General features: G+C 37.8%; 2 protein-coding genes and 3 long non-coding RNA genes across 5 annotated transcripts; 4 read left to right on the top strand and 1 right to left on the bottom strand.

Annotated features, from left to right (window-relative positions):
• The first annotated feature begins 21,607 nt into the window (after positions 1 to 21,607).
• On the top strand, positions 21,608 to 23,908 carry LOC133818462 (protein BEARSKIN2-like). The gene is made up of 2 exons (XM_062251347.1): positions 21,608 to 21,770; positions 22,611 to 23,908. The coding sequence occupies exons 1-2, from the start codon at positions 21,608 to 21,610 to the stop codon at positions 23,759 to 23,761; spliced, it is 1,314 nt and encodes a 437-aa protein (XP_062107331.1). The 3' UTR covers positions 23,762 to 23,908.
• Positions 23,909 to 33,143: 9,235 nt separating this feature from the next.
• LOC133816288 (uncharacterized) lies at positions 33,144 to 34,383 on the bottom strand. The gene is made up of 3 exons (XR_009885135.1): positions 34,281 to 34,383; positions 33,849 to 34,110; positions 33,144 to 33,174 (listed from the first exon to the last, which is right to left on the bottom strand). It is a non-coding gene; the product is annotated as an uncharacterized LOC133816288 (long non-coding RNA).
• Positions 34,384 to 66,476: 32,093 nt separating this feature from the next.
• Positions 66,477 to 67,610, top strand: LOC133814695 (mediator of RNA polymerase II transcription subunit 15a-like). Its single transcript, XM_062247625.1, has 5 exons — positions 66,477 to 66,678; positions 66,778 to 66,845; positions 67,147 to 67,207; positions 67,403 to 67,413; positions 67,527 to 67,610. Exons 1-5 carry the CDS (start codon positions 66,540 to 66,542, stop codon positions 67,608 to 67,610), a joined length of 363 nt encoding a protein of 120 aa, XP_062103609.1. The 5' UTR covers positions 66,477 to 66,539.
• Positions 67,611 to 67,784: 174 nt separating this feature from the next.
• On the top strand, positions 67,785 to 69,165 carry LOC133818461 (uncharacterized). The gene is made up of 3 exons (XR_009885907.1): positions 67,785 to 67,850; positions 68,124 to 68,315; positions 68,398 to 69,165. It is a non-coding gene; the product is annotated as an uncharacterized LOC133818461 (long non-coding RNA).
• A 304-nt stretch (positions 69,166 to 69,469) lies between these two features.
• LOC133818460 (uncharacterized) lies at positions 69,470 to 70,820 on the top strand. The gene is made up of 3 exons (XR_009885906.1): positions 69,470 to 69,502; positions 69,722 to 69,865; positions 70,600 to 70,820. It is a non-coding gene; the product is annotated as an uncharacterized LOC133818460 (long non-coding RNA).
• Positions 70,821 to 72,089: the final 1,269 nt, after the last annotated feature.

Genomic DNA, 72,089 nt, shown 5'->3' with positions numbered 1-72,089 from the left:
TAGTCCTGAATGATTATTATGATCATTGTTGATATTATATCATGCTATATTGTGTTTTCTTGCTGGGCCTTGGCTCATGGGTGCTATGTGGTGCAGGTAAAGGGAAAGAAAAGGTCACCCAACCTTGAGTGGAGAGCTGAGGTGGTGATGTGTACATATGCGGCCGCTTGACCACCACGGCCAATGAGTTCTCAGAGGAACTAGGGGTTTACCCTATTTTTTCCCCTTAGGTCGGCGAGTTTGTAAATTTGAAACAGTAATGACCAGTTTGAGTTATAAATAACTTGTAAATGTTTTTTATGGGCCCATGAACAGTTTTATGTATTCAATAAAATATATCCTTTCCTTTTTATTGGTTTTCCACCTTAGCCTGTTAATAACACCTAGAAGCACGTTTTTAACCAAAGGACTCGGGTAGCGAGTCAAATTTTCGGTTCACCGTAACTGTTTTGGGGTAACCAGGGCGTTACAACTTGGTATCAGAGCGTGCTAAGGTTAAGGTTCCTATAGATTGGCTGGGCATGTACACACATCACTGAAGTCAAGCTTGACTCATGGTTCGGTAACTATTTATGTAGTTATATGTATAACTGCTTAAATATAGTATATATATGCTTTACCTGTATGCATGAGACATCATGTTAAACCTGTGCCCTGAAATATTATATCCTCAGGAAATGTGTGCTAATTAGTACTGAGATTGCTGAAACATACTTATTAGTATGGTTGATTGTGAATTATTATGTGATACATGCTAGGTGCTAAATGCTATAAACATGTATCTGCCTGTATATTTGTATATTGTATGACTGTGGAATATGATAATTGTCTGCTTGTTCTTGGACTGTAAGGCGGCAAGAGGTTAAGTTATTACTACCTGACTGGCCGTATTGGTCAATGTTTCAGCAAGGTATCAGAAATACGAATGAATCCAGGGTAGACAGATACTTCAGCTTGCCAGAGTGATCAGGGCCAGAATAATAATAGCCAGGGTCAGGAAATGACCAATCACAGATTCCACAACCAGCTCCTGTAAACTGGCAGCAAATAATCAATGATCTGCAGGCAACAGTGTTGAGACAGGTAGAAGAGCTCCCTCTCCTGAAACAGCAGCAAGTGCCTACAGTGGCTAGTGTATCAGAGGCACCCCATGTGTCGGTGCCAGCAGCAGAGCAGCTGCCTGAGGTTGGAAATAAATGGGAGCCTCTTTATGAAAGGTTCAGGAAGCAACAACCTCCAGTTTTTGAGGGCAATGCAGATCCTGCCAAGGCAGAACAATGGATGAGTATGATTATCATTATCCTTGATTTCATGAGGGTATTTGGTAATGAGAGGGTGGCCTGTGCCACTTATATGTTTCAGGAGGATGCACAGATTTGGTGGGAGGTTATTACCCAGGCCAAGAATGTTAATGCCCTGAGCTGGGAAGAGTTTCAGGCTCTGTTTAATGAAAAATATTATAATGATGCCATCAGAGCGGCGAAGGCTGAGAAGTTCATTAGGATACTTCAGGGGAATTTGTCAATCACTGAGTATGCCTTAAAATTTGATCGTTTGGCGAAATTTTCCATGGAGCTGGTGCCCACTGATGGGACCAGGAGAGAGAGAGATTCCTTCAGGAGCTACAACCCAGATTAGCCTGTGATGTACGTATCACCACTATGGCTGGGGTTACTACCTATGCACAGGTGGTTGAGAAGGCACTCACAGCTGAGAGTGTAGAGAATAGGATCTAGAGACAGTGCAGCCAGAAAGGATTTCAGGAGGACAGGTCCTCCATTTTGTGGGTTTTGGTAGGGGTGGAGGCCCCAGTGAGCAGAAGAGGAAGGTTCCTGACACCTTCCCAGTTCCAGGTCCTGATAGGCGGCCCCGTGGTATTTCTATGGGTCGTCCAGGTGGTAGTGAAGCCTGGAAGTCTTATCCTGAGTGCCCTAGATGGAAGAGGCATCATTTGGGAGAGTGTAGGGCAAGGGCCTGCTTCTCATGTGGAGCAGTGGGCCATCTTAAAAAGGATTGCCCTAAGGCAAGAAAAGAAGAACCCAGGAAAGCGGACAACTCGGCCCCAGCTCGAGTGTTCGCATTGACACAAGCAGAAGCTGAGGCTTCTCCCTCAGTTGTTACAGGTCAGCTTCTTAGTGCTGGAACCCCTTATAATGTATTGATTGATTCTGGTGCTACACACTCTTTAGTTGCTAGTAGTATTATTGATAAACTGTGTAGACCTTGTGATTTTTATGCTGTGGGGTTTGGAACTTTGTTACCCACTGGAGAGTTAGTGGTATCTAGGAGATGGGTCAGATCTTTGCCAGTGACAGTGGAGGGCAGAGAGTTATCAGTGGATTTGATAGAGTTAGTTATGACTGACTTCGATATGATATTGGGTATGGATTGGTTGGCAAAGTATGGGGCAACCATTGATTGCAGAAGGAAGATGGTCACCTTTGAGTCTGAAGGTGAGGATCCTTTTATGTTTGTTGGTACTGTGAATGGACCTTGCATACCTATGATTTCTGTATTGAGGGCTAGGGATTTATTACAAGGAGGTCGCATTGGATTCTTAGCCAGTGTGGTTGATACCACCCAGGCCGTACCAGTGAGACCAGAAGAGACTAGACTTGTATGTGAATTTCTAGATGTGTTTCCAGAAGATTTGCCAGGGTTGCCACCGCATAGAGAAATTGAGTTCGTTATAGAACTGGCACCAGGGACGGAGCCAGTGTCTAGAGCGCCTTACAGAATGGCCCCAGCTGAGTTGAAAGAATTAAAAGTACAGTTGCAAGAACTGTTGGATTTGGGTTTTATCAGACCTAGCTTCTCACCTTGGGGTGCGCCAGGTCTATTTGTAAAGAAGAAGGATGGTTCTCTGAGAATGTGTATTGATTACAGAGAACTGAATAAGTTGACAATTAAGAATAAGTATCCTTTGCCAAGGATAGATGATTTGTTTGATCAGTTGCATGGTAAGAAGGTCTTCTCAAAGAATGACCTTCGTTCTGGTTATCATCAGTTGAGGGTCAAGGAGGGAGACATACCGAAGACTGCTTTTCGTACCAGGTATAGGCATTATGAGTTCTTAGTAATGTCATTTGGATTGACTAATGCCCCTGCTGCTTTTATGGATCTGATGAACAGAGTGTTCAAGGAATATCTGGACCAGTTTGAGATCGTCTTCATCGATGATATTCTGGTATATTCTCAGTCTGAGTCAGAGCATGAGAAGCATCTGAGGTTGGTTCTACAGAGACTGAGGGAACACAGACTGTTTGCTAAGTTCAAGAAACGTGAGTTCTGGTTATCTCAGGTATCATTTCTTGGGCACATTGTCAGTAAGGAAGGGATTAAGGTAGATCCAGCGAAGATTGAGGCGGTCAGAGATTGGCCAAGGCTAAAGAATGCTTCTGAGGTTAGAAGTTTCCTTGGATTGGCAGGTTATTATAGGCGTTTCGTGGAAGGTTTCTCAAAGATTGCTACTGCATTGACTGAGCTGACACGCAAGAGCCAGAAATTTGTGTGGTCAGATAAATGTGAGAACAACTTCCAGGAACTGAAGCAGAGATTGATTACAGCTCCGATTCTGAGTCTTCCGACAGATCAGGAGAAGTTTGTGATTTATTGCGATGCTTCTCATTAGGGTTTGGGCTATGTTCTGATGCAGTCAGAGAAGGTAATTGCTTATGCTTCTCGTTAGTTAAAGGAGTATGAAAAGAGATATCCTACTCATGATTTAGAGTTAGCAGCTGTGGTCTTTGCTTTAAAGATATGGAGGCATTATCTCTATGGAGAAAAGTGTGAGATCTATATAGACCACAAGAGCCTGAAATACTTCTTCACTCAGAAAGATTTAAATATGAGACAAAGGTGTTGGCTAGAGTTAGTAAAAGATTATGATTGTGAGATTTTGTATCACCCAGGCAAGGCCAACGTGGTAGCTGATGCTTTAAGCCGAAAGGGTCCGGGACAGATTCATGGTATGAGGCTAATAGCCAGAGAGTTAGCAGATGATATGATCAGAGCTGGTATAGAGTTGCTGGTGGGCCAGTTGGCTAATTTTACGCTACAGTCTACGCTGTTAGAGAGAATCAAGGAGGGTCAGTTGAGTGATCCACAACTGATCAAGATCAGAGATGATGTTTTGGCTGGAGCATCCAAAGATTATACATCGTCTGAGTTAGGCTTATTGAGGTACAAGGGGCGTATATGTGTTCCGCTAGACACTGGTTTGAGGCAAGATATTTTGGATGAATCTCATACTACACCTTACTCTTTGCATCCATGCACCACGAAGATGTATCAGGATGTGAGATCGTTCTATTGGTGGCCAGGGATGAAGAGAGATGTAGTAGAGTATGTGGCTAAGTGCTTGACTTTTCAACAGGTCAAGGCTGAGCATCAGAGGCCGGCAGGGTTATTACAGCCTCTGGATATCCCAGAGTGGAAGTGGGAAGACATCACAATGGATTTCGTGGTGGGCTTACCCAGGACTGTTGGTCAGCATGATTCTATTTGGGTGATAGTGGATCGCTACACCAAGTCAGCTCACTTCTTGCCAGTGAGGACTATTTATACAGTTGACCAGTATGCAGATCTCTATGTGAGAGAGATCGTGTGCCTCCATGGAGCGCCTAGGTCGATCGTGTCAGATCGGGACCCCACTTTTACTTCCATGTTCTGGGGGAGTTTGCAGAAGGCCATGGGTACACAATTTAAGTTCAGTACTGCTTATCATCCTTAGACAGAAGGGCAATCTGAGAGGACGATCTAGATATTGGAAGACATGCTGCGAGCATGTGTGCTGGACTTTGGTGGATCTTGGAGTAAGTATCTACCTTTGATAGAGTTCTCCTACAACAACAGTTATCAGTCTACCATTGGAGTTGCACCTTATGAGATGCTGTATGGTAGGAAGTGTAGGTCTCCCATTCATTGGGATGAGACAGGTGAAAGGAGATACTTAGGACCTGAGGCAGTTCAGAGGACCAGTGAAACCATTGAGAAGATTAGAGCTCGGATGCTCGCTTCTCAAAGTAGGCAGAAGAGCTATGCAGATCCCAAGCGTAGGAACGTGGAGTTCCAAGTGGGAGACTATGTCTTCCTTAGAGTCTCGCCATGGAAAGGGGTGAGAAGGTTTGGGAAGAAAGGCAAGCTGAGCCCTAGATTTGTAGGTCCATTTGAGATCCTGGAGATGGTTGGTCAAGTGGTTTACAGATTGGCTTTGCCTCCAGCATTGTCAGTCGTGCATAATGTATTTCATGTATCATCTCTTCGGAGGTATGTATCTAATGTGAATTATATTTTGAGCTATGAAGATCTGGAGCTTGAACCAGATCTCTCCTTTGAGGAGCAGCTAGTTCAGATACTTGACAGAAAAGATAAGGTCCTCAGGAATAAGACGATACCTTTGGTTAAGGTATTGTGGAGGAACAACAAGGTCGAGGAAGAGACCTGGGAGCTGGAGTTAGATATGCAGAGAAAGTATCCCGAGCTGTTCAGGTAAATTTCGAGGACGAAATTTCTGTAAGGAGGGGATAGTTGTAATGCCCGAAATCCCTAATGCAGTTTAATGGCTGGATTAGTAGGTTGGAAGGACCATAACTGTTTAATTATGCCATTAAATGAATATATGCATGTTTATGTGAATTACATTATAATATGATGTTATATGCATGCATGTGGGTCCACATTTGATTAGTATGATATTTTGGTATTTTGGCCTGTTGAGGGCATAATTTGTATATTTGGGTGCATATTGTGATTTGTGAATAAGATTCCATTATTATGGAGATATATTCGAGCTATTCGGCATGAGACGATCTTATATGATGGATTAGCAGTTTTGTCATAACGGGGGTCTTTTATTGGGATATTGAGTTATGAGAATGTTATTTGATGATAAATTGGGAGTTATTGAGATCAGGAGGAAATTCTGGAAGTTTTGACTATAATGTCCCCGGGGGTGTTTTTGGTACCCCAAGCACTAGGTTTTATTTGAGGTTACTTAAGCTTGAAATAACTTGTCAGATAGAACGTACGTTAGAAAACCTCTCGTTCTCTTCCCGTTAGTACGTTTTACCGTTCGAAGCATTTTTGAAGAAATCTCGAGTTCTAGGAGTCGGAATCAAGCGAGGATTGAGGCATAGTGATCCTAGGAAAGATTAGAAGCTTCTTGAATGAAGGATTTGACGAGAAACAACCTAATCAAAGGTAATCTAAGTTTTAAGTTTTGAGTTTTTAGAGTTTCTAAGCTTAGAATTGGATTTTGTGAATCGTTGAGTTTTTGGTTCATTTGAGCCTTGGGATTTGATGGTATTGGATCATTGGGAAGGTTGGGTACTTTAATTTGATGATTTGGAAGTGTTTAGGCATGTTTTTGGGAGGTTTGGGATGAAGGAGAACGTGTTTGGGGATGGCTCTGGGTTGGGGGCTGCGACCCTGTTCTTGGGCACCGCGGCCCTAGCTCGAAGAAGCAGGTGAAGCAAGTTTGCCTTTTTCTGGGCGCCGTGGCCCTAGGTGTAGGGCACCGCAGCCCAAGGTGTTAGGGCCGCAGCCCTTGGACAGGTTTGAGCCCGTTTGAGTGTTCTGGCCCCGGGAACTTTGTTTTAGGCCTCGGGATGGTTCCTACTACCCAGATTAGTGGGGATTGATGTCTCGGAGGTTAGATCTTGGTTTGGGAACCTTTGTTTATCATTTTATTGATGGTGTACCATATTTGGTTATGACTAGGTGACCGCTAAATGACTAAAAGTCGGATCGTTCTCAAGGGTCGTTCTTTTATTCATTCTCTCTCGAATCAGAGGTAAGAAAACTGCACCCTGTGTATGTGACATGCATGATTGTTGTTGAGGCATGTTGGTTGATAAATGTGGACATTGATTGCATATTAAATGCTAGCGAATATTGTTTACTTGTATATGGCACTGACTAGTCAGGGACACTGACCTAAGAGTCAGAAACGGCATAAGCGTCCTGAATGCAGGGCTGAATGAAGATTAGATGTAATCGATATCAGCGTTGAATGACTCTAAGGCATTAATGCTGGACCGACCCTAAGGTTGATGAAACTTATAAGCGCTTGGCTAGTCTAAGACTAGTTACTCAGAGCCAGGGCCAAAGGTCTAGGTGACTACTTGTCACATGGCTAGGGAACGATGTTCCATGGTTATGACTCTAAGGTCATGAGGTCGGTTATGTTGGTGGCTAGTCATCATGCACCTATCCTGTTTAAGCTAGTGAAAGGTTCACTTATCTGTTAAGCCCCGGTGACTCTATCGTCACATGGCTAAAGGAAGCTGTACCCACATTAGTGACTTTTGCGACTATCACTTACCTGTTTTGGACTGATAGTCCTGAATGATTATTTGGATCATTGTTGATATTATATCATGCTATATTGTGTTTTCTTGCTGGGCCTGTTGGGTTTTATGCCCTTATAAAACCATGTTGGACATGTAGCACGATTTCATATTATCAATAAAAGTAGTAGAAATCATTTAGTTTGACAACCGTGTTGCTTGCTTGTTTTATTACATGGTTATTTAAATAATACAAACATTTATAAAATCCCGAACATATGGATAGTTACAATTATAGTGACTATGTCACAGTGGATTATAGTTGTACTTATATGTTCAAAAGAACGAGTCCTACGATTAGATCAGTGCATTGGATTTTCACTGATTAGGCAATCTACGATATGATCTACTTACACATTTAGGGTGTGATGTCTTGTCCAAGGCATCAACCAAGTAGATAATATTGGATGTATTTAGTTACATCGGACTAGGACCGATATTGATTATTGATTGATAAATAAGTATCGTTGTTATCAAATCTAATCAATGTCACAACGTTGACCATATATTAAGTCGATCTTAATTCTGAGTGATAATAATTATATTATTTAAATCTTTTGACTTGTTCGTTACCAGCTTACCCTACGGTCTAGCCCATACTTACATCTTGGAGATTTATTAGTGTAATTGAGTGGGAGTATTATTCATAGATATGAAATCTATAACTTCTGCATGAGAAATGAAAAGATGATTTCCTTAATTTCTTTGTTCAAAAGGTTAAATGATTGAGATCTCATTTCTGTGATTAAGTTTATGGAAATATCATTTATAAGGAACTTAGTGGGAGTTAAGGATAAAATACGTATGAGGGGTAAAACGGTAATTTGCACCCAGCTTGTTAGTAAGTCATTGATAGAGGATTGACTGATTGTAATAGTTATAACAATGGATAACGTATTTATGGTTTTGAAAATACGTTCTATGAATTCAAGAGTTCAATTCCGAGTCTATAGTGGAGTCACGAGGAATTAATAAGGTAGTGAAATTATTCGTAAATAAATTCACGGTAACTTGTTGGAGCTTGATTTCATGGATCCATGGTCCGTGCATCACCTTTGAGTAAATCATCTAGAATGTCTCAATTAATTGATTTAATTATCAATTAGGATTTTTAAAGTTGACTAGGTCAATTTTGGAAAATTTACAGAGATATGAGATTTAGAGAATAATAGAGAATCTTTGGGTAAATTTATTAATATTGATAAATTGGTATCAATATAAATAAATAATATTAAATCAAGTTTCAAATTATAATTAGTTAATTTGAATAAGGATTTAATTAATTAATTAAAATAAATAAATAAATAAAAGGTTTTGAATTTAGGCCCAGTTGGGATTTAAATTCAAAACAAAGAGATTGGACCCAAGTCCATTTATGGCAGCCCAAGGCTTTTATTTTTGTTTATTATTTTTAATTAATTTAAATTTAAATAAATTACATTAAGCTTCCTATATAAGGAATATGATATCTAGGGTTTTAAGAAAAAAGTGAGTTTCAGTTGATTGGTAAGTGAAAACCTAGACAGTCTAACCTTTCTTGGCCACTCTCTCTTCTTCTTCTCTTCAAGATCTCTATCTCATGTGTTGAGAACCAGCCCACACTAGTTCTAGGTTGATCAAAGGCTTGGTGAGGAAGACTGTGTTGCTGATCTTGTTCAATCTCTTGATAACTCTCTGCTACAGAAAGGAATCAAGGGTTAGACAGATTGAAGGATGGAGTTGTTCCAGTTCCGCTGCGTAATGTAAGTTTTTACTTTACTTTGTATTTGTATCAATTTCATAGGAGCATGTTCTAGGAATTTGCATGTTTGTTTGATAATATGTAAATTGCATGAAAACAAATAAAGATCCTGCATTGAGTTTTTCAAACAGGGCATTGGCTCATGGGTGCTATGTGGTGCAGGTAAAGGGAAAGAAAAGCTCACCCAGCCTTAAGTGGAGAGCTTAGGTGGTGATGTGTACATATGCGGTCGCTTGACCACCACGGCCAAGGAGTTCTCAGAGGAACTAGGGGTTTACCCTATTTTTGCCGCTTAGGTCGGCGGGTTTGTAAATTTGAAACAGTAATGACCAGTTTGAGTTGTAAATAACTTGTAAATGTTTTTGATGGGCCCATGAACAGTTTTATGTATTCAATAAAATATATCCTTTCCTTTTTATTGGTTTTCCACTTTAGCTTATTAATAACACCTAGAAGCACGTTTTTAACCAAAGGACTCGGGTAGCGAGTCAAATTTTCGGTTCACCGTTCACCGTAACTGTTCTGTGGTAACTAGGGTGTTACATATACAGAGTTGATATAGAATTGGATAATCACACTCAGAATATTTTACAGTCTAGGCGCATGGGTCTGAGAATGTGATGAGTGAGTCTCTACTTATAGCCTCTCAGGCTAACCATATTTTAAGGAATTCAAAATCATTGAAAAATATCTAGTCTTGTTAAAAATTCAAATTCCTTGAAAAATATCTTATATTTTTAGGAATTCAAACTCCTTGAAAAATATCTTATATTTTTAAGAATTCAAATTCCTTGAAAAATATTTTGTATTTTTAGGAATTAATATCCTTGAAAAATATTAGGATTTCAAAACTCCTTGAAAAATATATTATATTTTTAGGACACCAAAACTCCTTGAAAAATATAATTATTTTTAGGAATTACAATTATCCTTGAAAAATACGTGCTGAGAAAATTATTGATAGTTGATAAAAGTACTACGTAATGTCCCAATGGATTTTGCTTTTAGATTACTGTTATGATATGTTTCTCGGGCTAAATCAAGTTTACCGTATTGTTGAACACAGTACGATAAACTTGGGGGGCAAATGTTATCCCTCAAAATTTAAGAGATGACGTGGCGAATGAGAAAGCGACACGTGGCATCACAAGTCATGGAAAAACAAAAAGTATTGAAATGACCGATGAACAAAAATGGATAGGTCCAGGACCTATAGGGAAGTCGACCAGGCCTAAACCTCCTAGGGGTGGTCGGCCTGACCCCAACCTGTAACGCCCTGGATAACCAAGACCGTTACACTGTGTAGTTGAAATAGTGCAAGACTTGCTAATCAAGTCATTTGAATAAAAACGTGATCCTAAGGTCAACCATCAGATTAGGGTTAAAATATTTTGAACGTAAACGGTTAATTTTCATTAAAATGGATGTTTAAGACATGGGATCCCAAAAACAGGGTACAAGTGATAGTTACAAATTCTCAAAAGTTTTAATACGAACAACATCCACTCTAATGGAAAAATACACGTTTTAGGCCTTTGTCCATCTACTTTCCCTCGATCGTGGTGGTCGAGCAGTTGACTATGTACACTTCGCCCCCAGAGCTCTCCAACTCATGGTTGGTCTAGCTTCCCTTTGCCTTTACCTGCACCACGTAGCACCCGTGAACCAAGGCCCAGCAAGAAAACTAGAAATAAAAAACACATGTAGCAATAAGAGTATTCAATTAAGCTTAACTCACTCAAACATAAAACAGGGTACAAATATTCAACTAATTAATGATAAACACATAATCTCAAGTTCTCAAATAATCAGGATTGGCAAACTTAGATCGAGCCCCCTGTTGATCTAGCTGGCCCCAGCTCGCTTAGGTCGGGCCACGCTCAGTACGCTTATCATCAGCCCCATCTCCCTTAGGCTAGTCATTCTGCTATATCACACCAATCTTATAAGCATCTGGTACAAGAAATCAATAATTGGGAATCCTAGTCCCGTTCACAACCATCCAGGGGTGCAATTTTCTTACCTTGAATTCTGAGCGGAAGGTACAGAACGGTCCCAAGCACGACCCTCAGTCCTGAGCCTTGTCGATAAACCTAGTGTCAATGGCCAATGGGCAACCATCAACTTCTAATCCAAATAAATACCTAGGAGACAAAAACTAACCTCTGGGACCTCGATTTCTACTAAACCGGGTAGTAGAAATTATCTTGAGCGCCTAGGTTCGAACCCCCGAGCTTCACCAATTTTAGAAACCAACCTAAGGCAAAAACTCCTAGGCAGGTTGCGACCTGACCCTAAGAGTTCGACGTGCCCCTAAGTCAGAGGCTCAATCCTCAAGCTTTAGGGGGAGGTGGGTTGCGACTTGCCCCCCTAGGTTCACAGTGTGCCTTCAGGTCAGAGAGCCACCCAGGGCCATCTGGGCATGCAGGTCGCGGTGCCCTAGAGGTGGGTCGCGACGCGCCCCTACGAACCCAGATTTTTTGGGTTTTCTCCTCCTTCTCAGCCAAAAGCCTCAAAAATTCAACCAAACCTCCAACCAAACACAAAACCAAATCCAGAATATTTATTCCCACAACCTAAATATCATAACTAAACTTGTAAAAACTTCATACTCTTATAAAACACCCAAAATCAATCCAAACCCAGCTAACAAAAACATACCTCATGCAAACCCAGCCAAAGTGTCGAAGGTGGCACACCCACGAGGGTCGCACATGGGATTGGTGTCTTGCCACGAGCTTCGCGCAACGAGGCCATGCGTCTCGTGCCTCGAAGAGGAGCACCTTGCGCCTGGCGTCTCGCGCCACGAAGAGATGCACCATGCGCCTGGCGTCTCGTCCTGAGCCTCGCGCAGGGAGACCATTCGTCTCGCACCTAGCGTCTCGCCCCAAGCCTCGCACAACGAGGCCATGCATCTCACTCCTGGCATCTCACCCTGAACCTCGTGCAGCGAGGCCATACGTCTCGCGCCACGAAGAAGTGCACCATGCGCCTGGCATCTCGCCCCGAGCCTCGCGCAGTGAGGCCATGCGTCTCGCACTTGGCGTCTCGCCCCGAGCCTCGCGCAGCAAGGCCATGCGTCTCGCGCCACGAAGAGGTGCACCATGTGTCTCGCGCCACGAAGATGCACACCTTGTGCCTCGCTTCATACCTCGCATCATCCCTCGGACAGCCTCGTGCAGCGAGGCCAAGTGCCTCGCACCATCCCTCGGACATGCCACGTGCCAAGTACCCCTCAGCCACGCACCTAGGGCCTCGCGGCATGGGTCTCGTGCCTAGAACCCTTCGGCCACGCACCAAGGGCCTTGTGGCATAGGTCTCGCGAGGTGAGATCCTAATCTCATACGCAGGCATCATGCCCCACCACATACGCAACATGCCTCGTTGACGAGGCCTTACCTCTCTTCCTAGGTAAGTGCCACCAACGGGGCATCACTCTCCCTGTGATTCCCATAAGATGTAGGATAAGGGCCTCTTGGACTTGCTGTCGGGGAAGGTCAAAAAGGGCCTCAAAACAATTCGACATGAAGTCAGAAGAGATACGGAATGAGCCTATAGACCAAGAAGAGCCAGGGTTCGGATACGGTGTCCACGCCAGACAGGTAGTGGTAGTACATGAATGGTACATGGTCAGGACTCCCTTAGCACGCTTATGAGGTTCGCACCTGACAAGTAGCGGAGGCATAACGTGGTACCAAGACAGGAGTACTTTTGCAGATCTCTGACACGTACCAGAGTAGCCACCACTCTTCCAAAACCATTACCTGTGCCATTATCTTGACAGTGTACTCATGTACTATTTTGTCCAATGGGACCACCATGTATAAGGGGCCATTAGAGCCCAGCTATAAATAGAGCTTTACCCCTCAGAATGAGGGGTTGGAAAATTCATTGTAGGCTAAAGCTATTAAGCAATATAAATTTTTTACTCCATTGCTGATCTATGTTTATCCTTCCATACGTCCATCCTAAATTCTTATCTAAATATTACCTTACTTAACTTTGAGTTTTCCGATCTAATTTCGTTGACGAGATTTCACCGTCAATAGTTTGGCACCGTCTGTGGGAAGAACAAGCATCAAGCCAATGTTCTTTCATCACTTCCAACAAAGAAAGATGCTAAGACGTTCAAAACGCCTACGACAAATACAAGATGATGAGGATCGCTGGGATGGAGTAGAGCAAAGCGCTTCCAAGATAGACCCCCCTCCGCCTAAGCATGGAGGTAGACTGGAGGAGCCTCTTCCCCCAAGGGAGGAGAAGGAAGCATCATCCCCGGCTATCCGGCCCGACGAAGGTCATTCAGAGCCGCCAGTGCATCCACTTCACCGACCCTCGGTGGCACCACGCTCAGGCCACCAAGACCCAGGTCCATCGACGCATGGGCCAGGCAAGGGTCCTGGAGTACGCTCGGTAAGTTCCAACTCAAGGACTCGCTTCTACAAGGATGAGATCCACGAGTCACGTAAAAAGACTCGAAGGCTGGAAACCATGATAGAGAACATGTAGAAGGTCTTAAACGACCTACTACAAGGAAAGTCAAGCATACCCCTTCCGAAGCGTAAAGAAAAGGAGCATGAAAAAGGGGAAAACACTGTCCCCATAGACGATGGGGGAACCCGACTTTCCACCAGTAAAACTCCCCCGACAAGGTCCCATGGGGGACCAAGGCCGACGAAATTCCCCTAGGAGCAAAGGCAGAAGGAAGACGATGGTCGCAAGAACGAAGCAGAGGTCACCTCAAAAGAAGCACCCCCCGCGGTTCCCCCGAGGAACACAACCAAAGCAAGGGTTCAGTTTGAGGACCCGTGAGACTCCTTAAGCAAAAAGAGGAGGGGACTAGACACCAAAATGCGAAGCCCTCGAGGCAAGATAACCACTGCACTTGGGGGGCACAAAGATGACGAAGAATATGACTGTGATTCGCCCTTCACAAGGGAGATCCAGGCTGAGCAAATGCCCATTGGTTTTAGAGAGCCTCACATGACTCCGTACGAGGGTACTACAGACCCAAAATATCACTTATACTCTTTCAATAACTTGATGAGGTTAAGAGGGGTCAACAACAGGGCAAAGTTCCATTGCTTTGTCGTTATGCTTAAAGGAGTGGCTTACAAGTGGTTCAAGAGGTTAAGGCCAGGAACAATCAAGTCATGGCAGTAATTCTCTGATGAATTTCTTCAACAATACCATGCAGTCTGTGATTATGTCATGCCAATTACTAGCCTCGCTAACATAAAACAAGCTGAGAATGAAAGTCTGAATAACTATATCCATAGGTTCAATATAGAAGCAACAGAGGTGGGAAGTTTAACCAAAGCAGAGCTCAAGATGGCTATTACAACCAGAGTTTGTCCAGGAAGAAAGTTATGGGGTAACATGCTCTAAAGAGAAGTTTCAAGTTTAGACGATTTTTTCAAGAGAGCATAGAAGTACATACGTGTGGAAGAGGGCCATAAGAACATGCAGGTTGAAGAAAGCGAACCTTCCTCTAGTCGCCCTACTACCGATACATCTGAAGATTCCATATAGAAGGGGGCGTCATGCTAGAGGGGTCGCTGACCAAGTTTAAGATTGAACGAGGACCATCTAGCCATGAAAGTCCTGACCCGAGGGGAGATCACCTCAGAAATCGTAAAAGGGTCTCAAAGTAGACGCTTACAAAAAGGGTCTCAGAGTAGACGTTTGCAAAAAGGGTCTCAAAGTAGACGCTTGCAAAAAGGGTCTCAAAGTAGACGCTTCCAAAAAGGGTCTCAAAGTAGACGCTTGCAAAAAGAGTCTCAAAGAAGGTGCTTGCAAAAAGGGTCTCAAAGAAGACGCTTGCAAAAATAGTACTATGCCTAATGACGAGAAGGACGCTTCTCGCAAGAAATAACTCGCGTGCGCAAAAGTACATAAAAGGATAACTAGAACCCAATGGGTCAACATATCCTTATAGATACAATCAAGGTGCACTAAAGAGAGACCTACCGAACCCCCTTTCGTGTGGGTTCCAAAGGACCTCGAGCATGATAAATACAAAGAAATAAAAAAAAAAAGATAATAAGAAAAAAAAAGAGAATAAGAAAAAGGAAGAGAAGAGTCTACAAGAACGCCTAAAGGCCTCCCTATAGACTGGGGGGCAAGTGTGGATGCCAAAAATCCACCAAGAAAAAAAATCGCCAATGGTGAAAGGCACCCAAGAAGGAGGCCTGTATCAACATGTATAAAGTCTTCATATAGACTTCAAGGCCCCAAAGGCACCCGAGTGCCTTACACCGTGAGACTTCATATAGGCAGCTAGCCAAGTGCACTCACGCACCCCTCACAAGGCCAAGCACCTATCATAAGCGAGGTCCCACGTGACTCGGCTAGCCAAGTGCCGAGGATAGCACGCCCGCATGAGCCTAGGTGTCCCACGTAGCGAAGTGCCGAAGGTGGCACACCCATGAGGGCCGCACATGGGATCAACATCTCGCCCCAAGCTTCGCGCAGCGAGGCCATGCGTCTCGCTCCATGAAGAGGCGCACCATGCGTCTCGTCCTGAGCCTCCTGTAGCAAGGCCATGCATCTCGCGCTTGGCGTCTCACCCCGAGCCTCGTGCAGCGAGGCCATGCGTCTCGCGCCTGGCGTCTCACCCCGAGTGTCGTGCAGCGAGGCCATGCGTCTCGCGCCACGAAGAGGTGGACCATGCGTCTCGCGCCACGAAGAGGTGCACCATGCGCCTGACATCTCGCCTCGAGCCTCGCGCGGCGAGGCCATGCGTCTCGCACCTCGCCCCGAGCCTCGCGCAGCAAGGCCATGTGTCTCGCGCTACGAGAGGTGCACCATGCGTCTCGTGCCACGATGAGGCGCACCTTGCGTCTCGCTTCATACCTCGCATCATCCCTCGGACAGCCTCGCGCAGCGAGGCCAAGTGCCTTGCACCATACCTCTGATAGCCTCGTGCAGAGAGGTCAAGTATTTTGCACCGTCCCTCGGATAGCCTCGCGCAGCGAGGCCAAGTGCCTCGCACCGTCCCTCGGACAACCTCGTGATAACTCTACAAAATAGAGTTATTTTACCATATTTTACATGCTAATTGTTGCTTAGTTCTTGAGTTTTTAATTAACTTATTAAGTTTTTATGTAATTTTTAATTTATTAGTCTTAGTGTAGTTTTCTAGATTTTTATATGTTTTTATAGATATTTTATTATAATATGTTGTAGTTTAATTATTTAAAGTTAGTATTGTTAGTTTGAATGCTAAAAATATGATTTTATTGAAATTAAATGTTATGTAAATTAAAATTTAATTAATGTTTTCATGAGAGTTATATGATATATTTTATTAATGAAAATATTTAATTTTAATTTAGTTTATAATTTATTTTGTAGGAAAATTATTTCATTTGTGGCTCTTGAAAAGCAAGGAAATCAAAGGAAAGGTGGTAGTTTTGAAAGAAAATAACAAGAAAAATGGTATTTTTCTTAGGCCCAAGGAAGCCTGCCAAAGCCCAGGCCCACGAAGAAATCTCCTCGTCCCAGGCCCATTAGCTTCAGCAACTCCTTCATCCATTTCCCTTGCTGTGCCTCACGTTCAACACACCTCCCCACTTCAGCAATCAATTAGCCTTCCCCCAAGCAATCATGCGCCAGCTGTCCCCTCCTGCCTCAGCTGAAGCCTTCACCTCTCAGCACACCCAGCCGAACTTCACAGCCCACCGTGGGCCTGCCCACACCAGCCGCCTGTCTCACCTGGCCCAGCCACCCCATGCATGCCATTTTTTTTCCTTGAGCCCAACAAAGGCTTACTTTTGTACCATGTTCCCTTTGCCAAAAATACCACTTTTTACCCAAATTTTTCTACACACTTTACCCAAAAACATCATTATTACACCCTATAATTTACCTCTATTTTCCATATTATAATTAATTAAATTAATTTAATCAATTTAATTAATTTAAATTGATTATTTTAATTCCCATTTTTTTGGCTATAAATAAGTTTAGGGGAAATTTTAGGGGGGAGGTTACCATACCAAAAATTCTACACATTTCAAAACCTCTCTATTCTCTTCATCTTCTTCTTCTTTTTGGTTATTTTCTATGTATTTTTAGAGGAAAAATTTGGGGGTTTATCCTCCAAATTTTCCTATTTATGTTTGTAATTTTTAGTTTGTATTTGCTATTCTAGTTATGTGTCTCTAATCTTTTTAAGATTATTAAGGTGATGATGAAACAATATGTAACTAGATAGTATTAATTTTGTATGTTGATTTCCCATTTTGTGCAACAAAGTTTATGAAATTTTCTTCTTCAAATATCTTCTTTCATCTTAAATATCATGTATTTTGGATTGTTAGCATATATTTACACTTTGTTCTTCATTAGTGCAAAAACATAATATTCTTTGTGTAAGATGTGTCATTAAATTGTACACATCCATGCTTAGAACAAAAATATTATGTTGTCTTATAAATAATGTTCATTGATTTATTTGCTATTTCATTAGATTGATTTACACTAAATGCTTTGAAATTATACTTTGAAAAGTGAAGAAAAATCTTATATTTTTTAGAAGTAATTTGTGCTTAAAATTATAAATCTATTTAGAAAATGATAGTTTGATTTATTTTAACTATCACTAAAACTTGAGAATCAATCTACTAATAAATATGATTAAACTTACATTTTGTGGATTCTAGTATCTTAATAATCTTTTCTTTTAACACTTATTTTCAAATCAAAATTAATTTATTTTTATTATCTTAAATAACTTTATTTTTCAATCTTTTATTTTATGTTCATAATATTAAAACTCATCAATCTTTGGAGCTAGGTTAGAATTTATTACTTTTGATTTAAAATAATTTTCTTTTTTATTTTAGACAACTCCTTTGGGTTCGATCTTGTGCTTACACGAACACTATATTTCATATACGATTCGTGCGCTTGCGAGTATAAATTTTTAAAACATACCCGTTTTGGGTCCATCACCTCGCGCAGTGAGGCCAAGTGCCTCGCACCGTCCCTCGGACAGCCTCGCGCAGCGAGGCCAAGTGCCTCGTGCCAAGCACCCCTCGGCCACACACCTAGGGCCTCGCGGCATGGTTCTCGCGCCTAAAACCCTTCGGCCAAGCACCAAGGGCCTTGTGGCATAGGTCTCGCGAGGTGAGATCCTAATCTCATACGTAGGCATCATGCCTCACCACACACGCAACATGCCTCGTTGAAGAGGCCTTACCTCTCTTCCTAGGTAAGTGCCACCTACTGGGCACCACTCACCCTGTGAGTCCCATGAGATGTAGGATTAAGGTCCTCTTGGACTTGCATTCGGGGAAGGTCAGAAAGGGCCTCACAACAATTCAACATGAAGTCAGAAGAGATACGGAATGAGCCTACAGACCAAGAAGAGCCAGGGTACGGATACAGTGTCCACGCCGGATAGGTAGTGGCAGTACATGAATGGTACATAGTCAGGACTCCCTCAGCATGCTTATGAGGTCCGTAACCGACAAGTAGCGGAGGCATAACGTGGTACCAAGACAGGAGTATTTTTGCAGACCCCTGACACGTACCAGAGCAGACCACCACTCTTCCAACATCACTACCACCTGTGCCATTATCTTGACAGTGTACTCATGTACTATTTTGTCCAAAGGGACCACCATGTATAAGGGCCCATTAGAACCCAGCTATAAATAGAGCGTTACCCCTCATAATGAGGGGTTGGAAAATTTATTGTAGGCTGAAGCTATTAAGCAATATACAATTTTTACTCCATTGTTGATCTATGTTTATCCTTCCATAAGTCCATCCTAAGTTCTTATCTAAATATCACCTTACTTACCTTTGAGTTTTCCGATCTAATTTTGTTGACGAGATTTTACCGTCAACATTATCTATCGAGTGATTCAATACCAAAGACTAAGTGGATTAAGTTATTACTGTTTATCAGAACAGAGCTGAACCACTATAAATTTTTTGTGTTTATTTATGATATTTATACTCTGTCGTATATTATATTCATTTCTTTCAAAATGTGTCGTATACTGTACATACGACCGTTGGCCAATTTTACATGTCAACATTACCATTAAAGACAAAAATTATTTTTAACATATACATATATATATATATATATATAAACCCAGTGTATACGTAAAATAAAAAAAATTAATCCGGAAATATTTTCAATTAGAAATAAACCCAAAAAATACGTTAGAACAACTACACATGTACCTCAAATAAACTAAAAATCAACAATGAAAAAATCATTGAAAATCATCCCACACAATAACAAAAATTAAAAATATGTTCCCAAAGTACTCAAAATAAACTAAAGACATACCCAACATATGCTGAAAATAAACAAAAAAAAAAAATATAACCAATTAGAAATCAACTCTCTACTTACTAAAATATGCTAAAATACACTCAAAATATACTAACAACAACTAAATATACAACCAAAATAAATTGCAAAATAACTTAAAAATAACTGAAAAAAATGACCAGAAAATAAAATAATTAAATTTAAAAAAAAAACCAAAAATCAACGGAACATATACTTATAAAAAAAGTAAAAATCAACCTGATAAAATATTACCAAAATTATGCATTTAGTCAATCACAAGCTCGTGTTTCTAGAAGAATAATCAAAAGCTCCATATAGTTCGTACAAATGAAAAAAATTCAACTAATATGGTGTATAGAATAATAAGTTGCTAATTCTGCATCCTCCAAGCTACCATGCCATATAGAGCACCGTCATATATCATCACTCCATGAGCGTATTGAGCTTTCAAGTTCTCGCTAACTAGCTAATATTTCACCAGTGAACTTGTATGCCATTCGCAAGCAAACATGCTTGTCAGGTTCAGCTCTCACTTGAACGAAGTGACATAAATTCCTACTCCTACAAGTAAAATTACACATTTATCCTAGATTATTTTCTGCATTAAAAACATGCACAATACTGTTTATTCAAAATTGCTTATTATTTTTATAAACATATTTAAGAATTAAAATTTAATATAAAATCTCATATCTACTGCTAAAAAAATTCTTGTGAAAAAATATGAATCATTTTTTTAAAATCTAAACTATTGAAAACTAATTTGGTGTTGAAAGTTTGTTTAAAATTTGGAATTTAGAGAATTATTACAAAAATAAAACAATCATCATTCAAATTGTCATGACCCAGCTAGCTATGGCGACATTGTCTCATCTTCAACTCTTTCTTATCAAGTCCAAGTGTACCCAACCTGATTATTAATAAAGCTAATTAATATATATATATATATATATATATATATATATATGAATCATGCATCCGTAGCTCATTATTCCACCTTCTCAATCTGATTATAAAACTTCAACCGTCCAATCATGTGAAAATCCCAAGAACGTTGAGCAGCTATTTTTCCAATCTGTTGCTTCGAGAACAATCAATATCCCATAGTTTATCTCCTTTTTTCATTTTCTTGGGATTGTTAATTATATTAAATATTATTAATTGGTCGATTATCTTAATACATAGAAATGTGAAACATAGTCAAATGTGATCATGAAGCGTGTGGACCATGTACATTCATGCAAAGTCACATATATATATATATGAGAAATCAGTGCATGAGAAAATTTTATTGAGAAATATCACTATTAAAATTTTAGAAACACTTACTTTACATATATGTATATAGGATAGTAGTTATTTCATAATACCAAAATTAAATATCACTCAGTTGCATTAATAAGGTATATATAAACCAAATAATACTAGCTAGCGTGAAAACCATTCCAACAACTTTGATAGCAACAACACGACGATCGAATAGGCTGAACAACATGGAAAATGTTCGCGGGCACGCTTTGAGCAGGAGTGAGTTCAATAATTAGTAGAAAGACTGCGAAAATAATGAACAACTATATCTAATGGAACGATAAATACTGAAATTATTTATAAATATATATTAATTTATTTAGTACTTTTTTTATCTATTAATTATTTAAAATAGTTCATATTGGAAAATGCATGGCTATATAGTAGTTTAGTATATAGTAATTAAAGGTGTAATTTGAGAGTAAATATATATATATATATATATACTTAGTTGAGATAAATATAATTATCATTTAATTAAGAAAAGTTCGAGATCGTCCACACATGGCTTCGGCCATGCATATATAAATATATATATATAAATTTATAAATATCCAATATTTATTCCGAGTCTGATGATTTCTTAGACTTGCTTTGTACGAAAGCTTTAACCATCTCCGGTGGCGTCGTGACCGGCCGTCAACTTTATTCGCATCAACCATACCCCCGTTGACACCCGCGTAGAGATGCATATTAATATATATATATATATATATATACATATATTTGTTAATTTACATATAATATTTATATATATATACGAACACCTACTCTAAAACTTATGTATATATAAATATATTAATATATATATATATATATGTATATATATAGATACGTAAGACACTAGATTGCTAATTGGCGTAGTCATATATCTTATAATCAATAATTGAGATGGCTTCTTCGAGCGGTGGCGTGCCTCCGGGATTCCGTTTCCACCCGACTGACGAGGAGCTTCTTCACTACTACTTGAAGAAGAAGGTCTCTTTTCAGAAAATTGACATGGAGGTCATTCGAGAGGTCGATTTGAACAAGATGGAACCTTGGGATTTACAAGGTATATATATATATATATAAACATGCTTGCTATCTATTCACTATAACCCTTCACAATCATATATGACTCGTACTCATTCATTTGTTATTTAAGTTAATTTATATATAGTTAGCCTCCAATTTGTGTGATATATGTCAATTCTTCTGGTGTATGTATGTAGTAAACTTATTTGCCAAATTATGTATTGAGTTTGAAAATTATAAATCCTCAAGAAAATATTTGTACTCGATCGCACAAACACATAAATATGTCTTACATGTATCTATTATATCAGGGCAACTTGAAAAGATACTCAACTGACCACACACAACAACTTTAATTGATCGTTCACTTGATTAGTATTTTCCTTTTCTTCATTCAATGGAGGATAAGTATAGTATAATTATAAATGTATAACAATATATATATATATATGATGTAGAAAATTAAACTATGTGTATACTAGTCAATTCTGTGATTAAATTTTGAAATATTTAATGTTTAATAATTTGACCAGTATTTATATTACTGGTACTGATCTAATGGTTTGCCTGTATGCTATGTCGAATAGACGAACCATCTCCACAAGACACTCCTCTATCGGGAAATGTGTAGAGATTTAAAAAAAAAAAAAAATATATCCTTCGTCGTAGAATTGAAACGGCTTTGATAATTAATCGTTATATATGTGGTCAACGGTTTAGTTATATTAAAGAAATAATTAAATATGCATGCCAAACTCAGCTGGATAATTATGATATGTAGTTATTTTCTGTATTAATGAATGATGTTTACGATCAAGCAATTAAAGTAGAATAGAATTGATGATGCATCATCAACATGCTTTTTTATATATGGCAGAGAGATGCAGAATAGGATCGACACCGCAGAACGAGTGGTACTTCTTCAGCCATAAGGACAGGAAGTACCCAACAGGGTCTCGGACGAACAGGGCCACCAACGCTGGGTTTTGGAAAGCCACAGGGAGAGACAAGTGCATTCGCAACGCCTTTAAGAAGATTGGTATGCGGAAAACCCTCGTTTTCTACCGAGGAAGAGCTCCTCATGGGCAGAAGAGCGATTGGATTATGCACGAGTATCGACTAGAAGAACAAGACAACCAGCCTGATCACCACGAGGATGGTTGGGTGGTGTGCAGGGTCTTCAAAAAGAAAAACCTGTTCAAAATCTCATCATCCTCATCCTCAGCTACTACTGCTGCCACTACTACTACTATGTCTATGTCTATGTCTAATAACAATTCTATTATTAATAATGAATTAGGCTCCTCCACGACTACTGCTAATATGATGATGATGATCAACTCATCATCATCCAATAATTTATCATCAGATCATCATCATCACCCCCATCTGATCAACCACAACATGGCCAATAATGCATTCAATATCCGATCAGATCACAACCAATACTACCAACTGCTTCGCCAACCTCAACATCATCAGGAAACCGTACCCCATCTTAATCTGATGCAGCAACAGCAGCAGCAAATTACTTATCCGACTCACTGCAATAGCTCATCCCTACTCCATAATCTCATCCCACCCCACAAGTCTACTCCTCTTTTGCCTGCATCATCATCCTATGACCACTACGCCGGCCCTGCCCGCGACTGCGAGAGTGGCAGCGACACCGCTCTCCCCCTACGCTACCCGTCCAGTAGTACTTGTGAGCCTCAGCAAACATCTGGGCTTGAGGCAGCTGGAAGATCAGATGATCAAGACCCAGACCACACATGGACAATGCTGGACCGGATTGTCACTACTAATAATACCACAAGTAGTCATCATCATGATCATGATCATGAAGATGATCATCACCATCGTCATCATCATCATCATGATCAGTCATCTAAAGGGGTAAGGACGACGTTTGAGGATGCCAACAACGTCGACGCACCCTCCGTCTCTCTTTCTGTGGCGTCTCACATTAATCCACTATCTTTGCGTGGGACTGGGGAGATGGATTTCTGGGGTGGCTATACCAAATAGCCATGCATTTACATGAATATTAATATTATTTATCATCTACCTTTCTTTTTTTCCTATAATTATTCATTTGGTTTGGATCACTATAACTACTTCTATACTGTATACAACATTAATATTCATACTGCTATCTACCCTACTACTGCTGCACCAACGGATTTAAGCCCAGTACGTACTATATTTCGCAGCTGATCATCTCACAAGTGATGAGGAACTATATACCTATATAGGAAGCTAAAAATGTTGTATGTCTAGAAAATCTCCTAAAAAAATTCTTATTTATTATTCTATTTGTATGTGAATTGCATACAATTAATTGAAGGATCATTTATTTTATTTTTTCTGTATTTTTTTGGTCTTTGTTTTAAGAACAAAGGTTTTCTGTATGTTATTCAATCAACATTATATTTCGTGATAAAGCCACCGTACTAGAAATTATAATAATTAAAATAGCTAACTATCTTTTATAATATCAATCATTATTTGTTGCGCAAGTAACCATTCCATAATATTAATACAATAATTTTGCATGTGAATTACATTATTTAGGGTAATATTCGATAATTGGGAAAATATGAGGTCGTGTGCTCTCACTTTAAAAATATATAGGATACTTCATTGATACTCCAAATTTATTTTATAAAATATTTTTTAATTAGGAAAAATAAAGTAATTATATCCCCATTGTGGGTTTTATTCCTCCCAAAATTCAACTAACTTAACTACTTTTTATCAGCTGCCTAACTAACTCTTCTAGTCTGCCTAACTAACTCTTCTAGTCATCATTATTGTTGGTCTATATATATGTTTCAAGGGGCTGGTTAGAGACACGGTTTTTAAAACAGAGGAAGAGTGAGAAGCTCCAAGAATGAGAAAGAGATAAGATCAAGAAAGTGAGAGAAGAGAGTTGAGAAAGAGTGTGGGGTTTTGGGCTAGTGTATTGAGCAATTTCACTACTGTTGTGATAGTGAATTGCTTGGGTGAGTGAGTGAGTGTTTCACTGAGTTTGAGTGCTTGTTGGATAGCCACACTTGACTGTATGTTTTCTCCAGTGATGATCAATAAAAGCCTCCATGACGATGTTTCGAAATTGGATGTAGAAGACTAGGAAACTAGTCTTTGAACCAGTATAATCCTACTGTGTATTGGTCCATTTCTATTCTTTGATTCAAAACTTTCTGTTGTGCATTGTTTCATGATACATTGTTAGAATTTGTCTTATAAATCCATATATCTTCATCTATCTAACTTGTGTTTTGTGATCTTGAGAGTACGAATTACAACAAATCAGAGCCAGGTTACACAGTCTAAGTTCCAAACTCAAGATCAAAGAAGATTTCCGCTTCAAGATTGATCAAGAAAGCTCCAAGAACTTATGTCAACTATGGCAAAGTTTGAGTTAGAAAAGTTTGATGGAACAAGGGACTTTGCCTTGTGGAGAGAGAGCCTTAAGGGCATACTTGTGCACCGGAAATTAGCTAAGGTTTTTGGAGAAGAAAAGCTGTTGTCCGAGAAGAAACCAGATGAGATCGCAGAGATGGAAGAAATGGCATACTACACTATCATTGTGCATCTATCTAACAATGTTAGGAGAAATTTGACCAATGTGACTAAAGCAAGAGAAGTATGGGACAAATTGGAAGAGCTGTACTTGAAGCCTTCAATCTCAAGCAAGATTAATTTGCTTGAAAGGTTATATGGTTTTCGAATGAACCCTTCTTTTTCTTTAGATGATAACATTGACAAGTTTAATGGGATTATTGTAGGTTTGGCAAACATAAATCACAAAGTGGATGAGGAAAGCCAAGCCATCATACTGCTGAGAACACTTCCGATTGCATATCAAGAGGTCAAAGCCGCTATTAAATATGGAAGGGATGTAATTTCCTTGGAAGATGTTCTTGGTGCTCTAAAATCTAAGGATTTTGAGCTACAATTGGAAAAAGAGTCTAGGAAGGAAGAAGTGTATTTGGCCTGAGGAAGAACATCCAGGAAAAGCCCATCAAGAAATCATCATTCCCATTCAAGATCCAAGTCTCGGGGAAGGGATACTAGAAAATGTTTTTTCTGTGGAAAGCCAGGACATATACAGAGATTTTGCTACAAATTTAAGGATCAACAAGGCCATTCCAAACTACACCAAGACCAGAAATCAGAACACAAGTACAACAATCACAATAATGAGCTGAAATCCATCAAGAGAGATATGACTGCCATTGCTGAAAGAAGCGAAGAATACTCATCAGATGGAGAACTATTTTCCATCCCATAAATCTCATTAAACAGGGAGTGAATTCTAGATTCTGGATGCACTTATCACATGTGCCCAAATTAAGAGTCATTTTTTGATTATAAATCTATTGATGGTGGAAAAGTGCTTATGGGAAATGATTTTTCATGCAGGGTTGTGGGAATCGGCCAAGTGGCTGTCAAGCAATTTAATAGAGAGATCAAAGTCCTATCCAATGTTAGGCACATACCAGATCTTAGAAGAAATCTAATCTCTCTTGGGACACTTGAAGATGAAGGCTATGGTTATAAATCTAGTGAGGGAATCTTAAAGATTACAAGAGACTCATTGGTAGTCATGAAAGGGAAGAAAATAAATGGTCTTTATGTGTTGGATGGAGAAACAGTTCCAGCTGCTGAAGCAGACATGGTGAGAAGCTGAGAAAATGATATGAAAATCTGGCACCAAAGACTTGGACATATCAGTGAACAAGGCATAAAGGAATTGCACAAGGAGGGCATAATCAAGAAGCTAAAGGTGTGTGCCTTACCATTTTGTGAAGCCTGCATATTGGGAAAACAACACAAGATTAAGTTCACAACCGCAAAACACAACACAAAGAGGATACTTGAGTATGTTTATGCTGACTTATGGGGGCCATACAAAGTACCTTCACACTCAGGTAAAAAATACTTTCTTTCTATTGTTGATGACTTTAGTAGATGTGTTTGGACTTACCTATTAAAAACTAAAGATGAATGTTTAGATCAATTCAAGGCATGAAAAACTCAAGTAGAAAACCAAACTAATCTAAAAGTTAGTACACTTAGGACTGATACTGGTTTGGAGTTTATAAATAACGAGTTTGATGCTTTGTGTAAAGATTGTGGCATAACTAGGCATAGAACTATTGTTAACACTCCTGAACAAAATGGAATTGCAGAAAGAATGAATAGAATCTTGTTAAACAAAGTGAGATATTTATTGTTTATTTCCAGTCTAGGCAAACCATTTTGGGGAGAAGCACTAGCTACAGCCTGTTACTTGATAAACAAAAGCCTGAATAGGTCTATATATTTGAAAACTCCTTTTGAAAAGTGTTATGGTAGATTGCCTAATCTTAGACATCTCAAAGATTAACTAGAGCCTAGATCAGTAAAAGGTATTTTTCTTGGTTATGCTATTGGCACTAAAGGATATAGAATATGCATTAACCAAAAGGGAAAACTTAAAATTGTCATAGCAAGAAATATGATATTTAATGAAACTGATTTTCCTCACTTAATCGCTGAGAAGGGCAGTTTTTTGAATGACATTGCAGGTAACTCATCAAACAAAGAAATGGCAAAGACAAAAAAAAAAAAATATGCTGCAGACTCAAGTGAAATTAAGGTTGAAAATGAGGAAATAAAAGAGGAAACAGAGGTCTCAAATGATCAAGAAGATCTCTCTAACTATCAACTTGCTAGAGATAGAGCTTGAAGAGACATACAGCCTCCAACCCGATATGCAGAAGTAGATTTAATAGCATATGCTCTAGCTGCTGTCCAAATAGAAACTTAGGAACTAGTAAGCTATGAGGAAGCTGTAAATGGGGTACACAAAGACAAATGGACTGCAGCTATGAGAAAGGAGATGGAATCACTTGACAAGAACAAAACTTGGGAACTTGTTGTGAAGCCTCCAAACCAGAAGGTAATTGAATGCAAGTGGATATACAAGGTGAAAGAAGGAATGACTGAGGTTGAACCACTGAGATTTAAAGCCATACTTGTAGCCAAAGGTTTCACTCAGGTGGAAGGCACGGATTACACATAATTTTTTTCTCCTATTGTTAAATACAAGACAATAAGGCTGCTTCTATCCATAGCAACACATCAAGACATGGAAGTGGAACAACTTGATGTCAAAACAACCTTTCTAAATGGTTATTTGGAAGAAGAGATATACATGAAACAACCACCTGGTTTTCAGGTGGAAAACAACAAGTTAGAACTAGTTTCACTACAAGAAAAAATGCTTTTAATAACACCGAAAATGTGTTATTAAAACATACAATAACACTTTCTGATGTGTTAAGACCGACTATGTTATCGTAGGTCAGGGTACTTTACATAACACTTTATCAGTGTTATACAGATGTGTTATTGTACTGTCAACGATAACACAGTTTCTGTGTTATTTTAATATATAGATAAGTGTTTAATTATGTTATTTATAGTCAATTATATAACACTTTTTTTGTGTTATACTACACTTTAGTATAACACATGTGTTATATTAGCTTAGAAAAACATAATCTTTTTTTACTTACACAAAACTAGGAAAACAAATATGAAAGTTGAAGCCAAATAAGGTAACATAAATAAATTTTTATTAATTACTCAAATGTAATTACAATGTTTAGTCTACTAGTTTATGCTTATGAAATCATATTACAACATAATTTATGCCCAATTCAGATTCCTTTATCACTAAATACAAAACAAGAAAGGTATACAAAAATTAGTGAAATACATTCTTCCATTCTAAAGGCCTCAACTACAAATGTTGTCAAGAATTGCTCCAAAGAAATCATCTCAATATACCTGCACATTGTAAAAAAAAAGTCCTTTTATTATTAAGAACATAAGACTTAAGCTAGTTTCCACCTGTAAGCATATAAAGTTTAAATTAAATTCGTAATAACTCCAAAACTTGACGAAACAGCAGGGTATAGCGAGATGTACTACCATGCAAAACAACGACTGAAGCAATAAAACATGCAACTTAAAACAAGGCTTGTGAAATGTATCAAGATAACAAATATATCATTCTCAATGATCAAAAAGTATGTGAGGAAGAATTGATTCCAGAACTCTAAATTCTATCAATATATCCCCAAAAAATTTAAAGAATAAAAACAGAATCACACTTTGACTTCTTATACAACAAAATCATAAAGAAAAACAATAAAATAAAAAATCAAACATGACAAGAATCGATGTTTTGAGGAGACGGTTTCTGGTATGTCTTAAATTTATGTTTCCTGTTTGTGTTCTAAACTCTTGGCTTTAGTGTCAAGTTTATGATTTTTGAAGAAAAGGTCTATATATGATATAGAAGAACTCAATCATACTTTATGCTTAATCATTCAACTTTAGTTGCAAACCAGAAGCAAAAGAAAATCTATTTCATTTTCTGCCATCTGTTTCTTGTATACATAACGTTATGTGCTATACTAATTTAGGCATATAAGGTCTAGTACTAAGCTCAAAATTACTCTCAATAACTTAACTAAACTAACTGATTTAACTAAATTATATATATAAGGTCTAGTGCTAAGATTAAAGTATGTGCTATACTTACTAATGGTGACTTTGTACTGTACAGGCATTACAGTCTCAGACCCCAAATGAAACTCTAAAAGCTCCAAGCCAGAGTATAAACAGTCAACTAGAAAAAATTGAAGAAAGACATTTTCCCAAGTTAACAGTTAGAAAAAGAATATTAATTACATTCAAAAGACATTTTCCCAAGTTAACAGTTAGAAAAAGAATATTAATTACATACCAGCCAGTTATCCATGAAGCAAATGGTGACCATTTTGGGCCAGCAAGCTTGGTACTCCAATAGTAGAGACCCCCAGAAGTAGAAGCAGAACAGAAGCTAGATACTAAAAATCAAACACAAAATTTTGAGTTTACTAAACATTGTTTATAATTAGTCACCCAACATAAAAGTTGAAAATTGCAGCAGTGAAAGAAGCTATAAAAACAGAGGAAACCAAAACACATGCATATCTAGAATTATCAAAGGAAGCACAACATCAGAAGCAAGAGAAATGGTAGACATAACAACATCAATAAAACTAGAAGCAGAACAGAACAAGTCTGACTTTCCTTTTCTAGCTAATTACTGCAACAAGCTATGAGTTCAATTGTTCACATGCTTAATAGCCACTCTATCAGTACTCTTGCAGTACCCTCAAAACCAAAGTGTAGGAAGTCATAAGACTAATAACAACCTGTTAGGTTCGTTGATCTCACTCCAACCCCCATGACAAAAATATGCTCCACATTTTTCTTCAAATGTGGATTTCTCATAAGGAAAATGGCTAAGTTTGTAAATGCTCCTATAACCATAACAGTTATAGGACCTGCAGATATTTTCTCATACATTACCTGCTGAGTAGTTGGTTGTTTAATAGGTCTATATCTCCTGCTTCCCTAAGTCATTACAAAATATTTGAGATTCATTTATGTTAGTAAATAATTTTAACAATTCATTGAGATTCAAATTTATAATGCAAAAAGATTGATTCTCCACTTCTAATAACTAATAAACCACATTCTATTCTCCCTGGAAGATAGCCAATTACCAACTCAACTCAAGCAAACATCTCTTTTATCATACATAGAATAAGCATAACAGATCAGTGGAAATAAAAGTTTATATATACCTGAGGAAGAGAAGCTTTTCTAATGCCAAAATTTGCATCAACATCCAGACGACCTCCAATACCTACTGGGATAGCTTGTCTATATCTACATCCCCCAGTGGTTGTAACACCCTGACATACATAAACTAAACACAAATTAGAGTGGCTTTTAACTGAGATTGTATGATATACATGTTATGGCAATGTACTAAGTTTTTTTATGAGGAAAAACAAAAATCAAACATGTAGAAGGAAATCAATGAGCTCATGCCTGTTCTATTATGGGAAGATATCCACCAACATTAGGAAGAATGGTACCATCTTTTAGTATTCCACCTTCGCCGCCAACTCCAACAGCGATATCATCGCGCCCCATCATGTAAAGGATGTCATAGATTTGATTCACAGAATGTCATGTAATGCCCTACTTCCTTAGAGTTGTTACTAAGTGAGTTTTAAACGTGCATTTAACTCGCTAATTGAGGTTTTAAGGTCAAAAGTGTAATTAAATCATAAACAGTGAAATAAACTTTGAAAATAATTCCAATTACTATAAATCGTTGAGTAGTTGACACTTGGAATCCCAATAAACTGTTTAGAAATATTTACAACATATAATTTACGAATTTAAGTCGACTAGACGACAAAATCTAAGTTTTAATACAACCATCTTCCAAAACCACTGGCCGTGGCAGCCAGGCAGGCCAAACATGTACACGCCGCTTCACGCTCTCCGTACTCATGGTTGGTTGACTTTCCCCTTGCCCTTACCTGCACCACAGAGCACCCGTGAGCCGAAGCCCAGCAAGAAAACCCTCACAAGCAGTTAACATATACATAACAAACACTTAACAGTTGGACAGGCCATCAATAGGTTAAACACATACGGCCATGCCGTCCCAGGCGCTTTACCAGGCCCTGGGTTCGCGGTCCACACCGTGAGGATATCCCAGGTATCCTTTAGGGTCTCACCCTGCAACTCGCACTCCACGTGCTCATCGCTGCTCTCGGCCCCTTGCCGACCTCGGCCTGCGCCGTTCCCGGCTCTCGCCGAACATTCACATAATCGCATTTATAGCATAACAAACGTATATTGAACACTAACAAGTTCAATCAAAGGGCTACGCCCTGTAATCCAAACATATTGGGCTCAGCCCTGCATGCAAGCTCTATGGGAACAGTGGTTTTCTTACCTGTATCCCGAGCTTTCCGATGCACCAAGGCCGCGAGCACGGTCCTCTAACCCGAGCCTCTCCGGAGACCTAGTCACAACACATACAAAACATCCTTTAATACTAACCAATCCAAAACCACTTCCTGGGACCAATCCCACACTCTCGGAATCCCCAAATTCCTAAAACAATTCATCGGAAACATCCCCCGAACCCCTGGAGCAAATGCTCAAAATTGCAAAATTCCATATTCTGAAAATAGCCTAGCGCTGCGGTGCTGCCCTAGAGGGCCGTGGCGCCTAGCAAGTCAAAAAGCCATCCCCTATCCTGAAGCAGCCTCGCGCCGCGGCGCCCAAGAACAGGGCCGCCACGCTCCTTCGCGAACCCAGAAATCTGGGTTTTCCTCTGCATTTTCCCCGAGCCAAAACACTCCCAAATCAACCCCAAAGCATACCTAAGTCCCAAATTCAATTCAAAACCCCACATAGACCATCTAACAACTTAAAAACATCAACAGTGAGTTCAATCACACAATCAAACCTACAATTCACAATTTGGGTTTAAAACTTCAGAAACGTAAACCTCCCTTTAAGAATCCTAAACCAAACCAGAAATAACCTTCAAATATGTATGGAATCCATACCTCAAGTGAAGAATCGACCTTGAGCTGTTTTTCCCAATCAAATTCCAAGCTTAATTCACAAAATTCAAGCTGAACCTAACCACAATCCATCCTAAGAATTCACCAAACAAAACACACAACTCAATTCTCAAACCATGATATTTATAGCTAAATTCCACAACATAATCACATAAAATTCCCTTACCTCAATATGCAAAACAACCATCTAGGTTTTCTGGCCTCAATTCCCTTCTTGATTCCATAAAAATTCAGAAACTCCTCTCCTTCCCTTCTGTTTTCTCCAGTTTCCTCTAGAGCTTTCCAACATAATATTCAGACTATACTTTGGTAAAATAACGTAAATGATTCTTCCTCAGCAAAATGCATCTATATCCCAGCCAAAAGACTCCTTTGCCCTTCCATCTAACTCTTTTCCTAACTAAACCTCAAGGGCATCTTAGACCTTTCCCAACCCTTACAAATATACCACTTTTCCAACTAGAGTAGCTATCCTTAATGGTTACCAATGGTTACCTAAGTTACCAAAATGTTACTAACCATTACTTACAAATTCCCAAACTCAAGTTGTAATACTCCCAAAATACCCTTAGGCTCCTCCCGAGCCGGGTATTAAATCCCGTTGTGACTTTTGAGTTATCTAGCTCTCTAGGACTGTCTCGGCACGTGCATCACATTAATAACACCACACTCACGTGGTACAAATCACGTAATACCATTAACACATTTACGCCCCCAGCGGGCTAAGATTACCAATTTACCCCTAATGTACAAACGGGGTCCACATGCATATTTATACCACCTAAACATGCCTTCTAATCACATATTCATTCAAATTCACATATATAAACATGTTAACTCATTTATTGCCCTCCAGGCATGCTAATCATGGTCCTAAACCTTATTAGCAGATTGGGGTGTTACAGTCCAGGCATTTGTGTTGATAGTCACACCCTAATAAAAAAGAAAAAGAAAATTCTTATGTGTCACTATGTTGTAAGTTGGTTATGTACTATATATGGTTCGAAAATAAATTAGCTTTTGAGGAGAGATTTTTTAATGAGAATTAAGAGAGCTCAAAAAATTGGAGACTTTGGGAGCTAAAGTCAGAAAAAGCAAAGCAAGAAGCTTTTAAAAGTAAAAGATGTTATTATAGTAATTGGTAAAACACTAGGACCAAGTTAACTGCCAGCATTAAATTATTTGATCCGACATTATGGTCCTAAGGCCAAGAGTTCTTTTATCCTTTGACCATATATACATAAATATTAGTAGGACCAAATATTTGAGAGATTAAGGTCCAGAAAAAAGCAGGGTTTTTTTTTACTACTTATCATCATCAATACCAGAAGAAAAAAAAAAGAAAAAGAAAAAGAAAAGAAAAGAAAGAAAACTCAATGACTTGTTATCAAGGATTAAAATACATAACTGTCAATATGAAATAATCTACTCGTAATTTACTCATTGAATCAATATAGAAAGGGAAAAAAGATGTACTTTTTCATATTTGTGCTGCTGTCCAACCTTTAAGTGGCTAAAATTGAGTTGGATATGCTATATTCAAATTTGTAATAGACAAATCGTGAAGACTGAAAAGATTATTGTTACCAAAAGAAGACTTAAATTACCTCTAACTCAAACTCTGATCTGTTAAGCTTTAAGAGGTAGAGAAGAGCAAAGAAATCATCCGTATCAACATCTGTATCCAAGAGAATCCGACGAGGCCTAGGCCGAGGAGCGCATTTTGCAGTGTGCAAATTAGTTGCAAATCCTAAAAGGAGTAGAACAAAAATAACCCAGAAGTTTTTTTTCAACACCATTTTCACTGTGATGATTTACACCCCAGAAAAGTATGCAGTCCTCACCAAACTTGATGAAAGCTATCAAATTCTGCTTGAGAAAAGGTTTGTGTTTAAGCCATGGAACAAATAAACAAACAAAGTTTCAAACTAATAAACATTACAATACAATACTTTGAATCAGATTCAATACATATGAGAAAAAGAAGAAGAAGAAGAAGAAGAAGAAGAAGAAGAAGAAGAAGACTGAATAGTGATTACCTTCAGTTAAAGCAAGAAAGAGACACAAAAGATTCAACATACTTCTTCAATGCTATGTTGTGTATAGTATGACAGAGAGAGAGAGAGAGAGAGAGAGAGAGAGGTATAAATAATCTGCAAGATACACAGATAAATAATTTGTATGATTACGTGTCAACACAGCGGTTAACAGCAACCTCTCCCTATGACAAGATTAGAACATTAGAAAGAGATTTGGAATTATGAATTATGAGACATCTATAGACCTTGTATTGTTTACCTTGGGATTGATAATGAAGATTTTTCCTAGTGGAATTCCGACCTTAAGGTAGCTAACTTCATCTGTATCTCTATTTCCAAAACCAGCTTAGAATGGACTGCTATCGGCAGGAAACAAGGATTTGATTTCCTGAGAAAATTGGAAAACTCTAGTTAATACAAAGAAATCTCTGTAGAGACCATAAAACAGGTTCTACTTCAAAGAAATATATAAAATATGACATAATGGAAAATCATAGGGTGCTGAAAGAGGTTGGATTTGGGCACCCTGGCTTAGATAATATTGCACCAGTGACTAATTTAAAGAGACTAAGAATTGGTCTATCTCCACCATCTTGAGAATGTAATACTTGCCCATCAGCACTGGGAAGTAAACCCAGCCAAGGGGCTGTTTACATGAAGTGCCAGGTATCTACTTCTCTCTGTTCAGCATCCGAGATAGCAACAATAAGATTCAAGTGGCCAGAAACACTAATTCAACTTTAACTAACCAATTAGATGATATACATCATGATTCAGGCATCTCCAGTTCATTTTGAAGACTTCAGTAAAATTATAGCAAAAGCAAGGACACCGGCAACCTTAATTTTATAAACAAACTCTAAAGAAAAGTCTACAAAGTTTGTAATAAAGATCAGATCAGGCTACAAAAACAGTGCCAGTCCTTGAGGTTTTACTAGGAGTAGAGTCCTTATTGGTCTATGATTAATAGAGGGATCTGCTACTCATTTTTAAGCTCTTTTGTTTTGCTTCATCAAACTCAATTTGCTCTTGTTTTTCTTTCTTTTTTTTTCTTTTTGCTTGAGCAAAACATGCATGAGAGTTAATAACCATATATATATATTACCTTTATTAGTTATATTCAAAGGTATCATGTAGAGTTATTAATGATGGAATATTACTTCTGTATTCCACAAATACTCTACATGGCTATCTATCTAAATGGAATTTTAACAAATTTGACCATATATTATAAACAAGGTAGCAGACAAAAGTGAAAGAAAAAAAAAATTAATAAACTTAAACAGTACACAAATAGCAAACATTCAAACTCAGATTTCGAGCATTGATCTCTTTCATATTTATAGAATACCAATAAAGCAACAACAAATGACATTATACCACCAGTTATATACACATATCAAGAAAAATGCTCTGTATGTGCATGTTAAAAAATTCCCATCCAATTCACACAAACCATGTCTTATGGTCGATTCTAAAATATATTCACAAGAACAATGCATCTGTTCTGTTCAAAATTTCCAGGTATGCTTAAAAATATCAAAAGAAAATATTAATGAATTAAAATAGAAGGAAAGGAATTTGAACTTGATAAGGAACTAATAAGGATTTCACCTTGTACTAATACACCCCAGGATGATATATATAAGAGGGTAAGTAAGTATGTCAAGGCACTACAAGAATCCAGAGAAGAACGAACTTTAAATCACCAAAATGGAAAATTGTTACACATCACAAGCACATTCAACATGAAATATTTCCAATTGTAAAATGGGAAAAAAAAGTAGAGTAACTAAGGCAAGTTGAGTAGAAAGAAGGGAAAAAATACGCACACACACAGAGTAGGGCAAAGATATTCTTACATTAGGATGTGCCAGCAGCTCGCCAAAGTTGTAGATATTATCCCCAAGCAGTGCTGAAAGTGATAAACCAAATGCCAAGTCCTAAAAAATTGTACAAAAAAATCAAAATACTGAAACTAACAGTCAAAATAGCTGGAAAAGTTTAATGCATGCTGTTGGTCAAACAAAATTTCTCTAAAGAGGCTCCAATTTAGAGAATACATTTTTAAAAAATCTGAATTTATTCTTCTGCTAGGTAACTTATTATTTCAATTACTCTTTAGTAACTTATTGTATCCACTACTTTTCGAAACCAAATATGTAACAGATAAATATTAACTTATCCACCTGACTGGCTATGTAAGCAGAAAAGAAAAACAAACAAACAGAGTGATATGTCCAAAAGTAAAAAAAATAAAAACACATTTTCATTACTTCAAAAGCGTTATTGTACAGTTTGGTAAAAGATATATACTGTAGAAAACATGAAGAAGAAGAAACTATATAGATCATCCTAGTTTCTACACAAAACAATAACACAAAGAAAGATTATAACATAAAAACACAGTAAACTCAACAAAGCCTTTAAAACTTCCTCATCTCATTTCAGAGGAATATGATTAATTCCTGAGACTATTGCAAAGCATTTGAAATAGAATATATAAAGTCCAAGAAGCCTGTTCCCTTAAGAATACCTTTACTAGTCAATAGCTCAAGAACCCAATTACAGCTGCCTTCCCATTTATAATCTCATTCTTCCCTGTGAAACCAAATCCTCCTGAGCTCTCATCAACCACCATCCTTACCTATCAAGCACACCAGAATTGATGATTATAGTAGCCTATATATATATAGACTATGTATAAATCTTATCAAATATGTAGCAGTTAAAACTTCCAGCATTTTTTGTAATTATTTAGCATGATAGCTTATGTATTTGATATTATATCTATAGTCTAGAAGCCATTTTACAAAATATCATCAAAACAGACCAGTTTACAAGATAATGTTACAAAAATATGTATATTCCCAAAAGATGTTGATGCTTATATGTACATTAACTTAACATGAAGTAACACTTACCAGCTTAGATTCACGGTAGAGTGGATGGCTGCAACAGGTGTTTGTCCACACAAGGGGAAATGTTACCTTTGTTGCAGAACGTTGCTGTACAGATAAACAGACAGAATATCATATCTTGAGACTTATGTTATCGAATAGATGTGCACAACATATACGAATTGGCCTTCAATATAACTAGCCACACACAAGACGTTTTGGGAAAAGGGAAAAAACATAGAAAACAAGAAAAGATATGTAGACATGGTCATGAGTGCATGAAATTTCAGGAATATAGAAAACTAAAATGGGAAATAGAATATGACACAATTATTCAATTTATGCCCTCCTAATAGATCTAGATCTTGACTTGGTTCTTCACATGACACTTATTACTATAAATGTAAGCACCTAGGAGGGCAGTTCAAATAGTCAGGTCTGTTGTTTGCTCCCACAAGATCTAAGGTTCGGGTACCTAATTGGCAAATCATATAGCTTGATGTCCCTAAAATATTACTAACTATCCCTAATGAAAACAGAACATAGAAATTTCAAGGTAAAACCAAATCAATTAACAGCAAAACCCACATGCAAATATCCAAAATAAAACAAAAGCTACAACAAAAGAGCTCCATACCGTTTCCTTCAAGGTCTCTAGGGGTTCACTCCGTTTGAAGCCAAAACATGGGGAAAAGTGGCATAAGAGGGAAGTCGAGTGGACTTCACTCCTTCAATTTGACTGCACAGAGCAAGATACGAGAACCATTTAAACAAAAAGAAATAAATAAATTGCTTTACAATAATAAAAAAAATACACAAACCAGGAATTGAACACCCATGGCACCCCATCGCACCACCATCTCCAGCCCACGCCACCCAGTCGATGTCGAATATAAAACAGAACGAGAGAGAGAGAGAGATCTTTACCTGCACCAACGAGTCTCTGAGTCCACGTCATCGAGCCTCTGGCAGTCCCGCTGAGCCTCTGTCACCCTCGTCGACCTCCACCGTGGTTGAAGCCTCGTATATCCCCTCGTTGTCGTAGTTGAGGGAGCAGGAGAGAGAGAGAGAGAGAGAGAAGGAGAGGGATCGGGGAAGAGTGAGTGAGGAGACCGGCTTAGAGACAGGGTTTTTAGATTAGAGGAAAAAAACGAGAGCTTTGGGTTTAGGTCTAGAGAATAGAACGGGAAGAGGGAAAAGGAAAGTATAACTATACATTTCATTTTAGTTTGCCACTTAACATAGCCTGCCTTTTTTTTTTTAACTATTTATTATTTACCACTTTTATTTTTACATTAGATATTATAATACTTTTTTAATAAACTTATATTTATGTGTTATGGAAGGGGGTATTTGGTGTAGTGTTTGCAAGCTCGAGAAATCCCTATACGGCTTGAAACAATCCCCAAGATAGTGGAATAAAAGGTTCAACTCTTATATGCAAACAATCAGGTTCACAAGGTCAGATTTTGATCATTGCCTTTATTTTAAATATCTGAATCTATCTACAACAATATACTTGTTGCTTTATGTGGATGATATGCTCATCTTGAGCAAGGATAAGGCAATAATTAAAGGACTAAAAACTTAACTCAAACAAGAGTTTGAAATGAAAGAACTTGGTCATGTTCAGAAAATTCTTGGCATAAAAGTTACAAGAAACCGAAGAGATGGAAGATTGTATCTGAAACAATCAAATTACATTCAGAAAGTGGTCTAGAAGTTCAATCTACAAGATGCCAAGAGTACTTCAGTACCTTTAGGAGGTCATTTTGTATTGTCCAAAGAACAGTGTCCTGTCAACTCAGAAGAAGTCGAAGAAATGAGCAAAGTTCCATATGCTATGGCTCTAGGTTGCCTAATGTTTATAATGGTTAGTACCAGACTAGATATTGCACATGCACTCAGTGTTCTTAGTAGGTTCATGTCAAATCTCGGATTAGAACATTGGCAAGCTCTCAAATGGATTCTAAGATATTTAAAGGAACTTGGGATTATGGTTTTGTGTACAAAAGAGCTGAAAAGGAACTTGAGCTAACAGGTTATGTGGATGCTGATTATGCTTCAAACAGGGACACTCGAAGATCTACTACTGCTTACATCTTCATGAAAAATGGGAACTGTGTATGCTAGAAAGCTTAGCTGCAATTTGTTGTTGCTTTATCTACCACAGAGGCAGAATTCATGGCTACTACTGAGGTATTTAAAGAAGATATTTGGCTGCAAGGCATTTTACAAGAATTAAAGTTGCTGAATGGTAAAGCAAACGTGTACTTGGACATCCAATCTTCAATTCATCTATGCAAGAACCCTATGTATCATGAGAAGAGTAAACACATTGATATAAGGCTTTTTTGGATAAGGGAGAAAATTTAAGATGAGACTATTGACTTGGATAAAGTAAAAACAGAAGATAACCCAGCTGATGTTGGCACTAAAATCTTGACAGTAAGTAAGTTTTGGCATTGCCTAAACTTGCTTAGTCTTGGGAACTAATAGTACACTTGAGGAACACCATCCTGGTAAGGAGAATCTCAATCTTTTCAGTTGATTTTCGAAAGAAATAAGGTGGAATTTGTGGGTTTTATTCCTCCCAAAATTTAACTAACTTAATTACTTTTTATCAGCTGCCTAACTAACTCTCCTAGTCATCATGATTGTTAGTCTATATATATGTTTCAAGGGGGCTTGTTAGAGACACGGTTTTTAAAACAGGGGAAGAGTGAGAAGCTCCAAGATTGAGATAGAGATAAGATCAAGAAAGTGAGAGAAGAGAGTTGAGAAAGAGTGTGGGGTTTTGGGCTACTGTATTGAGCAATTTCACTACTGTTGTGACAGTGAATTGCTCGGGTGAGTGAGTGAGTGTTTCACTAAGTTTGAGTGCTTGTTGGATAGCCACACTTGACTGTATGTTTTCTCCACTGATGATCAATAAAAGCCTCCATGATGATGTTCCAAAACTAGATGTAGAAGACTAGGAAACTAGTCTTTGAACAAGTATAATCCTACTGTGTATTGGTCCATTTCTATTCTTTGATTCAAGACTTTTTGTTGTGCATTGTTTCATGAGTTATACATTGTTAGAATTTGTCTTATAAATGCATATATGTTCATCTATCTAACTTGTTTTTTGTGATCTTGAGAGTATGAATGACAACACCTATTTTATATTTTTTCTCATCTATTTTCTTTAATATATATATGGGGAGCATCTGGTGGTACACAACTCTCATTTGTTGTATTAATACAGTACAATCAGGGTCCGAAATTGTATTTTTATTTAATTATTAAACTTTGAAAACAACATCATTTTTTTCTTATGCACTCTGAATCTTCGATATCAATGGTGATTCCTTTTCCAGTAAAAATTGTCCATGGGAAATGGCAATCTTGTGTAAAATATTCAAAGGGGTGTTGATGGGAAGAACAACTGAAACCTTGTCATTGTTCAAAGTATTTATTTGAATGGCTATTTTAGATGGTTCTAATTTTGTAATTGGCGAAAACAACAGACGATTTCTTCTGTTGAGATGATCCCAAACTGAGTTTGGTCCTTTTTGAGTGGTTCTGTTGTGTTTTTGTTTTAATTTCATTTTTGTGTTTTTTTTTGGATTAATTTTTTATTATTTTGGTATTTGGGTTTTAGGATGATGGTGTTCGAGACCTATAAATTTTTTTATGTCTTTATAGGAAGCTATGGAGCTAATCTTTTAATTATTTAGGGAGTTACTTATCTGTATTAATTAATTATTGGATGAAGTATGTTGTGAAATAATGTTTGATGATTAAAATAATAAGAGGTGGAAACTACAATGGATAGCTCTAGATTGGGGGTCGGGCTAGCTACAGTGGGAACCTCTAACTCCTGAACTATAAGGAGCGGGGGAGACTCTATCAAAATTATATCAGGAACCCTTTTTGGCTCGATCTTTTCATCCGAGGTAGGATCTTGTTCAGGCTGCATAAAGACCGAGGTAAAAACGTCTGAATATAAGGAGTACCTAGGATGGATGTTTGTCCTGTATTGTTAAAAAAGGGTGGACGTAAAATGGAAGGTGTTGTCTACAACTACTGTATACTTTGGGTGGCTAAAATCGTGGTGGAGGACCATAAGGTCGACACATTAATGCATAAGGTCCTTTTCTAGATCCTCAGGGTGCCTAGTCATGACCTTCCTCGGATCGTGTCAGGTTAGTACAAAACTGGTAGCAGCTCGGTTAATTTCACTATTAATGTTACATTGGCCAGAGGTGTCGGCTGCTGCCTTTAACTCTACTCGACCTTGATTATTATCCTGGTTTCCCTGGAAATTTCACTTGTGCACCAGGGGCATGACCTCTTCTTCCTCCTCGACCTCCTCAATGGCAGCTAGAGGCCTCTTAGGACCTTAGGGTTTTATGGCAAAAGTCTGACACTCCTTGATCAGACCACATGCCACCATGGTGGCATCATTTATAATGACTCGGTACTCCTTTTGATTAGCAGGAGTAGAAGTGAGGGTCTGGTACTGGTCCAAGCAGACCTGAGATACCCCGGACCTCTTGTAGATAGATGTACAAGGAAATAAATTGATTAGAAGCTACAAGACACTTACTTAAACAAGGTTAAAGGCAAAGATACTTACGAGTTCAGTTACAATAGCGATAGTTACAGGTCCAGAACCCATTCAACATAAAAAATTGGTCCTTATAATCATTTGGATGGCTCAGGAGGTCAGTGATTCTGGCGGTCTTGGGAAACCGGGTGAGGTAGTAGAAACCACCACCTCTAGTTCTGGTGCGGGGTTGGCCTTCAGGCTGAAAATAAAGAATATCCTCTGGAGTGGGGATGTCCCAATCATTCTTGAAGAATAATTACTTAACCTCCTTGAGGAGGCGGTAAGTGTTTGGGGGAAGCTGGAACGGAGCTAGCTTCACGGAGTTCAGAAAGTCCGTGAAATACGAACTCAAATGGAGGAACGCCCCTGCTTTCAGGTGTTTGTTGCTCTATGCCCTGAAGTTATCCACTAGGGGAGTGTAGCTCCACTCACAGTCCATCACAAGCTGGGCGTAAAAATTGGAGTCCATTTCGATCCCATGGACTCTCATTATTTTGTTCACTTAGGGCATCGAATTTATATGAGATGCGATCCTCTCGACCTCATAAAAGCTGTTGGTGTTTACCTCAACCTCCCGCTCCACCACTGGTCTGAAGTGGGGGATGGGGGTTTCAACAATTTTTTTGTCTTGGAAAGAGGAGCCTACAATAGCCTTGCACGTTTTGTTGCTCGTTTTAAAAATGGTTTAGTTTAACTGGTTATAAAACGACTGTTAAAGGTGACCTAGGGATGTAACCTAGGACAAGATTATGGAAAAGCTCAATATAAAGCTTATACAGGCTACATTCATAACTAAAGTCCATATACGTGTATCCACGTGTGCCCCTAATTCATGCACCCTAATCTCAGGAAGTATTGTCATCGACGACAAGAAAAAGACTCCAAAGTGACGACTCCAAAGTCATCGTTGTATGTAGTCGAAATCCATGAAAAATTCTTTATTATGAGTTTATTAAAAAAATAAGCTACAACGACATGTCGTCGCTGTAGGGTCTTCAACAACACACGACCAGACCCTCAAAATTCCAGGTACCCTACAGCGACGAAGTCGCTATAGGGTACCAGAAATTTGGAGGGAACAAGAGGCGGGAACTGACTCTATGGCGATGACATGTCATCGCTGTAGGGTCTTCGTAAAAAAAAAAGAGGGAAATATGTTTGTCTATAGCAACGACATGTCGTCGTTGTAGGATGGAGAGGGAACTCAATCGCCCAGAGTTGGTTGCCTATTTTGCACCCCATATAGCGACGACTTGTCGTCGCTGTAGAGTCATCGTGGAAAAAAGGAGAGAAATATGTTATTCTAGAGCGACAACATGTTGTCACTGTAGGATGGGGAGGGAAGTTAACCGCCAAGAGTTGGTTGCCTATTTTCACTACCTATAGTGACGGTCAGTTATTTTGTACTTTATCACGACGACATGTCGTCGCAATAGGGCCCAAAAAAATGGGAAAGTGAACTGCCAAAAAGTTTAAGTTAAATTTCACTGCTTATAGCGACGACATGTCGTCACTATAGGGTAGACGTGTAGCACACGAGAGGATTGGTGTACTATTCAGTATCCTACATCGACGACATATCGTCGCTGTAGGGTCTCACCATTTAAGTGAAACGGTGCGTTTGACATCATCGACGTCATTCTTGAACTCTATAGGTCGTCGCTATAGAGTCATCGATTTAACTCCCCAGCCCGAGCCTTCTTCTTCATTTTCTGCTAAAGAATTTTAAAACCAGAGCCATCCGAGCACCACGGACGATCCGAGCCTATTTGTTGCCTTTTTCGCCTTGTTTTGTTAATCTAATCTCATTTTCTTTGTATTTTATAGTTTAAAATGTATGTTTTTTGTTAGTATATGTGTGTATTTTGTGTTTGGTATAAATGAGTTTTTGAAAATTTTTGGTTAATTTTTTTATTTTTTTTGCAGATTACTTGTGCCTAACCCAAGCCTTGGGATTAGATTATTGACGGAAGATAATGCTATAGCCTGACTTTTGTGTATTGTTTTTAAGTTTTTTTTATTATTGATTAAGTGTTAAATTAAGTTTTCACTTGTGTAATTGGTTATTTTATATTGTGTTGAATTTTATTATTTTAGGTTAGATTTGTATATTTGTTAATTTAATTATATTTATATTTTTTTAGGGATAGATTTTAAATATATTTATTAATTTGATTTAATTAAATATTATTTTATAAAAAAATGCATATGATAGGTTTAGATATTAGATGATATATAATTTTTATTAATATATGTATGTTTATTTTTTATGTGTATATGAATGTATATGTATATAAATATGAATACGTATGTATATGTATATGTATATGTATATGTATATAAATGTAAATATGTTTATATGATTTAATGTGGATATGAGTATTAGAATTTAATAAAAAGTAGTTTATTGGGTTAGATAAATCTAATTAAATATTTATAATATGATTTATGTTGTTGATGTGAGATTTAAATCTTTATATTCAATTATATGTATGTTCTGGGACTGGTTTTGTATATTTTATGCAGATTTTAATTTTTGGGATAGGTTATATTATAGTCGTTATGCTGTCGAAATTTTAGTAGATTTTAATGCAATTAATAAATTTTTTATAAAGTAATAAAAAGTAGAATAAAAATTTATAATAAAGTAATTAATATAGTCAACTTTACTCTTGAAATTTTATTAAAATAAAAAGTAGAAAATAAATTAATAATTTGATGATTATTAAATAAATTAAAATAATAGTCTTAAATGGTAAATTAATAAGATTATAATTAAATATTTGTTTATTTAATAAATTTGATAAAATATTCATAAATTTTGATTATATATATTCATAAAAATTGATAATATATGATAAGATTTCACAATTTACTTGAAAAAATTAGTGTTTTGGTGATAAAAAAATTATTAGCAAATAGAGGTAGTTTTTTATGATTATCACATTGTGATAATTTATTTTCCACTTGAATCAGTTATGACGATTGACAAGAGTTGGATAACTCATAGATGACGTAACTCTGATGAGTTTTGGAAAGGTCTTCAAGCATTTATACAAATGGCCAAGAATCATGTGAATGCTTCAGGAGAAGTCAGATGCCCATGCATTCAGTGTGTCAAATATGATGAATCAGAAACTGGATGTGGTGGAGGCTCACATACACAGATATGGGTTTACGTAGCGATACGTGAAGTGGACCTACCATGGTGAAGTTTATATGCCTCCAGTAGTGGACGACGAGGCTCCAGTGACTGATGAGATGATTGACATCATCAATGATGTTATTGGTGAACAAGACACTAATGACGAAGGCGTAAATGAAGGAATTTCAGATGGTGGTGGCAATAGTGTGGAGAATCAATTTGATGACATGTTTCAAGAGGTCGAAGCTGAGTTATACCCTGGTTGTACTTGGTTGTCTTCCTTGAACTTCTTGGCGAAGATGATGCGCATGAAGGTTATGAATAAATGGACAAATAGTTCCTTTGATGAACTTTTGAAGTTTATGAAATTTTCATTCCCGAAGGAGAATAATATTTCGACTTCATTCTATGAGTCTAAGAAAAAAATGAGGAAGTTAGGGTTAGGTTATCAATCAATTCATGCTTGCAAGTACGACTGTTGTCTATTTTAGAAAGAGAATTCCCAAAAATAGAGTTGTCCTGTATGTGGTGAGAGTCGATGGGTTGACAAAGACACAAAGGGGAAAAAAGTTTCCCACAAAGTGTTGCGGTACTTCTCTTTGACTCCTAGGCTGAAGCGTCTTTATGGTTCAAGGCATACATCAAATGATATGACCAGGCATAGTATGGGACAGTCGAAAGAAGATGGTGTGATGCACCATCCTGTTGATGGGGGTGCTTGGAAACAATTTGATTCCAGATATCCTAATTTTTCCAAAGAACCCAAAAACATTCGATTGGGCTTGGCTGTTGATGGTTTTAATCTATTTGATAACATGAGTCTATTTTACAACATGTGTCCAGTAATATTATGCACGTACAATATGCCTCCTTGGTTGTGCACGAAAGAGTCATCATTCATGCTGACCTTCTTGATTCCCGGTTTGAAATCACCTGGGAAGGACATGGATGTCTTTTTGAGGCCTGTGGTAGACGAATTGAAGGAGTTGTGGGATGAAGGAGTTCAAACCAGAGACGTTGCAACGAACAGTGTATTCAGAATGTGTGCAACACTATTATGGACTATCAATGATTTTTTGGCCCATAGTAGTTTGTCTGGTTGGAGTGGCCAAGGATATATGATATGTCCTTCATGCAACGAAGACACTCCTTCATGTCGGGTAATTAGGAAGATGACTTATGTTGGTCATAGAAGATTCTTATCTTCTACGCATAAGTGGAGGAAGAGTCGCTCGTTTGATGGGAATTATGAAAAAGGACGTCCTCCAAGAAAATTCAGTAGTTAAGACATACTCGAACAACTAGCGCATGTTCCAGATCGTTTGCTGGGTAAACATGTCAGTTTTGAGGGTGTGAAAAGAAAGTGAGATCCAAAAGAGCTTAATTGGAGTAAAAAGAGTATTTTATTTGAACTTGATTACTAGTCCGAACTTGAATTGAAGCACAATTTAGATGTGATGCATGTAGAGAAAAATGTTTGCAACAGTTTACTCGGTACTTTTCTTATGAATTAGAAATCTAAAGACACCACCAACACACGAGTAGACTTGAAGAATTGGGGTATCTGAGAAGAGTTGCACCTCAAGGAAGACGGTACAAAGTTGATCAAACCAAATCCTATGTACTCTTTCACACCGGATGATAGGCAATTTTTTTGTCAGTTCATAAAAGGAGTTAGACTTCTTGATGACTTCGGTTCAAATTTCTCTAAGAAAGTAACTGACAATGATGGCAACATTATTGGGTTGAAATCCCATGATTGTCACATTCCTATGCAACGTCTGTTGCCGGTAGGAGTTCGAGGCTACTTGGATAAGTCTATTTCGAAGACAATCATTGAGCTTTGCAATTTCTTTAACCAAATTTGTGCGCGTACATTGGTTGTTAAGGACATGGAGAATGCAGAAGATCAAGTGATAAAAATTTTGTGCAAGTTGGAGTTAATTTTTCCTCCAGCCTTTTTTGACATAATGATTCATTTAATTCTTCATTTACCACAAGAAGCTATCCTCGGATGACCAGCTTACATGAGGTGGATGTATCCGTTTGAGCGATATATGAAGAAGTTTAAAAATTATGTCAGGAATAAGGGGTGCCCTGAAGGTTCTATAGCGGAGGGTTATGTTGCCGATGAATCTTTGAATTTTTGTTTGCAATATCTTCAGGGCATACAGACTAAATTTAACCGTCCAGAAAGAAATGCTTATATTGTTATTCCTAAAAGACAGTTGTCAGTTTTTGAATCACAATGTCGTCCAAGTAGAAAAAAGAAAGTCATATCCCTTGACTATCTTCATCGAAAAGAAGCAGAGTGGTTTGTACTCAACAATTTCCCTGAAATCCAACCATATATGGATTAAGTAGCTCAACACATATATCAATTCATTAAATTTAATTCATAGCAAACTATTATCTTATCTTAATCCTTGTGCTATACAATGAATGCCTTCGAGAAAATTCAAACATAAATCTTCAAAAAGATTTCCCTAGCTGGTTTCAATTGAAGGTAAATTATGGAAACTGTAATTCTTACAAAATTTGTATCGATTAATACTCATCTCATTGTGTGTGTGTGTTTTTTTTTTGTGTCATACTCTATAGATGGGTCGTTTGCGACAAGTGCAGTCAACTGAGTATACTGATGAAGTATTTTCTTTAGCAAACAAGTCCAATCATAATGCATACTCCTACAAGGCTTGCATTGTTAGCAGTATGAAGTTTTTGGTCCATAGTCGTGATGAAAGATGTACCACTCAAAATAGTGGAGTTTCGGTGCTAGAACCGATGGTTTCACTTTCTATGGCCAACTTGAGGAGATTGTAGAGTTATGCTATTCCCATGGTTACTCGGTAGTATTGTTTTGATGCAAATGGTTCAACACCGATGCAAGCAAGGGTCAAAATGTGACTAAGAATAGCATAACTAGTATCATGATTAATTCTTAATGGTACAAGAACAATCAGTTTATTCTCGTCACTCAAGCAAAACAAGTTTTCTACTTGGAAGATCCTTCAAGAAACAAAAATTGGAAGGTAGTAGAAGAAGTCAATCATCTAAAGATCTGGGATCATCCAAGTATTGATGATGATAATGAGGTTGATGTCATGCATGATAGCACTTCATCAAATTTTGTACTCACTGTTGAATTATGAGAGTTGGAGATTATGCATTTGGATCACCTGGTCACACCAGCATTATTGGGGAACATCTCGATCTATTCAGGATGTGAATGATGATTTCATCAATGATGATGATGATGACGAAATTAGTGAAGATGATTTAGAAAGTACAAATAATGATGTAGGAATCGACATTGATGAGGAATAATATTTTCTTATGCATATTCATATTTGTATGTTTAATGTGTATATTTTAATTTTATGACTTTTCAATCAATATATGACATTTCTCAACAATATTTATTTTTCAATAGTTTCAAATGCATTACCGAAATTATTTAAGTTATGTAATTAACCTCAAACTATAGCTGATTTTAAGTTAATAATTATTTAAACTACAAAGATATGTCTGCTATTGTTGCTCGTTCTCATGGCGGTGATGGAGCGGATCCTCCTCCTCCAGATCCCACGCGAGTTCCTACTTCCTGTGAGACAGGTAATATACTATAATTAGTCAATCTTTTATCAATAAATGACAAATTGTTATTATTTTATTCAATTTAATTGTATTGCTTAATTAACATATGCAGTATCTCTCGCAAAAAGAAGAGGTTGGTCTCGATCCAAAATATTACAGCAGCTCGTCAATGACAATAAAGGTTTGTTGGCTCTATAATTTGATCTGAAGGAGGGAACCTACAAAGAAGTTGGTGATTTTGGGAGCTTGTTCACGACACTTATTCTTAACCTTATTGGTCACCATGTCCTGTTATATATTATGACTCATGGCAGAGTATTCCAAATGAGCACGAGATAGGAGTGATGCAAAAGCTTGAGGTAAATTTATCAACTTATTCACATGAAATATATTTTTTTATAATTTAAAAAATTTCAACATTTTTTTAAGGAATTTTTCATTCTTCCTTGAGCTCTCCCTGAGTGGTGATTGATAGAGATTGGGATTGAGCTACAATTTCAGGATCGCTACAAGGATAGAAAAGGTCGCAAGAAAAGATACTTCGATGAACATGGAGGGTATGATGATATCGAGACAGCCAGAAAGAATCCACTGGAGGACATGGACAACGAGAGTTGGCAGAAGTTGGTTCACCTTTTCACCACTCCACAGTTTATGGCACGCTCAAAGGAAAATGCTGCCAACAGAGCAAAACAGAAGTATCCAAGTCTCCATGGATCAACTTCTTATGATTCTGCTCAATTTAAGAAGGTAAATAAATATATATATAGATAATTTTAAATATTTTAAGTTATCATAATAATATTTTCAATATTTAACTGAGATTTTGTTAAATTTGTTTTCTAAAATTGAATCTTCAGACTAAGGTACTCCCCAGTATTATCGATACGTTCCATGACATGCACATTCATCCGACACGTGGATGAGTGAACACAAATGCTAAGGATGCATAAGTAAGTAACTTTCTAAGTTTTTTATATATGTATATTATTCAATTATATTATGTATTAATTGTCTTTTTTCTAAACTGAAGGATGCCTAGCAGCAAGAAGTCCAGACAGAATCCCAATCCCAATCTCAATTTGAATCTTCAGCTGGAAGTGCCACTGTCAATGAGACACAATTCATCCCAAAGGTACTTGGTCAACGTCGTGACCACAATCGAGGTATTGGACGCAAGTTGAAGGGCACTAGTACCTTTGCCTCAAGCGCCACTGGATCCTTTTCATAATCAGAGGCATCACCATTTTCGTCCACCACAGTTTTCCCTCCAAAGGTACCTCCTGAAGCTTTCCAGTCCATGATTCAACACTTCAGTCAAGCCTTTATGACCCAAAACAACTTTCAGCAAATGCAACAATTTTTGCAAGCAACAAATTTGAACATCCAAGCTCCACAATTTCAGCCTATCATTTTGGACATGAATATGATACAGTCCATGATGGCAAGCTTTCAACCACAACAACCATAGTAGCCACAACCACCACAGCCACCACAACAACCCAACGATAATGGCTTTGGAATTGATTTTAATTACATTTAGTTTTATTATATTATTATTTTGAACTTATTAATATTTTGTGCTGTTTTTTTATTTTGGAGACAATACTACTTATGTTTTGGTTTTTTACATTTTTGGAGACTATGGATATTGTTAAATTGGTTTTATTATTTAATTAAATAAGTTGGTTTTATTTATTTATTTAATATTTATTAAATAAAATTTAATCAATATAATTAATTAATTAAAAAAAAATTGTATACCATGTCGTCGCTGTAGGGTGCTCATTGAACACAAAAATCTGAGTTTTCGTGACACTACGATGATGACATGCCGTCGTTGTAGGGATATAAACCCACACACTCTTCAGCGACGACATATCGTGTCGTCACTGTAGATGGGGCGGTCGACAGACCTACAGTGACGACATGTGGTCGCTGTAAGAGTTTTTCAGATTCAAATTTTCAAATTTTGCAACCACCAACAATGATGACATGTCATCGCAATATCCAGTCCAACCAAAAAAAAGGATTCCCTACTACGACCGACATGTCATCGCTATACAACTATAGCGATGACTTCTTGATCTACAGCGAAGACTCTTTTGTCGTCGCTGTAGAGTCTTTTTCTTGTAGTGTGTCACCTCGGAAGTCACGTGTTAGAATAGTGGTTTTGAGAGGCGGTTTTAATGTGAAACTGCCCAGGAGTCGTGCCCCTTAAGCTACCTAGTTCCAAGTCTAGAAATCCCAAACTTTTGGCCTAAATTGCTAACCAAATTATCTTTAACCCAGAAAATACCAAAATTTACCTATTTTATGCCCTTCATTCTACCATTTTTGGTTCTATAAATGACCTATCAACTTTAACGTAATAAACTCAAACTGAGGGTTTTAAAAAACCAAAACAAGAAAGAAAAATTGGAAAAAACATCATAAAGTAAAAGAAGTTTAAAGCAAATAAAAATAGATACACTTACAGATTGAATGATTGGTCAAAGTTTTGAACGAATGTGAGGATTGTAGATGAACTTCTAAGAAGAAATCTCTAAACTGCACTGGAAAACTCGAGGGTTTCAGAGAAGAGAAAATGAAGAATGTTTGAATGCAAAGGTGGTGAAAAATTAGGTTTTGTACTCCTATGTATACATAAATTTTGGGGGGAAATCAGAGCTACACGATCAAAGCAGTTCGAGATCTAAAGGCTAAGATTAAATGGATCAAACGACAATAAAAGGTTGACAAGACAACCGTCATAGTACTCGAAAATCGAACAGATGCCTATAACAAACAGACACGTGCTGTACACTTGAGTGGGTAGGTAGGCACATTTTCCCACAACGAAAGTATAAATGTAATGCCCCAAAATCCCTGATGCTGTTTAATGGTTGGATTAGTAGGCCGGGAGGGCCATAATTGATTTATTAGGTTAAACTATTATATGCATGTTTATGTGAATTATATTATAATATGATGTTAAATGCATGCATGTGGGTCCACATTTAATTATAAGGGAATTTTGTTAATTTGGCCCGTTGAGGGCATATTTGTATATTTTGGTGCATGTTGTGTTTTATGGGTGAGATCCCATTATTATGTGGATATATTCGAGCTATTCAGCATGAGACGATCTTAGGTTGCAAGTTAGCGATTTTAGTCATAACTGGGTCAATTATTGGGGTATTGGATAATGAGAATGATTATTTGAGGATATATTGGGAGTTAGTGAGATCAGGAGGAAATTCTAGGAGTTTTGACTATTTTGTCCCCGGGGGCGTTTTTGGGACCCCGAGCATTAGGATTTATTTGAGGTTACTTAAGCTTGAAGTAGCCTGTCAGAAACAAAACTATGTTCAAACACCTTTCTCTTTCTTCCGTTATCCTTTTTGACCATATATTCGTCGCAATTTCAAAGGAAACTTGGGTTTTAGGAGTCGGAATCAAGCGAGGATCGAGGCATAGTGATCCTAGGAAAGATTAGAAGCTTCTTAACCAAAGGATTTAGCAAGAAACAACTTACTCAAAGGTAATCCAAGCTTTAAGTTTTGATTTTTAGAGTTTCTAAGCTTTGATTTAGATTTTGTGTGTTGATGAATCTTTGATTTGTTTGAGCCTCGGGATTTGATGATTTTGGATCATTGGGATGTTTGGGAACTTTGATTTTTTGATTTGGAGATGTTTAAGTAGGTTTTTGGAAGGATTAAAAGGTGGAAAATTGGGGTTATGGTTGATTCTCCAGGTGGGGCCACGGCCTTGTTCTTGGGCACCGCAAACCGATCATGGCGTAGAAGGGCGGTGGAGTTGAGGGGCCTGGGGGCTGTGGCTCAGAGTGTTAGGGCTGCGACGCTTGAGGAATTTTATGGCCAAATAAGTGTTTTGATCATGGGAACTCAAACCTTAGGCCTCGAGATCATTCCTACTACTCGGTTTAGTAGGATTCGATGTCTCGGAGGCTAGGTCTTGGTTCGGGAACCTTTGTTATTCATTTTGTTGATGGAATCCCATATTTGGTTATGACTAGGTGACCGCTAAGGAACTAAAAGGCAGGTCATTCTCAAGGGTCGTTCTTTTACTAGTTCTCGCTCGAACCAGAGGTAAGAAAACTTCACCCTATGTATATGACATGCGTAATTATTATAGAGGCATGTTGATTGTTAAATGTGAACATTGATTGCATATTAAATGCTTAGAAAATCTTGCTTACTTGTGTATGGAACTGACTAATCAAAATCAACACTGGTCGCGCATGGCACTGACTAATCGACCTCGGCATTGAATGACTCATATGGAGCATTAATGTCGGACCGACCCTAAGTTCGATGAAAACTAAAAGCGCTTGCCTAGTTTAATGACTAGTTACTCAGAGCCAGGGCCAAAGGCCTAGGTGACTGTTTTGTCACATGGCTAAGGGAACGGAATCCCACTTTAGTGACTCTATGGTCACTCGGTAGGTTTATGCTGGTGACTATTTCATCAGATACCTATCTCGTTTAAGCTAGTGAAATGATCACTTATTTGTAAAGTGAATGGAACCCACCTTAGTCACTTTTACAACTGTCACTCCTCTATTTTGGACTAAAAGTCCTGGATGATTATTATGATCATCGGTTGATGTTATATTCTTCCAGTATTGAGTTTTCTTGCTGGGCTTTGGCTCATGGGTGCTATGCGGTACAAGTAAAGGGAAAGAAAAGCTCACCCAGCCTTGAGTGGAGAGCTTAGGTGGTGATGTGTACATGTACGACCACTTGACCACCACGGCCAAGGAGTTCTCAGGGGAACTAGGGGGTTTACCCTATTTTTGTCGCTTAGATCGGCGAGTTGTAAATTTTATACTGTAATGACCATTTTGCATTGTAAATAACTTGTAAACGTTTTTATGGGCCCATGAACATTTTTATGTTTTAAATAAAATATATCCTTTCCTTTTGATTGGTTTTCCACCTTAACCTATTAATAATACCTAGAAGCACGTTTTTAACCAAAGAGCTCGGTTAGCGAGTTAAATCACGGTTCAAAGTTCACCGTAACTGTCTTGGGGTAACCAGGGCGTTACAATAAACCCCCTATTGTGCGTGTCAGAAGTGATGTCATACAAGAGCAGGGGCTTCGGGGTCAAATGTTGTACCCTAAAAATACGAGCTTAATCGTCTTGTTCAAGGTACAGTTGGCGAGCAATAAATGAAGGTTACTGGACTTTGAGGATGTGTTATTGACTTCAGACTTAATAAATTAAGGTTGCATCCCTGAGTTTGGCTATTTAGAGATCCTCCAGATCGCCTTAGATGTGTGTGATAGAGACTGAGTAACACTTCTTCCAGATCGCCCTCATCAAGCTTCAAGCATCACTCGGGTCAGATTGCCTTGGCATAAAACCTCCTGTTCAAGGAACACCTTTAGCTTGCGACAGTCTTGTGAAGGGCATAACAACGAATCCCTGCAGAACTCATCGATTGATATGCGCATTTAATATTTGTAACCTTATCTAATAAATTCCTAATATAAAGGGAAATGACAAATTTAAGGAATTTATTGTTGATGCGTTTTTTCGCCAACAGTAGATTTAGAAATCTAATAAGGATATTAGTACTTATTTGTAAACCGTAATGATATAATAAGAACCCTTTCGTACACACACAACTTTTACGTGGTTCAGTAGTTAAAAACCACCTAGTCCACGAAACAATATTATTGCTTTTCTCTCACAATTTCTGCAGAGTTTCAGTAATACAAAAGCCAGTCCTCTTCCCTGTCCATTATCCATGATATTTATAGTGGAATTTCCTGGACAGGTTTGGGTAACTGTGTGAATAAATATGGTATACATTTAATACAAATTATTCCCATTTACATTGGCATATGATTTGATAACAAAATAGAATATACTCCTGCTATCTCGGATTATAAATGATAAATATGCAATACAACTTGGGCATTAATGAGCATATAAAGAGCCTCTGAGCCTCTTGGGATCCTTCAGCATGCGTTCTGACTAGGTTGCCACGACATGAATATCTTCATCAAGTTAGTGATCAAAGATTATCTGAACCTTAGCTCGTATTAACTTCAGAGCGCCCAAAGGAGGATCTGGCCACTATATGTCTCGAACTAAACTGTTATTCTAAGAGGCTGCCTGATAACCACCTGAATGTCATAATGCCAAGTCCCAACTCGAGCTTCTCACATCATTATTAGCCAGAGGTTCTACTTGGTTGCTTTTCCATATATTCATCTGCCAGTTGTACCCCGAGCTGAGTGACTAGACTTGTGCTAATTTTTAGGGTACAACAATTTCCCCCCAAGCTCTTGCTCGTGCTTGATGTCATCACTTTCTGACAAGCACAGTAGGGGCTTTTAGGCTTTTTCCATGTAAAATTGTGCCTACCTACACTCGAGTGTTGGACACGTGGCTGTCTATAATTGGCGTCCATTCGGGTTTTGAGGACTGCGACAACTATCCTACCAACTTTTTGCTACCGTATGGCTCATTTAATCTTGGCCTTTGGATCTTGAGCTATCCCAATCAGATGACCCAAATTAATTCCCAAAGTTTATGTATAGATAGGAGATTAGACCTGAACCTTACCACCTTTGCATTCAAAAAATTTCCTTTTCAAAAACAAAATTTCCATTTTTCTCTCAAACTTTTCCCAAAAACCTTCATTTCCTGTCAAACTTTCAGAAGCTTTCAAGGAGCTTCCTGTGGACGTACCGACATTTTCTTTGAACGAACATATAAATGGTAAGTATTTCCTCATCTGGTTCGAATCTTTCAATTCTTTATTTTCCACTGAGTTTTTTTTTACTTCAGAGAACATTCTTTGTTCAATATCTCTTAGGCTATGTCTGAGTTTAAATAAGGTTTGGTTTACGCTAAATTAACGAAACTAGGCTTATTTAGAAATAAGGTATTCATAAAATTGGGCAATTTTATGGGTTTTACAAAGAAAATGTTACTGGTAAATCAATTAGAATGCCTTTTTGGATGTAGAAGCCAAGAGGGTTTTAGGTTTGGTTCTGGGTAGCTTAAGGGTCATGATTCCTTAAGCGGTTTTTAAATTAAACCGCTTTTAAAAGAAAAGTAGTGGGTCTGACGAGTCTGACACACGAATCCCAAAGTATTAAGGAATTTCATGAATTCAAAGCGCGTGGCCTAGGACCATACGTGGAACCACACACTAATGCTAGAACACATATTTAGCTCGTGTCAATTTTAAATCACCAAAAGTAAACCACTTAAACCCTCGAATCATCATACCTTTTATCATTGTAGTTAGTAATTGTCTTAGGTCACAACTAATAGGCTGCTTTGTCATTAGGCGAGCTAGATCATGCCCTCCCCCAAAGAAAAACATTGCGAGCTCCTTTGCTCAGAGCAAGGATAAGGGTACGTAGGTCGCGTCTGGCTCTTCAATTCCTCATTTCGGCCCTGTGGTGGAGAGGGAACTTGTTGTCAACCCCAACACTTTCTTCAAGGCTGAGCACATAGTATCCCAGATAATGACATGGGGGAAGGTTAACAAGATCTTGCTGAGCCATGGGATTTAGATGAGAGTTGATGTCCTCCTTGCATGACCTTCGTTGGAAGGAGAGCGGAGTTGCGACCCTCTGCAAGATGACTATCGGGCTTGGAGTGATGAGCACCTAAAGGCAGGTGCATTTCTCCCATTGGACCAATATTTCGTAGATTTCCTGAACTACGTCAAACTGGCTCCGTTTCAGCTCTCGCCAAACTCGTATTGACTTTTGGCGGGGTTAAAATATCTGTTTTTGAGGCACGAGTGGGAGGTCCCCACTCCATCAGATATTATGTATTTCTTCTACCTCAAGGCTAGTCTCGACCAGAATGGGTGAGGTGATAGATTTTACTACCTTAGTCGCTTTCCTAGCATCCGTCATTGACCTCCCCAGCCACCCAAATGACTATAAAGATCTGTTCTTTATGTAAAATGGATTCAATAACTGCGAGCATCGACACTACAACCGCCCCCATAACTCATCTATCTTTATGTATTCAGCACGTGAAATTCTTAATCACTTTCACACTTTTTGTTTTGTTTTGTTTAAGTATTATAACTGAGTTCATTCCTTATGCAGCTATATTCGCAAGGACAGGGTAGTATGAGACCCTTGGGGGTCAATATGAGACTTTGTCTGGTCTTCCTCCGAAGGAGAACTACTTTCGTCAGGTTGTGAATGGTGCCACCATGGTGGCCTGCAACCTAATCAACAAGGGCCAGACGCTGGCTCTCAGGACCTGAGGTCCTCTTCTTATTATCCCCGAGATCCCCTCTCCTCAAGAAGTCTTACCAACCATTGAAGACATTGAGGAGGAAGAAGACGTGGCACCGCTGGTGTGCAAAAGGAGAGCTCTTAAAGATAATCAAGGTCCTGATCCATAATGAGTTGCGTCTGGGAAAGCAGCTGGCCCCTCCAGCCAAGGTAGCCCATATAGAGAGTTAGATCAGACTACTGCCAGTTTTAGGCTAGTTCGCTTAACCCCAACCAGCTCGTTAGTCATCACCCTACTGACCCGGACCTAAACACAACACTCCTTCAGTGTGGAGATCATTTGGTGGTACGATATGACCATAGTACCCCAAATGTACCATTGTGGCTGTCAACAATCTCCATTTTAGGTCCACCATTTTTTAGGAGTATGGGACAAACCATAGGACCTGGCCTTCCTTGCGTCGGGGTATATGTGCCCCTGGTTTTAGGAAGTATGTAGATGAGTCCAGCTCTGAAGAAGGACCTGAACCCCCTAGGACATAGGAGGTAATAATTTTAGACACTCCCCCACCTCCGTTAATCCAAGAGTTAGAGGTTATGCCTAGCCCAGTCCATAACCCCGAGTTGATCGTAGTAGATTCCTCCCCTAGCTTGGAGGGTAGGGTTCTTGCTCTTTTTCTTGTCTTTACATTACTTTGACTAACTATTTCTTATATCTGAATCTTCTACTCATTCTTTTTCAGGTGAAGAGATAGAGCTGCCAGATGCCCCGGGTTTGAGGGGTGCCTTTAAGGTCAGCGGGGTTGGAGCTAGTCCTGTCGTGAAGAGGCCTAAACTAACAAAGAAACATGCTCCCAAGACTGGGACTTCCACCGAGTCTCCAGTTAAAGACAAAGGTGCTAGCTCCACCCAGAAGCAGCCAAAAAAGACTCTTCCCCCCAGCTCCGATGACAACAGTCATGGTTCTCCAAGCTCCAAATCCTCTTGCTCGGCAAGTACCTCCCTCAATTCCTCTTGTGGTCCAAGGAGAGGCTCCCACCGTCTAGATCCCAGTTAAGCCACTCGACTTGGCAAGGATCCTCGAGGTGTTTTGAGGAACTGTATACGAAATGGCGAGCCATATGGTGGGCCACGCCTATAGGGCAAACACCAAGGACCTGACGACCATGGAGGTACGTACTCCTAAGGACGTTCTCGAATCTCCTCTAGGAATGAACCTCAATATGAGTCCTCTTTTCATCCTTCTAACTTTTCTTTTTCCTTTTCTCCTTTGTTTTTTTTAAAAAAAAACTAATCTTCACTTGCCTTATCCTTTTGCAGTTTGTCCTTGATTAACTCTTAAGAATTTCTTGGGCTAAAGTTAGGGATGAGGAGCTCTGAGCCACTCTGAGTGCCGCCCAAGAGAGAAAGCAGTTCGCTAAAGCCGCCCTGGTTTCCTCCTAGGAGGGTGAGCTAGCTGCAAAGGAGAGTGAGCGAATGGCTAAGAACTAGGTCATGGAGGTGAGCCATCACCTGGATTAGCTACAGGCCAAAAATGAGGGGCTCAGAAAGAAACTTGATGAGGTCAAGGACAAAGCCAAAGAGGAAGCTGCAGAGTCATTGAATCAAATGGAGGATATGCTTTACTGTTACTGGGCTTTCAACTAGGACAGGAACTTCTCCTTCATGCAACCAGAGTTATGGGAACCATATCTTGCCAAGTTCAAGATTCGGTTCTCACAAGAACCGTCGGAGACCGCCAAAGCTTTTGATGCTGCCGAAGGAGATGGCGAGGAGGTGAGCTCTTCTGAACGAGTTGACGGACCCCAGTGATGATATTATTATTTTTGTTTATATTTTTGTACTTTTCTGATTAAGTCCCTAGGGACCAAAACAATTGCCTTTGGGCTCAGGTTGACGTTTTTTCTCCTTGAGATAACAATATATTTTTGAATACGTATCTAACTTGTGATCTATTATTTTCTCATGTTTGTGAATCCTTAGATTCTTGTACATTCAAAATCTTAGGGATTATCTTTAGATCATGATAGATTTTTGATGGCTCTACTAAGTAACTTTACCGACATCTTAGTTGCATCCAAGATTTTGCCCGCTTAATTACTTCATACCTATTAGAAATCAAGCCTCAGACCTGGTCGTATCCAGGGGTTTTAATAGGCTTAATAGTTTTGTAACTGTTAGGAATCAGGCCTCGAACTTGGTCATACCTAGGGGTTTTTAACGGGCTTAATAGCATTGTATCTGTTAGGAATCAGGCCGAGGACCTGATTATATCTAGGGGTTTTATTTTTAGAGATTTCTCAAACTTAGTTTGTGTCCAGAATTTTGAAAACCTGAGCTTTAAAAAGTCGTTGAATAATCAATTTTTTTCAAAATATAAGTTTCAATTTTCATCTGAACAAGCTGAACTCTTTTAAAAGCTCACTTTGTTTATGTGCCCCCCAATCAACCAGAACTTATAAATGTTCTAGGTTGCTTTTACAAAGTGAGCTCATGATAACAAAACAATAAAATTGATTACTTAATAAACCAACTATTATTAGACTGAAATGGCTTTTATAAACAAGCCTTACATAAACGGTAATTCTGAAAAATTAAAGACAATAAAATTATTGATAATACTTTTTGAGGTGTAGGGCATTCCAGGTCCGCGGGACTATTTCTCGACTTAGTCAGGCTAGCTTGAAAGTCCTTTCGCGCAGGATCTCCACGATCTGATATGGTCCTTCCTAGTTCGGCCCTAACACATCGTCCTTGGGATCTTTACTTGCTACAAGAACCTTCGGAGAACCAAATTTCTTAATCCGAGTCTGCATCCTTTCACCTTCAAATTGAAATAACGAGTGATTTTATGTTGATAATGGGCGAGCTATAATTGTGATGCCTCTCGTTTTTATTCGAATAGGTCAAGGGATGCACTAAGTAGCTCGCGGTTATGATCTTGATCAAAGGTCTTTTGTTTGTGGGTTGTCACCAGTGCCTCAATTGGGAGCATAGCCTCGCTTCCAAAGGTAAAAAAGAAAAAGGGGTATGTCTCGTGGAGCTTCAATGTGTGGTTTGGTAAGCCCAGAGTACCTGCGGGAGCTGTTTGAGCCATAATCCATTGGCTTCATCTAGTCATTTCTTCAAGCTTGCCTTCAGGATCTTTTTTATGACCTCGACCTGCCCATTATCCTATGGGTATGCTACCAACGAGAAACTCTTGGTTATGCCATATTTTTCACAAAAGTCAGTGAAGAGATCGCAATCGAATTGAGTTTTGTTTCCAGACACAATCTTTTTTGGGAGCCCAAGCGACATATGATATTTTTTACAACAAAATCCAAGACTCTCTTGGAGGTGATGGTTGCCAAAGGTTCAGCCTCTACCCACTTCGTGAAGTAATCAATGGCGACAACAACATAACGAACTCCTCTTTTTTCTGTCGAAAAATAACCAATTAAGTCAATTCCCCATACTGCAAACAGCCAAGGGGATGAGATCATGGTTAGCTTGATGGGAGCAGCTCAGGAAACTATGGTGAAGCATTGGCATTTGTCACACTTTTTCACATACAAGATCGAGTCCCTTGTTAGAGTGGGCCAAAAATAGCCCTGTCTCAATACCTTTAGAGCTAGGGTTTTCCCCAAGCGTGGTCTCAATAGAAGCCTTCGTGTATTTCTTGCAAAATAGTTTGCACTTCCTCGGGCAGAACACATCGCAGGAGGGGTAGTGAATGCCCTCATCGATATAGAATCCCTTCAACCATTACATATCGCGAAGCTTGATACTCCGGTTGTGAGGTATTCCACTATGGGGGTCATCTAGGTTGGTTTTATGTCAATCATTTTGACCTCAACCGTTTTTGCTGTTATACTCGGGCTTTCCAAGAATTCCACAGGGACTACATTCAATGTATCTGCCTCTTTGGTGGTAGCAAGTCAAGCTAGAGCATCAGTGTTGGAATTCTGCTCGCCGGGTACTTGTTCAATGGTGCTAAACTCGAACTCAGACAACTCGCCCTTAACCTTAGCCAAGTAGGTCACCATCTTGATACCATGAACCTAATATTCCCCCAATATATAATTAACTACAAGCTGAGAATCACTATAACATAGGATGGCCTTTTCCTTTAGCTCTTTCACCACCCTTAGTCATGCCAATAAGGCCTCATATTCAGCTTCATTGTTGGATGCTTTGAATCTGAACCTAAGAGTTGTATGGAGTCGATGCCCTTCAGGCGAGACTAAGATTATCCCAACTCCCAATCTGTTTTCATTAGACGATCCACCAACGAAGATTTTACACAATTCCTGTACCGGTTCCCTTATTGGCTCATCCTGAAAAACCTGCGCCCTTGACAAAAAAATCAGCAAGGGCTTGACTCTTGATTGTTGTCCGTGGCATATACAATATTTCGAGCTGGTTGAGTTCGATGGTCCATTTTAATAGACATCTCGACGTTTCAGGTTTTTGCAAAACCTGCCTTAAAGGTTGGTCGGTTAAGACGTGGATAGAATGGGACTAGAAATACTGTCTGAGTTTCCTTGAAGCCAAGATAAGACAGAATGCGAGCTTTTCTATCAATGGGTACCGGGACTCAGCTCCGAGAAGTATTTTACTTACCTAATATACGGGTTTTGTAACGCCCTACTTCCTTAGAGCAATTACTAAGTGAGTTTAAAACGTGCAATTAACTTGCTAATCGAGGTTTTAGGTTAAAAGTGCGACTAAATTGTAATAAAAGTCATATAATTTGAAAATGTAGTCATTCATTGGAATTATAAAGCGTTATACATTTGGGGTCCCAAAATACTGTTTAGAAATATTTACAACTCAAAAATACGATTAAGGTCGACTAAATGACAAAATTTAGATTAATACATAACATCTCTTAAAAATACCCCTGGCCGTGGCAGCCAAGGAGGCCGAACATGTACACGTAGCTTCACGCTCTCCGTACTCATGGTTGGTCGACCTTTCCCTTGCCCTTACATGCACCATAGAGCACTCGTGAGCCGAAGCCCAGCAAGAAAACTCAACACAAATAATCAACATATGAATATCTATCAGTCAGCATATAATAAAGCAGCCAACAAGCTAAACACTTGGTGGCCATGCCGTCCCAGGCACTTTACGAGGCCCTGGGTTTGCGGTCTACACCATGAGGATGAATCAAGCATCCAAGAAGGGTCTCACCCTAACGGCTTGCGCTCCGCGTGCTCAACGCCACTTCCAGCCCTTTGTCGTACTTGGCCTTACACTCCACATGCTTAACGCCGTACCCGGCCCCTTGCCGTACTCGGATTTCTGCTGTTCTCAGCCTTCGTCATTCCCAGCCTTCGCCGTTCATTCACAAGTATGAAATTCATAGCATATAATCAAGAAATACTTAAACAAATACATAACATAAATAATAGGGCTACGCCTTGCAATATAATCACATAGGGCCGTGCCCTGCAATACAAATTATAGGGCCACGGCCTGCTCTACGGGTACAACAGTTTTCTTACCTATGTCCCAAGCTTCTCAAGAACTGATATCCTGAGCACAGTCCCCTAGTCCGAGCCTCGTTGAAAACCTCAGTCTCTGTTTGAATCCACAAGCTAATATTGAGCTAATCTTCAAGTCCACAGCTCCAATTCCTTGTTTTAGCCTCAATGGTTCTCTTGGAAAGGTCTAGAGAAAACAAGAGTGAGAGAGAAGGAAGATAAGGCCGGTTTTGGGCAAAGTTCTAAGTGTTTTTATATTTTATCTTATCTAACTTAAGTCACTTAAGTTAATCCTAAGGCTCGGTGTACCAAAAAAGTCCTCGAGGGCAAAATGGTAATTTTTTCCAACTCCTAGACTCTAACTTCAAATATATCTCTAATTATTTATTTTCATAACCCAATAACCCAATAAAATGTCTATTGCCCAAAATACCCCTTAACTTGCCCCAAGTCGGGTATCAGGTCTTGTTGTGACTTCGTAGCTAAATCGCTCCCTAGGACTATCTCGGATCGTGCATCACAAATATATCACCACTCACACGTGGTAAAGATCACAATATACACAAATATTGCATTTATGCCCTTAACGGGCTAAAATTTCAAGCATGCCCCTAATAACCAAAAGGGGCCCACATGCATATTTAATTCACCTAAACATGCATTTTTAATCACATACTCATCAAATTCACATATTAACAAAATAAATCACTTATTGCCCTCCAGGCACGCTAAGCAAGGCCCTAAGCCTTATTAGCAAATTTGGGACGCTACAGGTTTCTACGCTCGATCTTCTTCTCGAACTAACACAGCACTGATCGCATTTTTCATCTCGGCCAGATATAGAAATAGAAATTCCTTGGACACCAATTTTGATTATATGGGGGGTTCAGCCAAATGCGCTTTCAGGTCGCGGAATGCCTGTTCGCATTCTTAGGTCCATTCGAACTTCTTTTTCACTCTGAGAAAGTTGTAAAATGGGAGACACTTGTTAGTGGATTTTGAAACGAAGCAGTTTAAGGTTGCCACCTTTCCAGTAAAACTTTGTACTTCCTTTCACGACTTGGGCGAAGGAATTTCCAACAACGACCTGACTTTCTCTGAATATTTCTCTATCCGCCTTGTGTTAGCTATAAACCCCAGAAACTTTCCCTACGAAACTCTGAAAGTGCACTTCTGGGGATTCAACTTCATGTCATACTTCCTTAGTATGCCAAAACATTCTTTCAGATCGAATACATGGTTATTGGCAGTCTTTGATTTAACGAGCATATTGTCGACATACACTTCCATGTTTCTTCCGATTTGGTTAGCGAACATTTTATTGACTAACCGTTGGTATGTAGCACCAACATTCTTCAGCCTGAATGGCATAACTTTGTAGAAATATATGTTATGCTCAGTCATGAAGCTGGTATGCTCTTGGTCTGCAAGGTTCATCGCGATCTGGTTTTATCCAGAATACGCGTCCATAAAAGACATGAGCTCGTGACCGGCCATGGCGTCTAACAACTGATCAATCACTACAACAAAAGAGGCCTACCACAACACTAAAATCTAATACTATTGAAAAAGTATTATAGTTTCAGATAAAAAATCTTAGCGGGTCTCTCAAAAATTTTGAGCGCCACTTAATTTTTTAGCGCCATCATTTTTAATTATGTTTTCTCTATCTTTTTCTTAGTGTTTTTTTCACTTAACTCGCCCACTTTCTCTCTCAAATCCCTCGCCTCTGTCTAAATCCTTAGGGTTCCTTAATACCTCTGCTCTCTCACAACTCCACAGCAAAGATAGCAGACCAAATTTTTTTGTTTCTCTCATCTTTCTGGGTTTTCTTTAGAAATAGAAATTTAAAGAAATAGAAATTTAAGCTTGATAGTCTAAGTTTGAAGCTTAGGTGGTAAGTATACGAGTTCATCAAATACTGAATATCTCAAATCTTAATAGTACCATTTTCTCCCAAATATTCAATCTTTTTCTTCTTCTTCATCTTCATCTTCTTGGATTGTACGATCATGTGGGTGGAGATACTGTGCGATCTCATCCTTTACAAAGTCTTTAAGCCCTTCTTCTACGATGACAATATTTTAGAGGTCGAGACCTCCGATTCCAATGCCCTCTTCTCTGTCGCCGTTCGGTACTTCTTTCTCTTTGTAAATATATATATATATGTGTATGTATATATACACCAATTCGAACACCAATTCCCTTCCTTTTCAATTTTCTGTTTCTGGGTTTTTGTTTGCAGAATTGAAAAGCTTTATGGTGGGAAGGCCTATGTCGGCCTTCGGATACCCGATGCTGACACCGGCACTCGACAGAACATCGATCTGGTTCTCCTCACCAAAGGGTATGCAAATTTCTTTCCCAAAATTATAAATTATAAATAAAAACCTCATCTTTATGTTCTCAACAGTGCTCACAAAATTCAACTTCACTGCCAGTAATTCCAACTTCACTATCCAAAATATAAACAGAAATGGTGGTCACTCATTATTGTCTTGAAAATTTGGGTACTTAGTACTCTGCTCTGCACTTCATTTCTTTATGTGTTAAATTGATTATTTTGATCGTCACATTATGTTTCTTTGATTAAGTTATATTCATAGGATTGGAAGTAGGTGTATTTGTTGGGAGTTCTTTGATTAAGGCATACTTTGAAAATTGTTGTATTTTTGGTGCAAGAATACTGTTTGATAAAATGTTTCAAAGAGATATTGTGTTAGAGATAAAGAAACATTTGAGGAAGCAACAAGAAGAGGTTGAGAAAGATCAAAGATGTTGAAAGAAAGAAGAAGTTGAACTAAAAAGGCAATGATTTCTTTTGGTTGCTCTCTTGATATGTTAATATTTGCTATTATGATGTTATTACTAAAGGAATTCTACCCATATCAAAAGTTAATAATAGAGTTATCAATGTGGACATATATATATATATAGTGTATTTGTGTTAATTAATGTTTGTAACGATTTGTCTGTAAATTTTTTAGTTTGACTGCTTATGATGGTCTGTATTGCTTTTTTAAAGTATATTACTAAGCTTTTAAATAATGCCTTAGAGGTGTTTGAATGAATGATTCACTAAGATATATGTGAATAATTTCTTATCAGTGACGAAATTGGATTTTTGGCCCTGAATTTTTTCTTAACGTTGATTATTTAAGAGTCCATAATTGTAAGTGTTAGTGTAAGACCCATGTATTTATGCTCTTTAGCTATAAATATATATAAATGACTTTATGAGTGTGAATGAGGTAAGTTTTAGTTATATATAGTGGGATGTGCTCTGTTCCATAATTTTTCAAATATTTATGAAGAAATAGTTACAGAGTAAAGTTGGACCAGTGAGTTAAATGATTTCAAGGAAGCATCATAGTATCACTTTTATATAATTAATTTATGATGTTCTGAAAATTATATAATAAATTGCCAAGCTTTTACATTATTTTACAAGTAATTTATATAAAATAAATTAAATGCACTTCTTTATTTTTAACTCCATATTAGCTTTAGATGTCTTGTTTAGTTATTCCTCTTTGAAAGTAAATGGGTTCAATAGAAAGAGATTGTGGGTTCTTTATCATCAGTATATTGACATTACTCTGTCTCTGCATGCTTCCTTCTCGATATTGCTATGAAATTTATAACATAACTTCATTCCAAGCATTAACTCATGAACACACTCTGATATCTTCTAGCCAAGTTTTTGAGCTAGGCTTTATCATTGTAAATAATTCTGCAAATCAGTACGTGGGGATGTGCCATGCAAAATTAGATATGTAGTATGTTGAGTATTATAACTAAAGTGTGTTATGTACATTACCAATTCCTTACTTTGCTTGCTGTTTCATGGGTTTATACTTCCTAATAATTTGTGTGTATTTGTATGTCTTAGGCACTGACTCCCACATCAAAATAGCCTTTTTATTGTTAAGTTTTTGCTTTTAAGAAACTATTCATCATGTCCAAAAGGAAAACCTGCTTTTGCATAATTAGACAGCAAAATATAGAAAATTACTATTATTTGACTTTGCGTACATACACAATGGTATATAAATAAATCATATTAAAAGAGAGATAAATCATATTATAAGTATTACGGCTGGTTGTGTCATAAAAAACAGAGGAGATCAGATGGGCATATATATTTATATGTGGTCTATGCTTTATTGTACAGGTATATAGCTATGAACTTCAACTGCACAGGTCCTAACAATCCAAAGTTCCAATGCAACAACAATTGCAACAGAGTCTAATTTGCTTCCATCTTAGGCACAACAACCACAACAGTAAATTGTGTCACAGATTCAGTCACAGCCGCAGATGCAGCAACAGTTGGGTTTGCAACAACAGCCAAATCCACTACAATGTGAAATGAGGCTTCAACCATCAGGTCAAAATGTAATTGATCAGCAAAAGCAGTTATATCAACCACAGAGACCTCTTCTAGAGACATCATCAAGTATGTTGTTGCCTTGTATAGTTTTGCATTGTTTTAAATGTTTCTATAATTAGTAATTTTGCATTTCTGATATGATATTATGTGAACATCCTTTTGTAGCATCTGTCGATTCAGCTGCAACTGGACATGCGAGTGGAGTTGATTGGCAAGAAGAGGTTTACCAGAAGGTAATATGACTTGTTCATCAAACTAATTCCACCTATCAAGCTAGGATTCTGTAGCTGTTATGGAAGTAATTAAGATAATTTTGGATGACCAAGAATGTAAAACATACATGCAGTAATAAACTATAAATATCTGATTGGGAGGATAAAAAAATGATGAAGACATTATGTGAATGACAGAAATTATGGTTGTTATTATATTTCATAAAAGCATGTACTATGTAGCTGACTGATGCATGTTAATTTAAGTTATCAGCACCTGAAAAAGTTAAAGTTAACTGTTTTTTTTTTCATTTGTCGGCAGATCAAAACAATGAAGGAACTGTACTTACCTGAACTTCATGAATTGTATCAGAAAATTGTTGGCAAATAACAGCAGGTACGTTCTCATTTTTACTTACAAGGATCTGTTAAAAAATATATGAAATTTAATTAAAATAAACAAATTAATGAAAACCCATAGTATAAAAGTAAAAAGGGAAAGAAATTGAAACATTTTAGCTTAAGTGAACCTTTTCTTATACTGTAAGCTTACTTGAGTCTGTTTTTTCTTTTGCCAGCTTACTCGATCGTTTAATGAAAGCGGTTAGTCATTGCTTTTTCCTTTCACTTGATAATGTATTCATTTTTGGTGGTTCCTCATTTGTTGTTGGTTAATGATTTATAATTATCTCTGGTTTCCAGGTAAAATCTATGTCACCTAAGGCATTGAGTGTTTCTGTCAGGGACATTGGCTCTGTTGTCAGCATGGTTGATAGGTTTGCATGATCAGCTCCCGGTAATGGATCTAGAGCCGCAGTTGGTGAGGATTTAGTTGCTATAAAAAACTGTCGTTTATAGGTAAGAAATTTCATGAGCCACGACAGAACTAACGGGACAAGGAAAATGAAGCGCTACACTAGTTCCATGCTCTTAAAGGTCGTATCATCAACTAGTAGTATTAATGATTCAGAAATATCAGAACTAGAGTCTACTGCAACATCTGGTATCAAGAGGTGTAAGTTAGAGGTATTTGTCTTTTGTTGAAATGGATGTTTGTATGAATAAGACCTATTTTAAACATGGTTCTAGCTTCAAAGATCCATGTTTGACATTCAGCTCAATCTTAGATCTGATTTAGTCACTTGACTGATAGTGGAAGTGATTTTGGTGACTTTCTGATAGCATATACTGAGACACATAAATATATGCTTATTTTGAGTGTGCTGTGCTGAGAGTTCATTTTATCATATCCATTCAGAAACTTATACCTGTGAAGTGACTATGGTGATATTGTTGCAGGCAATTCATGCTCTTAAAGACGAAATTAGGGAAATAAATCAGTGTCTTATTGACACTGTTATTGATATTAGTGAGGAATAAAGTGTTGTAGTAGCTGCTGCTAAAGGAGATGAAGGGACCATTGTCAAGTGCTCTTTCAGCGCCGTGGCACTCAGTCCAAAGATGAAATTGCAATATGCTTCAGCACAGATGGTGGGTTCTCAAGAATGATGAAGGGATTTTATCACCCATATGTAGTATTTTATGTGTTGATTGTTCTTTTAATGTTTTGCAGTCTCCAATACAGCCATTAAGGTTGCTTGTCCCCACAAATTATCCCAAATGTTCCCCAATACTATTGGACGTATTTCCAGTGGAAGTCAGGTAAGGGAAAAATCACACCAAATCCTCTCAAATAACACGGAAAAGTTTTTAGTTGATGTTGTGATAGTTGATGTGTATCTCTTGGAGAACTTTTTGTTCAGAAAAATGTAGTTTGAAAAGCTATTTGTGACATAAGAACTTTCATATTCCAATTTGGCTGAATATAAATGAAAATGAAACTTCTCCAAGCTCAATTCTTTGAATATAAATGAAAATAGTATGCCTCTTTTTTTCGTTTTTCTTTTTGGCTATGTAAGGTTTAGTTATGATTGTTAAATTGATTTATGAAGGTAGGCTGTCAATCTCATTGTAACTTTGTCTTGAACAGGAAAAACATACCGTCTACGGGTGCATAATGTCGGTATCTCAACTAATTTTGACAGGAATTCACCACAGTAGTTAGTTGTGTGAGCGGAAAGCAATAATTTGATTCAAAGTTTCGATTTTGAATTTTTCTTGCAAACGTTTCATCTGGGTATCAATATAGTTTCGATTTTAGTCACCATAATTGCTTAATATGGTTTTTTTTTTCTGGGTTATTGATCTCTTATGTAATTGAAGTTAATTTTATTGCCTCTGAACTTATATTTATGTGAATTTCCATTTATTAATGCAGCATTTTGATTCATATCTTGTTAATGAATTTTCATAATTTAATCCGATAAAAATCAATTTTTTAGCTGGAGTTTATACTGCTTTTATTCATATTGTTTCTGATAGTTTTTAGTAAATTCTCTTACATGGTTAAATTGTGTCTACTGACTGCATAGTCAATGCATTACTTCATAAGACCACTCAAGATAGTTTTATATGTAGTTAAGGAGTCTAATTAGTTAGCATCAAGATTAGGACTCCTAGTGAGACTAATTAGGCTCTTGGGCTTTCATTAAAATTTTCAACTTTTATTTTTAATACTTGTGCTCTGCAACTGTAAATTTTCTATATATAGGGAGCTTTGGAAGACGAACTATCCACAAAAGAGAGCCAGCAAAAACCTTAGACACAGTATTAAGATGGTAAGCTAAAGCTTTACTACATAATCATGAGGTGGTTATCCTAACTTTTCTATTGAATATGATGGTTGATTTAGTCACCATATTTCAGCACAGGAAGATGAGAATCTACAATAATATCTATTATTGATGTATTATTTCTGTCCTATTATATTTTACAATTCTCTACCAACAATTGGTTTCAAACTACTATGTTATCCGATTTCTGGGGCAGTGCATTAGGGTTGGACTTTAGGGAGGGCACCTGTATATGATGTTAATATGTAACTTGCTTCATTGACTTTGCAGTATTTCGACGGATATGGGTATCATGGAACCTCATTTGAGCAGACATATCGATGTTACCCTTCATCCTTTATCGATAAGGTTAGTTTTGCTCCTCACTCGGTTCAGACTTCTTCTAGAATGTTTCACTGTTGGATGTTCTGTTTTTATATTTCAACAACCTCCTGCATTATTCAGTGTTTAGAGTCTATTGTAGCTGTGATTTATGTGGTGTTTAGAATAGCCTAGCAAAACCTTCATTAAAATAAGGTGTTGTGGATACAAAGAATCTAGAACATTACCTTCTAAGTTCATAGAAATTCTATGTAGAACATTTCCTCTGTTCGTATGGTTGCCAATTTCCCACCCATCCTTCACAGAATCTTTTACATCAATTAGCCAAAGAGCCAATCTAAATTAATTCAGTTTTCTTATGCTATTTTTCTGGCATGCATGTTAACTATCTTTTGGTTGAGACAATTTATTCTTCAAAAACAGAATTTGAGCATAAACATTTTGTTATTTTAACCATTGCAATTTATTTTTATAGAAGCTAGAAGTTAGATAAGAAAATGAGATAAAAATATTGCTAGACAATTTTATTGTGACAGTCTTGTCTCCATGAAGTTTAATAAAAAGGTCCAATTATTATGAGACATATCTAGAATCCATTCTTTTTTGTTTTTCCTCTTCTTTTTTTATATAATTCTTTTGGCTGCTCCTTCTCATGATTAATTCAGTATTGATTATATTTTTTTAGCTCATTACAAGTGTTGAATCACAGGTATTGTATTGTATGTATTTGGTTTCGATTCATGTTAGGGTGATTGGTGCAGGATAATTGGCCTTCTGTGATGTTTGCAATGGCAGGATGGGTGGTACTTAGCCTTGTAAATCTCTCAACTCAGTATGCTTAGGATTTTGTTGGCTTATCAGTCACATAAGTGATCACTGCAAGCATAACAGTTGTTATAGGTCCTTTCTTTATTGAGCAGGTTCCGAAGGCTCAAGTTGTTGGTTTTAAAAGTTTGTGCTTTTCCCCAAATTTCCAAATGGTTTAAAGGTTCTTTCTTTGATTCTGTATCTTAATATATTGGGAGATGAAGTTTCAATAAGAATGGTTTAGTGCCCCCAATCCGGTTTCTCAAGGTCAAATTCCTTGGTGTTGCAAGTCAACATACCTCTATAATTTTTTAGGCTAATGAGTTCTTATGAATATTGTTGACTGTTTTTAATAATAGATAATTTTTTAATTGTTTCATCTTTCTTTTGTCCAAGTAATCTATAGTGATTACTTTCTTTTTTAATAGTTCTGGGTATTTTTTGGTTTTGTTTATGGTAGTTTACAATCACCATGCTTGAATTTTATGTGTTTATATGCATTATTTTTTACTAATGATATATAGAGATGTTGTTTTTCCTGTTTTGTTAAACATATCCTGTAAAATATATGTTAGTTATTGGAATTTTAATGAAGCAATAATACTTCAGGAATTTTAATGTTAGTTATAGCAAAGTCTATTCCTTCCTTTTGGTCAACTGTTGTAAGTGATCTGTGTTTTCCTTTCCTTTTAACTTCTGTAAAGAGATTACAGCCTTCTGGTTAATGAATTGTTTAAAAATAATGAATTTTCTTCTTCTTCTTCTGTACAGTTTCTAAATCACCCTGCTTTTGGTTTGAGCAAGTGTTGATGGGCTGTACTTGAAGCATATATAATAGCTATTTTTTGCCAGCCATTATGTTGCTATTGACAAGTCACACAATTATCTTGCCTTATTTTACATTTTAGGTTCTCAATGAATCTTATTAGCATTCATGTATTTTCTCAATATATGTACGCTCTTTAGTGTTTCTGGCTTGTAAGTGAATTTACTTGCACCTAATTCTTAAATTTTATTTTATTCTGTTTTAACTACATGATTTTGATACGTGCATTGCGAAAAATGAAGAAGCTATTCAAATTGATCCTTGCTTTGCTGAGTGTTATGGAAACATGGCAAATGCTTGGAAGATAATCTTTAGTATCTTTTATGGTTCCATTGTCAAGTATTTAGCGTGCAAGCATCTAATAGACAGTTATTATGTTTCTGTTGCAGGAGAAGGGCAACATTGATGTTGCAATCCGCTACTATTTAATTGCTATCGAGGTTTGTTACAGCCATCAATCTAGTCCATAAGTGGGGTTTTTTTGTGATGTGTTTGCAATATATACTTTTTGAGTTCAAATTATATTTTATGTTTTTGTCTTACAGTTATTAGTTAACTCCTGATATATTCTTTCTACTAGTGGGGGTGTTTATGTTAATTAAATGTGTTAATAATCAA

This window comes from Humulus lupulus, chromosome 2, assembly GCF_963169125.1.
Source record: "Humulus lupulus chromosome 2, drHumLupu1.1, whole genome shotgun sequence".
In the NCBI taxonomy this organism is placed as follows: Eukaryota; Viridiplantae; Streptophyta; class Magnoliopsida; order Rosales; family Cannabaceae; genus Humulus; species Humulus lupulus.
This window is presented reverse-complemented; position numbering and strand designations above follow the sequence as displayed.

Bases quoted from the DNA above. Each gene is read 5' to 3' on its own strand.
- LOC133818462 (XM_062251347.1), top strand. From the start codon at position 21,608: ATGGCTTCTTCGAGCGGTGGCGTGCCTCCGGGATTCCGTTTCCACCCG. The intron at 21,771-22,610 runs GTATATATATAT...TATATATGGCAG, and splicing joins GGAACCTTGGGATTTACAAG to AGAGATGCAGAATAGGATCG.
- LOC133814695 (XM_062247625.1), top strand. From the start codon at position 66,540: ATGCAGCAACAGTTGGGTTTGCAACAACAGCCAAATCCACTACAATGT. The intron at 66,679-66,777 runs GTATGTTGTTGC...ATCCTTTTGTAG, and splicing joins TCTTCTAGAGACATCATCAA to CATCTGTCGATTCAGCTGCA. The intron at 66,846-67,146 runs GTAATATGACTT...ATTTGTCGGCAG, and splicing joins AAGAAGAGGTTTACCAGAAG to ATCAAAACAATGAAGGAACT.